Raw genomic sequence first — 72,089 nt, forward strand, 5'->3', positions numbered from 1 at the left:
TATGTATTTAATGAAATCCATAGTCTCAGTTTATCTCAATGCCCTTGGATTGATAACCAAATTTCCCTCGGACTAAGAAATCACAGCCACATGGATGACAAGCTTAAAGGGAGTGTGTCTCATACAAGTTTTTAAAGTGTAATGAATACCTTCATCAGCCATGTAAACATGTAACACATTGTTTTGTTGATGCAATATCTATTGCCCCATTAAAACTGCTCACCCCGGGGTAGACATACGAGGCTTTACCACATTCTGGTTTAAGTATTGCTGTAGGATTATTTATTGTATGTACAATTATTCAATGTAGGATTATTCTTGGATTGGTGTATGATTACAAATCGCAGGGAAGGAAATGATCAAGTTTCATGTATAATGTAACATATCTACATGTATATTTGCCCGATTAATTGGAGCTAGTCTTCTAGAGCTAGACTGAAACTGCACTTGTTGCCGTTATAATCCTGTGGATTTCGTACCTGGATATCAGGTTGATTCACTTTTTTAAATTTTTGGTTGACAAGGATTATGTCTATGAAATGAGAAACCGTTAAACTATCATTAATGTATACATTAAATCGTGCTCATTCTGCAAATATCCAACACGAATGCGCATTAATTCAAAACTTTTTAAACGAGTCAAAACAGCTGTAGAAAATAAATCAGCTCATACGTATGCACTAATTCTACTATTTCCCATTCTCTGTGCGATTTATTGTAAATTATTTCCAAAGAATTTATGAGTGAAAATAGCTGCAAAGCAGCGATAACGGGTTTTTGGGCCAACCATAGGCTGAGCCTACTACTATACAAATGGAGCGAATTTAGATGAAATGGTTTCCAGAGCTAAGGCTCTTTGAATGTGCAACTGAGCATAATAACTTATTCATACAAATCATTCATTAATTAAAGCATTATCCATTCTCCAAATCCTATGAAGCTTAATTTTGAAAAAAGGCCCCATTAAAATTTATATGAGCTTTTTATCATTTATGATTAAGCAAAATTCGGGAAAATAGCTTCTTCTCAAATCGCATGGATGACCTTGATATGCCATGTGCTGAAACCCCAAATCAATCAAATTTTATTCAGCAAAAATTCGCCGATGGTTTGCTTCCTGATAGAATTTAAGTCCTTTAGCAGTTTTGACATTTCGTCACTGCACGACACTTTCTAACGACTCGGTTTACGATGCACTTGATATTATATCTATTACAATGTTAGGACATGCGTGTTCAGTAGAGCCTACTCTGGATCACCCAGAGATGGAAGACCGGTAGTATTGTTGAGTACGCGGTATAATATGTAAGAGACCGGGTTGCAGTTTACCGGTATTAAGACGAAGAACGAATGAACGGAAAGGACTTTACCGGATAGTGCGGATTATCGATTATAGTGATACGCTACTAGGCGAAATTGACAAGCGGAAGCAAATAGAATTCGATATTGTATAAATTTAAAATTGTAAGTTAATTTTTATTGTAAAGAATTAATTGATACGCGGTTAGACCGGTACCGTTTAAACTGAAGTCTACTGTAAAATTATGACCTGTAGCCCAAGATGCCCACAGACGTGGCATATATTTGGTGGCACGATCGGGTGGAGACACCTTTTGAATTTGTGTGGAGTTTCTTGGATAAATCTCACTACAGCGAACACATAATAGTATTATATTCTTCATCTAATATTTTAAATATAAATCGTTAATAATAGAAATAACTAGTTATCAAGGCAGGTGACTTTCGACTTCTATAACTTATTTCATTACATGATAAATGTATTCGGCAACAACTCAATCACAGGTCGTTGCGACTCCGGTGAGTCGATTGGAGAAATATTTTTACAAGCGATAACGATACGGAAGATAACGGTTCGTGGGCCCAGGCTCGTATCAGTCGTCACCGCAACTCCGAAATTACCATGCGTTAGTTTCCATTGCGATTTGATGTTTGGTGTCTAGGCCCAATGTTTAAATTGGTAAAGGATTAGGATTTCTAATTTCGATCCCGTTTTCGGTTATGGGGTCATCTTCAAGGTTATGTCGCTAAAAATGATAATTAAAGTGGCTAGTTCTGTTGGTTATGCACTGGGCTCATTCTTTGCACTGCACAGACCCCATACTAACGTTGTACCCAAGTTTCATTAAAGAGCAAATGCCATCAAAATAGAATATTGTGTAAAAGTCATTTTCAAATGCGATCTATTCACAAATATTAAATATGCTACTGGTTTGAATTTTAGTTCAGCCATTACTGAGCAAATACGACTTTTAAATCGGCAATTTCAGCACGTGCTCACTGTAATTGTTTTTGTTAGCAGGTGCGCGTTTCTGACGTCTTCGCTCGCGGCTTCCAGTAATTTCACTAGACATTTTATGCGATATTTCATCGTTTTGGGAGTGATTTGAATTGTTCAACTCTTACCATTGTATACAGGCTACCGCTGCATATAGCATGATACTGGTATATAAATGAGTAGCGCTCTAGGCCTGTGAATACGGTGAACAAATGATGTTTATTTAATAGGCTACGCGTCACGCACACGTGCTTGTGTTGATTGTCATAGGTTTAGGTTAAGGTTTAGGTTTATTTATTTCGCTCTAACCAAACATTGGTATATAGAGGTTACAAGAATTTGTACAATAAAATTTATAATTTACAAAACTTAAAAACAAGAAAACAGAGATACACATAGAATAGAATAATAAAAGAGATAACAGATATCTATACGTGAATTTTACTTAAGTAGCTTGAGACCAGCATTTACAAATCTAGCGAGTTTAATTAATATATTGTTATTTACAGCATTAAGTAATTGTGACATTTTAAAAGTGTTGGGTCTAATTACATAAAAAGGTGTTAAGAAAACTCTTCGTATATTGTTTAGTTTGGAACACTCAAAAAGAAAATGGAATTCATCACCGATTTTGTTAAGATTACAATATGTACAAATACGTTCGTTTCTATCAATATTTACAGGTAACATCATAAATAGCGCCACCACGGGTTGCATGTGAACTATATGCACAGAGTGAAGTATAAATAAACGACTAATTTATGGCTAATTAGAGATACTTTTTCGATAAATCAGATAACTCAGGTGGTTATATATGTACTTAAGTTTATTCTGGTTAATAAAATCGCGGAAGTTCACAATTTTGACGGCATTTGCCCTTTAAGATCGACCCACTAGTTAATGAGCTGACACTCAGGCCAGACAAAACGAACGCAAGTGTCCCTAAAGGAGAACATTTTTTTCTTGATCTTAAAATAGGGATTGTCCGTGTTGTTTATTTGGTTTGTAAATTTCGTTAAATTTTTTGATTGAGTGTCCCTTACAGACCACCACACCTGACGGGAGTGAAACAGGGGGTTTGATTTTGAAATCGGAAATCGAAGTACAGATATAGTTGTGTGATCGGCGGTCTAATTTACAGATTTTTTTTTTTTTTTTAATGGAAGTACATAGTTGGAAATTCGGTTCCGGTTCATTCAAACAATCTTCCATTCAGTCTGAACCGGCAAGCGACTGATTGGGGTGAATTTTTCTGGCTGCCTAATTTAATACATCAACATTTTGGAAATAGCAACATTACAAGGTTGAAGATCGTTTTGTCCATTTTTATATTTTTTTGGTCGTTTTCTACGTGTAAATAGTCCGATAGTTAATTGTAGTTTTTTTTTCTCGGGTAGATGTTGATGTAGAAGTCCTCTAAGTTGCTTGTCCCGCGTGTTGACTAGATAAAAGGAAGCACATTTCGAAACGCAAATTTTCCAGATGAGAGTTTGGTCTTTGGGTATCCGAAGTGAACATATTAAAAGGTGGTATTTGATTGTACTGATACAACGACTTGCTAGGCAGATCCACACGCACTTCGTTATTTGAATCGGACGGCAACGCATAATTCAAAACAAATAAAACAACCACCGAAAACACTTAATAAAATGATTTGACGCGATGAAAAAGAGAGACGTCAAATGTCCTCTACAAATAAAAGGTGAGAGTATGGTATATTTCTATTCATGTAAGCACTGTAGTAACCTGATCAGAAATTACAGCAGCTCGAAATAAATAAAAATATCACCTAAGCTTCGTGAACATTTCAAAATGAGGATTGAAACTCATGTGATGATTATGCAATGTTTAAATCCGCTTAGCATATACGAACCATGAGGCTATAAAACTGATAGCAATTGGTTGTAATTATTGTTATGAAGCTGAAAAGCTGAAGCTGAAATCAGGTAAGTCGATAACTACTGGACGTATCGGCCCCACTCCGCGCAGTTGCGCCACCGCGCGGGATTTACGCGAAGCAGCAAACACAAACATGGCCACTCTCTCAATTTTCAATGATAGAAATAGTGTTTGCATTTCAATTATTTCGGCTGTTAGGGTTTTAAGGCACAATATAAGTTGATGATGTGATATGGCGATGTTAAGTAATGATAATTCCGCAGTGAAGCTAGTCACGAACGGTGCCGATTGAGTGTACAGCTGCCAAAAACACTGAAATGTGCGTAGTTGCGTAACTATTTGCAGTGAATTGCAGACGAAACATAAAGCCTTAACGGCCGTTTAAAAAAAATTATACCAATCGCAATTGTAAAATAAAAATGAGATAGAACCTAAGTTAAAATTCTGGCCATTTCTAAAAATGTTATTACTAACTTTTGGTCAGTGCCGAACGTTTAGTTTTCCAACAATAATGAGGGGTGGTAGGTAGTCATGCAATTCAAGTCATCATTTATTACACGTTACTTCCGTGTTGTTGAAAATCTCGCGAGTCCTGGACCAAACCCCATTGAACAATGTGATCTGTGTGCTGGCCACAAATGCACACAGATCACACTACACTACCCATTACACACTCCAGTACCCACAGCTTTCATATATCCATCCAAATATTTAGAGTGTCTTTCTTCCTGGTTTCAAACAAGAGCCCCGTGGGGCTTGATGCGGCAGCTTCACAAATCATATTGTATCTCAAAGAGCTGGGCTTCGACAGATTTCATACTTAGAATGCTTGACGAACAGGCTTTTAAATCATTTCCATGACTTTTTGCAGCAACTTGACTTAAACGGAAATATCAAGATACGGATTGATTTGAGCTTTTTTTCAAAATTATATATGAATGATGAAAACACACTATTTTTCAACGTGGTGTTTTGGCGGAATTTCAGAGAAGTAGTTAAAAAGCCTGTCTCCACTTGAACTGAGCATTTTTCCAGGACATTTCTATGAAAATCCGTCAAATGAAACGATCTCAACACACCATTGTATCATAGAACTCATGAGATCAATGATTAGATGTAATAATCACACGACTCATCAAACGTACCAGTAGAGGAGAACCGCAAACCAGGAAACACGCATACAAAGTCCACAAACGGTACGAAATTCAGAGCATTCAGTACGAATGCCGACGAATTCAAACTTTCATTCTTTCCTAGAACTGTCATCCAGTGGAATCAGAGTACTAAGGACGAGATCGACTTTACCCGCGCAAGACCCCGTTGCACCGCTGAACAATTAGCACCAACTCCCTGCGTCACCAATACGTCCACTTCATGTATTAATGTTTTCATATCTCCGTCCATTTATTTACATCATTTAGGAATTTATACCAATAATGAGCCATCCACACGTTATCTATAGATTTTCATTCGCATCCAATGCGCAGACTAATCAAATGAATAAATTTGATTTCAACTTAAAGTTTCGAATACATAGAAGCTTAATGCGGAAATTATTAATGAATATCAGTGTGCGTGTTGTCGAATATATTCGTAACAGAAGTTTGAATATTTCTTTAAAGCGCTCCTGCCGTATCTACTTCAAGCATTTTACGCAGCCCCCGAACGTTTTGTCTTAAGTCCTACCTTGAGGCTGGCTTATATCGACAAGCGACGCGACGCATACCGACTCCTACCGACGCAACTGAGAGCAACCGCGACCGTAGCTCAGCTTATGACGACTGAGCTCCGAATCCAGCAACTGAGGCCGACTATCGGGATACGAGATCCTCCCTGCTTAATATGTCGGTTACGAATCCTGGCAACTGCACCGGCTCAGATGGTTCTTAGAAGCCGTTCATACTTTTTCCTCGATGGCTATATAGGCCATTTGCAACCTCGTTTTGTAAGCCCCCAAAGAACACGCCAGCACGTAAATGAACCAATACACAAGACAATAAGGGATCCAATCGGCAAATTTTCAAAAACTGATCACATGTTCACCCGATACGTATTTAATCGAAAATGACCTACAAACACCATACATTAGACATTTTCATCAGCACACCTTCCCTATAACTGTGATCGCCCGGATGAAAACGGCAAAAACATGACATGTTTACCACCGTAATAGAAGAATAACCAATTCGCAAGCCAATTTAACTTAACAAAGGAAAAACTGTGTTTAGGTTGAAAAGGAAAGGATTCATCCACCCATAAATCTTTGTCCAGCACATCTATTAGTATAAACCATATTTTCCTAGAATAAAGATAAAAAATATCTGAATTCATCCGATATATATGCATTTTGATTTTCATTTACACGCCAAGGGCGTAGCTGATATTATTGTGGTATGTAATGTAAACTTGAAATGAATAATTACAAAAAGAAATTGTTGTGATTGATGAAATATTGTGAAAGTACGTGCTCTAGCCGAGGACCTGTTCACATAAGAGTAAAGTGCTAACTGGTATTACATTTGAACAATATAGTAAATTGTCTCGTAAAATTAAGTAAAAATGTACTTCTTAATATATCAAAGAACAACGAAACATCGAAATTAGCTGCATCCGCACAATTGGGACGTCTTCAAATATTATTTGTACATCTTTGAGACGGTTGTTAAAATTCTAACCGCACCCAAGCTTCTAGCTATTTCAGCATCGACTTACGAAAGTATCCTTTCTGAACGAAAAAAAAAATTAAAAAAAAGGAACGAAGGTACACACAAAACCATTGAAGTAAAACAAAATGAAACCCTATAACGATATGCAGGTTTAAGTCGTGTTCCGTTGCGGCAGAGATCGATTGCGCGGGGTGTGGATGATCAGTGGTACTAGTGATAATCAATTTGAATGAAATAACAACAAAATACGTATTATTTAAATCATTTGATATTATTGCAAAATCTAACAAGACTCATTGTTTTGAAGGGATTCAATTTTCATTTTTTGGAAAGAGTCATCTTCATTTGAATTACGACTGGACCTTTTATGTCAAGGTTTATAATTGATAATAATCTTAGCTCCTTCTTCAACGTCATTCCGGAAATTCTGACTCCACAAAAATATATACGCATTGACAGCATGGTTTGCCTGATAGAAAACAAGACCGAATGCGTTGCAAATTATTGCAATGTTCCAAAAGCCAAATGTTAATCACAATGATTCATGTAATACAAGAATGTTTCTGTGCCATGCTCTTCTAGAATTCCAGTAAGAACTGCAATAAATGACAAACCTAAAAATGCTTTTGAAAGGTTGAAACTACCAGAATTGTGATATTCTTAGCCGTAGCTAGTTTTATTTTCTAGTATCTTGTTTAGTTGTTTCTATTCTTACGGACTTTCTTACAAAAACTATTATGAAACCATTTGCGACAGCCACTTTGGCAAATGTAAAAAAAATAATGCTAGGATGTTATTAAGATTTGAAAAGATCGTTGAGCCAGTAAGGTTTACAATCATACAAGTTGTCCATTTACCACTTAGATCTACGTCTCTGTAAAAAGCTGCCCCGACTACATTTACGATGAACACTTATAATGCCTATAGCTCTTTTAGCCCTTGTGACAGTACACAATGCGGCAGCTTTTAGAGGTTTGGAAACTGCTACTGCGCGATCTATCGTCATCGTGGCCAGAATCGAGATGGATTCTTGTTGAGGACAGTTAAAGTGGAAAGCTTTCGCGATACACATGGCTCTGCTGAACTTCACATGGGCTACATCAGATAGGGCACCTCGACACTGAGTATCGCAAATAAATCCGCCATTCCTAAAGCTAACATATTAAAATGACCAGAACTATGTGCTGATTTCTTATAAGTTCCCAAAACGATGATTACCAAACCAATAAGACTTAAAAAAGGAAACACGTATGCAGAAACTTTGTTTAGGTTGATCGTGAACGGCTTTATCCACCCACGATAGCCATTTAAGTCTTAATGATGGTGAACTTAACGTCACTTACGTGTTGTGTGGTTGGTGTATTCCATGGTTAGTACTTGCGGGCCATCTCTAATCCTGAAGTAAGCCAAGCACAAGAACACGTTCCAAAAGACTAACCGAACATGCAATATTGTAAAACCGATATTTCTTGTCAAAAGGGAGTAGCCATCGTGAATTCCGAAATGACTGACTAATCTTTTCAAACTGGCAGAAATTGTGCTGTCGTTATGATCAAATTTGATAGATTTCTCGTTGTCGCGAGTCCGTTGTATTTCAAACAATGTTGGAATAAAATCAAATTATTTTCTGTCTATATTCAACGCATTTATTTGGCAGTTTGTTACTGGGCGTATTATTTTCCAATTTTCCATCAAAGGACAACCAAACATAGAAATTACCTTGTCGAATTATAAGTACTTCTGGATAATCAAAGCTCCTCAAATGTCGTTTGGATTTCGTCTCGGAATCTCCGGTGGTAAACTAATGGTTAGGTGTAATGTTGGACTCTTCCTAAGTGTTTTCGTCCGAAAATTTCTTCATTTACTGCGTGACGAACAACACTTCTTTAAGAGAAGATGCATAAGATGTTTTCCTCATAAATCATTCGTGCGATTCGTATTAAAGATATTTCTTCAATAACAGGACAAATCCTTCTTGCGATCAGATTCTTCAATCAACACCACAAATTTAGTTTTCTTATTTCCCAGTTAAGTAATTTCTCATAGTATTTATTGATCTAAATAATGCTTTAGAATAAAATTGCAAGAAAATACGTATTACTAAACTCGTTTCAAATTTTGCATATCTTACATGGTTCATTCAATGGCGTTAGTTAAAATCATCATCATTTTAAATGCAAACAGTCATCTTGAATTGGATTTTATCATAGTGAATTACGAATGGCACTCCGGGCCTTTTTACTGCAAGTTTAAAGCCTATTGATGAATATCTTAGCTCCTTCTTTGACATCATTTCGAAAGTTTTGACTACACAAAAATATATACGCATTGATAGCATGGTTTGCCTGATAGAAAACAAGACCGACTGCATTACCAATTATTACAAATGTCCCAAAAGCCAAATGTTCATCACAATGATTCATGTAATACAAGTACGTTTCTGTGCCATGCTCATATTCTAAGATTCCAGTAAGAGCCGCAAGAAATGACAAACCTAAAAATGCTACCGAAGTTGAAACTACTAAAATTGTGATTTTATTAGCCGTAGCCTGTTTTCTAGCGTCTTGCTTAGTTGTGTCCATGCTAGCAGACTTTCTCACACCAACTATTATGAAACCATTTGCAACAACGACGATAACAAATGGAAGAAATAATGCCAGGATGTTATTAAGATTTGAATAGATTGCGGAGCCAGTAAGGTTTACAATCATACAAGTTATCCATTTACCACTGAGATCTATATCTCTGTGAAAAGTTGATCCAACAATGTTTGTAATGACCAGAAACACACTTATAATACTTATAGCTTTCTTAGCCCTTGTGACAGTACACAATATTACAGCTTTTAGAGGTTTGGAAACTGCTACTGCGCGATCTATCGTCATCATGACCAGAATCCAGATGGATACTTGTTTAGGACAATTAGCGTGGAAAGCTTTCACTATACACATGGATCTGCTGAACTTCACGTGAGCTACATCCATCAAATAGGGCACCTCGACACTGAATATCGCGTATAAATCCGCCATTCCTAAAGCTAACATATAGAAATGACCAGAACTATATGACGATTTCTTATATGTTCCCAAAACGATAATTATCAAAACAATCAGACTTAATAGAGGAAACACGTATGCAGAAACTCGGTTCAGGTTGAAAGTGAACGGCATCGTCCACCCATAAATCTTTGTCCAACACATTTCACTCTCAGAGATATTAGTATAAACCATATTTTCCTAGAATAAAAATGAAAAATATGTCTCAATTAAGTCCATTTGTATTTCGCTTTCGTTTCCACGCCGAATACCCAGATGATATGATTGTGGTATATGTAATGTAAATATAAAAATCATCAGAAAACTTGTGTTGCGATTGGGGAAATATAGTGAAATCACGTGTCCAAGCCGAAGATCCAAACGAAGTGTCGTACATATACGACTAACGTGTTTATCCGGTACCAGGTACACGATAAGGGTGATGTAGTTGACTTTACAATTGATTATGTATATAGACATATTGATGGCGTGTGTCGGACTTGTATTAAAAGTTAAGGGATACTTCTGAACAATCACAGGACAACCAAACATTGAAATCAAGGAGCGTTCGAATAGTACGTACGGTCAATTTTGCCATTTTTAGACCCCCGCACCTTGTACGATCGTTGCTTCATATTTTATCGACTCTCTCCAAATCGTGACGCACATTTAGAAATAGCACATCCCCGTCCCCATCTAAACCAATGAGGTGGCCATTATGTAATCCTTAAACAATTAGCACTCAAGCCGTCCGTATCCGCCGTGCATATTACACCTCAAGCCGCCCGAATCTGCCCGGCACCTTTTTCGTATGCTGCACGAAAACGATTAAACCCAATAGCTCATGATAAACTAGACACCTAAGTCCTCGAAATACCGAACGTTCAACATCTTATTTCAATTTGTCTAGTATTTTGAGCTTGAACACGACAGATCTGAGTGCGCAGTCCAAATCCAAGTAAGTTTGGATGAATTTTGGGGCCAAAGGACACGATTTTGGTGGCCCAGCTCATCAAATCTTACATCATATATTATAAAAGCCTATCTGAAAATATCTAAAAATTATTGTGGATTCAACAAAAGGGAACAATAGAAAAAAAAAACAAAAGCTTAACATTATTGCTAGAGATAAAAGTAGAATTTCCAATGATTTTCCTATAGTAAATTAGACATAAGTTACTTGCGGTGAAAATTCGTACTATGAATACTCGGTCTCTGATTGGCTGGTCGAATTCCTGCGATCGGAAGCAACTGTCGGCCTAATCGGGTTGGTTACCGTAGCAAGCCGGCTTTTGGGGAAATGATTTAGGAGCAACTGGCGACCTCTCGTCGGCCGCCAGTTGCCGCTAACCGGCCATATTACCCAGTGTTGTCGGTAGGTCGCTTGTTTTGTAATATCGATTTCAATCTTTGATAGGTGTGAATGGATCTCAGATATTGATCCACGTATCACGAAGGAGGTTGTAATATTCAAAATACGAATGACACAATACTTTAAAGTCCATTTTGAAAACATTCTTTTATATCCGTTATTTTTTATATTCGGGACATCGTAACCCAAACGGTATATTTCTACGGATCAATTGATTCGCGATTCCTGGATTGGTGGGAATAGATAATTCTCTTAAGAATGCCTATGTCGTATGATTTTGTTTTTGTATACTTCATCTTATTCAATTCATTGTAATACTGAGGACACCGTGCCACCAGCTATCCCACTAGATGACGTGCGAATATCAGTGCAACAATCATGTCAAAATCTAGTTCATTTTTAAAGAACTTTCATTCAGATGTTTAGCCTCCATCATCAGAATATACCATGATTGACCAAAATACTAAATTTCAACGCCCAGTTGGTACGAAGTTTCCTATTGATATGTACCGCATATGCTCTCATAATCTGGATGATATTTGCCGAAACAAGTTAATTATTCGATATTTACGTAGGTTTAAGTTAATCTCGTACAGTCAATTTATCACACTATCAGTAGAGGTGGCCCCATTGCTTTTCTGAACTGTTGAATCAATGATTAATTTGTTTAGAGGTTTATCTCAGCTAGTCAATGATTCATCACACTAACACTGGAGGTAAAGCTTGCAAAATAAATCCTACCACTGCTTCGATTCGATCTTTACTTTCTATGTGGTTGTCGTAATTTACGTTGATTTCTTTTGAATTGGAATTCATTGCAGCGCATTAATTTTTCTTAGAGGAAATTTCAATGAAATAAGAACAACGATATAACTAACAATTCGTCAACAATAATCAATATACGTAACAAACAACGCGAATCCCGCATGTGACCGGGAAGAGCACAACCGCCGCACGTTCCAGAGATATTTCGTCACTATTAACCACGAACTACTAGAAGTGGCAATTCCTGTCAAGTACTCATACAATTTACAACTGATCGATGGATTAATCATTAATATAGAACCAGTGTTTAGATTCAAGAGTACAAAGTATAAAACTGCAATCAGTGTATGATCTAAACAGTAAAGGAAATCACCGAGAAACAAAACGCTCAGATCTACGACTCGCCATAATCAGGAAAGTAGCCGAATTCCCGAAAACTCCCAACAGGAATGAGATTGGCAGAATAACCAGTAACCCCTGTGTAATTTTTGGAGGACACGTTGCGGTTATTTGGCGGGGCGTTTAATGTCGTTGTGGAAATTGCTATGAAGAAAATAACTGTGGGAAGGTTTTGAGCATTTAGTTTAAAATTTCAATAATAACGAAAAGGCATTAGATTGAGTAAAAACAAATCATAACTAAATGAAGGATAAAACATCATTAGCCATTTTGATAGATGGATCTCCTTCTGTGAGGAAATTGCATTAGTGAAGTTCAGCCTACCATTGGCAGCTCAGTGAGAAAGTTCATGACGATGCCTTAATCATTCAACTTGTGGTGTGTATTTTACTTAGTGCGATATATGTGTGGAATCGGATTGAAGCTGTTGTAGGATTTATGAATTAATTTCATGATTTAATTGTGAAATACCCGCAAAGCTCGCGTGATAAATTGACTGCTCGAGATAAACTTTAACCTAGGTATTGAATAAATCGTTGTCAACATATTTACGTACATACATATCATTCAAATAATTTGAAAGTGTCATCAAAATAATTCAGCAAAGCTAAAATTCACTCGTAATACTTCTACGTTTTGAGGGTTCTTGGAGAACCCTTTTGTTATTCTGTTGATTAATATTATCATTACAGATTTTCTACTAGAATTCATATTCTATCAGATTCGACGACTAACAGCTTCTAAACGAAATGTTGTACTCTGATAGTAATATAAAACGTCTTTCTGTCCGGGTAGATTCTATGTATGTACCGTCCACCCTATTTTAAACTTAAAATCACATACTGTCAGCATAGAACTATAAGCGAACAGGAAGGCCGACTCCTCAAAAATCAACTAGGCGCCGTTAGTAATCGTGTGTTTTGGTCAGCGCCCTCACCGGTGGCGATAAACAATAGATGTTGTAGACTGGTTGCCGGTCTCTATTCTTAATTTAACGTTTTTCATTGATTTGTTTAAGTCTTAATAACAAATCTTGAAAAATGGCATTGTTCGATGTTAGCAAAGGCAAATGTATAGGGGCGTCACGAAGTTGGCCTTTCCTTTCGCTTATAGTTCTATGCCAAACAGACGAAAAACAATATTTTGCAGATATCACTACCTGAAAATAGATATTCAAGGCCTTTTTTGTAACGATTCAGAAATCCAAATGACCCATTCCGATCAGTGCCAATGTTTGGCAAGTGACACATCCTAACAGTAGTCATTAGTCTATATTGGGCATGGAACGTGTGAGTAATAATAATGCATCAAAGATTTAATTCAGATGATATTGAAAAAGCCGGTTACTGAACCAGGATCAAAATTTGATAGATATATTTATTTCTAAAAGCCGCAAACATGTGTTTCCAAAACGACCATAAAAGGAGAACGATTTTGTGTAATATCGTGTCAACGCACGTCAGACGAAGAACTCTGTTCGAGTGTATCCTCACTGGTAACGAGGTAAGTGAAGCTATAGACGACAAGCTCAAATATTTCATCGCATAGTTACATGTAGATGTAACTACTAGAAGATTGTACTCAGTTAATCTAATTGAATCATCTTTTTCAGAATGTTTACTAAAACTCTTTTCATCGCGTTGGCCTTGTTTATGGTCATTGGAGCTGTCTCGGCAACTGAAGGTAGGCTTTGATAACTCGATTTAATTGCAATTAAATATTATGCTTTTTTCTAACTAAGCGAACATAAACTTACGTTCGTGCTAGCCTGAATTGGCACAGGTTAATAGTTAAGGCCTTACTCATTTAATTCACGTGTTGTTCGCAAACGGGTCTGAAACACGGCCCCGGCCACGACCTATTTCGTCCGTCTTACATCAGTCGACCGTTACGTTTTACTTCCGGATTGCCGCTTGCACTTATGTCGGGCACGATGACGCGCTGTTATGTTCACGAATGAAGTATATAAGGCCGAAACTAGCGATTCGCGGATTAGAACCTGCTTGTTTCAGGTCCGGCTGATTCTAATAAATCCGAGCTTATTTACAGGTGTGCGAAAGGTGAAGAGAGGAACCCCGTGTTGGTGCGGTAAAACAAAGGGTGTATATTACTGGAAAGGTAACTCAGCTCCGTCAAATTGTTGTTGGTATTTTCAAGGAGCATGTTGCCATTAACGTATAAGAGCCGCACGCGCTGATAAACACGTCATATTTTTGACATTCAATGAGTTGAATAGAAACAGTCAACCTGTATGATTAAATACAAAACACATATATGCTTTGTTTTTTCTCTTGGCTTTTATCTGTCAAAAACGCGGCGGTGTGTTCGTCATTGCAAACACGCATTTAGATGGGCGCCCCGGGTTCGAATCCACCTATTTTCAGACTTGCTCCGATGACAAATGGGGGCTAAACGGTCAGAGTTGCTTGATCCCAGTCGGTATATGATACCGCTGAGTAACTCGGATGTCGAAGAGAAGACAAGGAAGGTGACCCGGGTTCGAATCAAGACATATGCAGACACCCAGTTAGTTCAAATGCTCAAACGACACCTAACGCACTTCAATTCAGGACAAGTGAACACGATCAATCATTATCCACCGATGAGTTTGGAACAAGCCGGAACAAGCGATGCAGGATACTGGTCATCCTGTTATTATGCCAATGGTGTCTCGGTCATTTGCCTCTAATAAAAAAAAGACGAATAGTAGGCCTCGGTAATACCAAAAATGATTTATCCAGACACAGCGATTTAACAATTACCTGCATGAAAACATTTTTCTTTTCAGTATATTTATATTGATTTCCTGTCACTTTTCTAAAATCGACGAATAATGAAACTAGACGTATCGGCCCAACTCCGCGCGGTCGCGCCACCGCGCGGGATTTACGCGAAGCAGCAGAACACAAACACGGCCACTCTCTCAATTTTCAATGATAGAAATCGTGTGTGGATTTCAATTATTTCGGCTGTTAGGGTTATAAGGCACAATATATGTTGATGATGTGGTATGGCGATGTTAATTAATGATAATTCCGCAGTGAAGCTAGTCACGAACGGTGCCGATTGAGTGTACAGCTGCCAAAAACACTGAAATGTGCGTAGTTGCGTAACTATTTGCAGTGAATTGCAGACGAAACATGAAGCCTTAACGGCCGTTTAAAAAAAAATTATACCAATCGCAATTGTAAAATAAAAATGAGATAGAACCTAAGTTGAAATTCTGGCCATTTCTAAAATGTTATTACTAACTTTTAGTCAGTGCCGAACGTTTAGTTTTCCAACAATAATGAGGGGTGGTAGGTAGTCATGCAATTCAAGTCATCATTTATTACACGTTACTTCCGTGTTGTTGAAAATCTCGCGAGTCCTGGACCAAACCCCATTGAACAATGTGATCTGTGTGCTGGCCACAAATGCACACAGATCACACTACACTACCCATTACACACTCCAGTACCCACAGCTTTCATATATCCATCCAAATATTTAGAGTGTCTTTCTTCCTGGGTTCAAACAAGAGCCCCGTGGGGCTTGATGCGGCAGCTTCACAAATTATAATGGATCTCAAAGAGCTGGGCTTCGACAGATTTCATACTTAGAATGCTTGACGAACAGGCTTTTAAATCATTTCCATGACTTTTTGCAGCAACTTGACTTAAACGGAAATATCAAGATACGGATTGATTTGAGCTTTTTTCAAAATTATATATGAATGATGAAAACACACTATTTTTCAACGTGGTGTTTTGGCGGAATTTCAGAGAAGTAGTTAAAAAGCCTGTCTCCACTTGAACTGAGCATTTTTCCAGGACATTTTTATGAAAATCCGTCAAATGAAACGATCTCAACACACCATTGTATCATAGAACTCATGAGATCAATAATTAGATGTAATAATCACACGACTCATCAAACGTACCAGTAGAGGAGAACCGCAAACCAGGAAACACGCGTACAAAGTCTACAAACGGTACGAAATTCAGAGCATTCAGTACGAATGCCGACGAATTCAAACTTTCATTCTTTCCTAGAACTGTCATCCGGTGGAATCAGAGTACTAAGGACGAGATCGACTTTACCCGCGCAAGACCCCGTTGCACCGCTGAACAATTAGCACCAACTCCCTGCGTCACCAATACGTCCACTTCATGTATTAATGTTTTCATATCTCCGTCCATTTATTTACATCATTTAGGAATTTATACCAATAATGAGCCATCCACACGTTATCTATAGATTTTCATTCGCATCCAATGCGCAGACTAATCAAATGAATAAATTTGATTTCAACTTAAAGTTTCGAATACATAGAAGCTTAATGCGGAAATTATTAATGAATATCAGTGTGCGAGTTGTCGAATATATTCGTAACAGAAGTTTGAATATTTCTTTAAAGCGCTCCTGCCGTATCTACTTCAAGCATTTTACGCAGCCCCCGAACGTTTTGTCTTAAGTCCTACCTTGAGGCTGGCTTATATCGACAAGCGACGCGACGCATACCGACTCCTACCGACGCAACTGAGAGCAACCGCGACCGTAGCTCAGCTTATGACGACTGAGCTCCGAATCCAGCAACTGAGGCCGACTATCGGGATACGAGATCCTCCCTGCTTAATATGTCGGTTACGAATCCTGGCAACTGCACCGGCTCAGATGGTTCTTAGAAGCCGTTCATACTTTTTCCTCGATGGCTATATAGGCCATTTGCAACCTCGTTTTGTAAGCCCCCAAAGAACACGCCAGCACGTAAATGAACCAATACACAAGACAATAAGGGATCCAATCGGCAAATTTTCAAAAACTGATCACATGTTCACCCGATACGTATTTAATCGAAAATGACCTACAAACACCATACATTAGACATTTTCATCAGCACACCTTCCCTATAACTGTGATCGCCCGGATGAAAACGGCAAAAACATGACATGTTTACCACCGTAATAGAAGAATAACCAATTCGCAAGCCAATTTAACTTAACAAAGGAAAAACTGTGTTTAGGTTGAAAAGGAAAGGATTCATCCACCCATAAATCTTTGTCCAGCACATCTATTAGTATAAACCATATTTTCCTAGAATAAAGATAAAAAATATCTGAATTCATCCGATATATATGCATTTTGATTTTCATTTACACGCCAAGGGCGTAGCTGATATTATTGTGGTATGTAATGTAAACTTGAAATGAATAATTACAAAAAGAAATTGTTGTGATTGATGAAATATTGTGAAAGTACGTGCTCTAGCCGAGGACCTGTTCACATAAGAGTAAAGTGCTAACTGGTATTACATTTGAACAATATAGTAAATTGTCTCGTAAAATTAAGTAAAAATGTACTTCTTAATATATCAAAGAACAACGAAACATCGAAATTAGCTGCATCCGCACAATTGGGACGTCTTCAAATATTATTTGTACATCTTTGAGACGGTTGTTAAAATTCTAACCGCACCCAAGCTTCTAGCTATTTCAGCATCGACTTACGAAAGTATCCTTTCTGAACGAAAAAAAAAATTAAAAAAAAGGAACGAAGGTACACACAAAACCATTGAAGTAAAACAAAATGAAACCCTATAACGATATGCAGGTTTAAGTCGTGTTCCGTTGCGGCAGAGATCGATTGCGCGGGGTGTGGATGATCAGTGGTACTAGTGATAATCAATTTGAATGAAATAACAACAAAATACGTATTATTTAAATCATTTGATATTATTGCAAAATCTAACAAGACTCATTGTTTTGAAGGGATTCAATTTTCATTTTTTGGAAAGAGTCATCTTCATTTGAATTACGACTGGACCTTTTATGTCAAGGTTTATAATTGATAATAATCTTAGCTCCTTCTTCAACGTCATTCCGGAAATTCTGACTCCACAAAAATATATACGCATTGACAGCATGGTTTGCCTGATAGAAAACAAGACCGAATGCGTTGCAAATTATTGCAATGTTCCAAAAGCCAAATGTTAATCACAATGATTCATGTAATACAAGAATGTTTCTGTGCCATGCTCTTCTAGAATTCCAGTAAGAACTGCAATAAATGACAAACCTAAAAATGCTTTTGAAAGGTTGAAACTACCAGAATTGTGATATTCTTAGCCGTAGCTAGTTTTATTTTCTAGTATCTTGTTTAGTTGTTTCTATTCTTACGGACTTTCTTACAAAAACTATTATGAAACCATTTGCGACAGCCACTTTGGCAAATGTAAAAAAAATAATGCTAGGATGTTATTAAGATTTGAAAAGATCGTTGAGCCAGTAAGGTTTACAATCATACAAGTTGTCCATTTACCACTTAGATCTACGTCTCTGTAAAAAGCTGCCCCGACTACATTTACGATGAACACTTATAATGCCTATAGCTCTTTTAGCCCTTGTGACAGTGCACACAATGCGGCAGCTTTTAGAGGTTTGGAAACTGCTACTGCGCGATCTATCGTCATCGTGGCCAGAATCGAGATGGATTCTTGTTGAGGACAGTTAAAGTGGAAAGCTTTCGCGATACACATGGCTCTGCTGAACTTCACATGGGCTACATCAGATAGGGCACCTCGACACTGAGTATCGCAAATAAATCCGCCATTCCTAAAGCTAACATATTAAAATGACCAGAACTATGTGCTGATTTCTTATAAGTTCCCAAAACGATGATTACCAAACCAATAAGACTTAAAAAAGGAAACACGTATGCAGAAACTTTGTTTAGGTTGATCGTGAACGGCTTTATCCACCCACGATAGCCATTTAAGTCTTAATGATGGTGAACTTAACGTCACTTACGTGTTGTGTGGTTGGTGTATTCCATGGTTAGTACTTGCGGGCCATCTCTAATCCTGAAGTAAGCCAAGCACAAGAACACGTTCCAAAAGACTAACCGAACATGCAATATTGTAAAACCGATATTTCTTGTCAAAAGGGAGTAGCCATCGTGAATTCCGAAATGACTGACTAATCTTTTCAAACTGGCAGAAATTGTGCTGTCGTTATGATCAAATTTGATAGATTTCTCGTTGTCGCGAGTCCGTTGTATTTCAAACAATGTTGGAATAAAATCAAATTATTTTCTGTCTATATTCAACGCATTTATTTGGCAGTTTGTTACTGGGCGTATTATTTTCCAATTTTCCATCAAAGGACAACCAAACATAGAAATTACCTTGTCGAATTATAAGTACTTCTGGATAATCAAAGCTCCTCAAATGTCGTTTGGATTTCGTCTCGGAATCTCCGGTGGTAAACTAATGGTTAGGTGTAATGTTGGACTCTTCCTAAGTGTTTTCGTCCGAAAATTTCTTCATTTACTGCGTGACGAACAACACTTCTTTAAGAGAAGATGCATAAGATGTTTTCCTCATAAATCATTCGTGCGATTCGTATTAAAGATATTTCTTCAATAACAGGACAAATCCTTCTTGCGATCAGATTCTTCAATCAACACCACAAATTTAGTTTTCTTATTTCCCAGTTAAGTAATTTCTCATAGTATTTATTGATCTAAATAATGCTTTAGAATAAAATTGCAAGAAAATACGTATTACTAAACTCGTTTCAAATTTTGCATATCTTACATGGTTCATTCAATGGCGTTAGTTAAAATCATCATCATTTTAAATGCAAACAGTCATCTTGAATTGGATTTTATCATAGTGAATTACGAATGGCACTCCGGGCCTTTTTACTGCAAGTTTAAAGCCTATTGATGAATATCTTAGCTCCTTCTTTGACATCATTTCGAAAGTTTTGACTACACAAAAATATATACGCATTGATAGCATGGTTTGCCTGATAGAAAACAAGACCGACTGCATTACCAATTATTACAAATGTCCCAAAAGCCAAATGTTCATCACAATGATTCATGTAATACAAGTACGTTTCTGTGCCATGCTCATATTCTAAGATTCCAGTAAGAGCCGCAAGAAATGACAAACCTAAAAATGCTACCGAAGTTGAAACTACTAAAATTGTGATTTTATTAGCCGTAGCCTGTTTTCTAGCGTCTTGCTTAGTTGTGTCCATGCTAGCAGACTTTCTCACACCAACTATTATGAAACCATTTGCAACAACGACGATAACAAATGGAAGAAATAATGCCAGGATGTTATTAAGATTTGAATAGATTGCGGAGCCAGTAAGGTTTACAATCATACAAGTTATCCATTTACCACTGAGATCTATATCTCTGTGAAAAGTTGATCCAACAATGTTTGTAATGACCAGAAACACACTTATAATACTTATAGCTTTCTTAGCCCTTGTGACAGTACACAATATTACAGCTTTTAGAGGTTTGGAAACTGCTACTGCGCGATCTATCGTCATCATGACCAGAATCCAGATGGATACTTGTTTAGGACAATTAGCGTGGAAAGCTTTCACTATACACATGGATCTGCTGAACTTCACGTGAGCTACATCCATCAAATAGGGCACCTCGACACTGAATATCGCGTATAAATCCGCCATTCCTAAAGCTAACATATAGAAATGACCAGAACTATATGACGATTTCTTATATGTTCCCAAAACGATAATTATCAAAACAATCAGACTTAATAGAGGAAACACGTATGCAGAAACTCGGTTCAGGTTGAAAGTGAACGGCATCGTCCACCCATAAATCTTTGTCCAACACATTTCACTCTCAGAGATATTAGTATAAACCATATTTTCCTAGAATAAAAATGAAAAATATGTCTCAATTAAGTCCATTTGTATTTCGCTTTCGTTTCCACGCCGAATACCCAGATGATATGATTGTGGTATATGTAATGTAAATATAAAAATCATCAGAAAACTTGTGTTGCGATTGGGGAAATATAGTGAAATCACGTGTCCAAGCCGAAGATCCAAACGAAGTGTCGTACATATACGACTAACGTGTTTATCCGGTACCAGGTACACGATAAGGGTGATGTAGTTGACTTTACAATTGATTATGTATATAGACATATTGATGGCGTGTGTCGGACTTGTATTAAAAGTTAAGGGATACTTCTGAACAATCACAGGACAACCAAACATTGAAATCAAGGAGCGTTCGAATAGTACGTACGGTCAATTTTGCCATTTTTAGACCCCCGCACCTTGTACGATCGTTGCTTCATATTTTATCGACTCTCTCCAAATCGTGACGCACATTTAGAAATAGCACATCCCCGTCCCCATCTAAACCAATGAGGTGGCCATTATGTAATCCTTAAACAATTAGCACTCAAGCCGTCCGTATCCGCCGTGCATATTACACCTCAAGCCGCCCGAATCTGCCCGGCACCTTTTTCGTATGCTGCACGAAAACGATTAAACCCAATAGCTCATGATAAACTAGACACCTAAGTCCTCGAAATACCGAACGTTCAACATCTTATTTCAATTTGTCTAGTATTTTGAGCTTGAACACGACAGATCTGAGTGCGCAGTCCAAATCCAAGTAAGTTTGGATGAATTTTGGGGCCAAAGGACACGATTTTGGTGGCCCAGCTCATCAAATCTTACATCATATATTATAAAAGCCTATCTGAAAATATCTAAAAATTATTGTGGATTCAACAAAAGGGAACAATAGAAAAAAAAAACAAAAGCTTAACATTATTGCTAGAGATAAAAGTAGAATTTCCAATGATTTTCCTATAGTAAATTAGACATAAGTTACTTGCGGTGAAAATTCGTACTATGAATACTCGGTCTCTGATTGGCTGGTCGAATTCCTGCGATCGGAAGCAACTGTCGGCCTAATCGGGTTGGTTACCGTAGCAAGCCGGCTTTTGGGGAAATGATTTAGGAGCAACTGGCGACCTCTCGTCGGCCGCCAGTTGCCGCTAACCGGCCATATTACCCAGTGTTGTCGGTAGGTCGCTTGTTTTGTAATATCGATTTCAATCTTTGATAGGTGTGAATGGATCTCAGATATTGATCCACGTATCACGAAGGAGGTTGTAATATTCAAAATACGAATGACACAATACTTTAAAGTCCATTTTGAAAACATTCTTTTATATCCGTTATTTTTTATATTCGGGACATCGTAACCCAAACGGTATATTTCTACGGATCAATTGATTCGCGATTCCTGGATTGGTGGGAATAGATAATTCTCTTAAGAATGCCTATGTCGTATGATTTTGTTTTTGTATACTTCATCTTATTCAATTCATTGTAATACTGAGGACACCGTGCCACCAGCTATCCCACTAGATGACGTGCGAATATCAGTGCAACAATCATGTCAAAATCTAGTTCATTTTTAAAGAACTTTCATTCAGATGTTTAGCCTCCATCATCAGAATATACCATGATTGACCAAAATACTAAATTTCAACGCCCAGTTGGTACGAAGTTTCCTATTGATATGTACCGCATATGCTCTCATAATCTGGATGATATTTGCCGAAACAAGTTAATTATTCGATATTTACGTAGGTTTAAGTTAATCTCGTACAGTCAATTTATCACACTATCAGTAGAGGTGGCCCCATTGCTTTTCTGAACTGTTGAATCAATGATTAATTTGTTTAGAGGTTTATCTCAGCTAGTCAATGATTCATCACACTAACACTGGAGGTAAAGCTTGCAAAATAAATCCTACCACTGCTTCGATTCGATCTTTACTTTCTATGTGGTTGTCGTAATTTACGTTGATTTCTTTTGAATTGGAATTCATTGCAGCGCATTAATTTTTCTTAGAGGAAATTTCAATGAAATAAGAACAACGATATAACTAACAATTCGTCAACAATAATCAATATACGTAACAAACAACGCGAATCCCGCATGTGACCGGGAAGAGCACAACCGCCGCACGTTCCAGAGATATTTCGTCACTATTAACCACGAACTACTAGAAGTGGCAATTCCTGTCAAGTACTCATACAATTTACAACTGATCGATGGATTAATCATTAATATAGAACCAGTGTTTAGATTCAAGAGTACAAAGTATAAAACTGCAATCAGTGTATGATCTAAACAGTAAAGGAAATCACCGAGAAACAAAACGCTCAGATCTACGACTCGCCATAATCAGGAAAGTAGCCGAATTCCCGAAAACTCCCAACAGGAATGAGATTGGCAGAATAACCAGTAACCCCTGTGTAATTTTTGGAGGACACGTTGCGGTTATTTGGCGGGGCGTTTAATGTCGTTGTGGAAATTGCTATGAAGAAAATAACTGTGGGAAGGTTTTGAGCATTTAGTTTAAAATTTCAATAATAACGAAAAGGCATTAGATTGAGTAAAAACAAATCATAACTAAATGAAGGATAAAACATCATTAGCCATTTTGATAGATGGATCTCCTTCTGTGAGGAAATTGCATTAGTGAAGTTCAGCCTACCATTGGCAGCTCAGTGAGAAAGTTCATGACGATGCCTTAATCATTCAACTTGTGGTGTGTATTTTACTTAGTGCGATATATGTGTGGAATCGGATTGAAGCTGTTGTAGGATTTATGAATTAATTTCATGATTTAATTGTGAAATACCCGCAAAGCTCGCGTGATAAATTGACTGCTCGAGATAAACTTTAACCTAGGTATTGAATAAATCGTTGTCAACATATTTACGTACATACATATCATTCAAATAATTTGAAAGTGTCATCAAAATAATTCAGCAAAGCTAAAATTCACTCGTAATACTTCTACGTTTTGAGGGTTCTTGGAGAACCCTTTTGTTATTCTGTTGATTAATATTATCATTACAGATTTTCTACTAGAATTCATATTCTATCAGATTCGACGACTAACAGCTTCTAAACGAAATGTTGTACTCTGATAGTAATATAAAACGTCTTTCTGTCCGGGTAGATTCTATGTATGTACCGTCCACCCTATTTTAAACTTAAAATCACATACTGTCAGCATAGAACTATAAGCGAACAGGAAGGCCGACTCCTCAAAAATCAACTAGGCGCCGTTAGTAATCGTGTGTTTTGGTCAGCGCCCTCACCGGTGGCGATAAACAATAGATGTTGTAGACTGGTTGCCGGTCTCTATTCTTAATTTAACGTTTTTCATTGATTTGTTTAAGTCTTAATAACAAATCTTGAAAAATGGCATTGTTCGATGTTAGCAAAGGCAAATGTATAGGGGCGTCACGAAGTTGGCCTTTCCTTTCGCTTATAGTTCTATGCCAAACAGACGAAAAACAATATTTTGCAGATATCACTACCTGAAAATAGATATTCAAGGCCTTTTTTGTAACGATTCAGAAATCCAAATGACCCATTCCGATCAGTGCCAATGTTTGGCAAGTGACACATCCTAACAGTAGTCATTAGTCTATATTGGGCATGGAACGTGTGAGTAATAATAATGCATCAAAGATTTAATTCAGATGATATTGAAAAAGCCGGTTACTGAACCAGGATCAAAATTTGATAGATATATTTATTTCTAAAAGCCGCAAACATGTGTTTCCAAAACGACCATAAAAGGAGAACGATTTTGTGTAATATCGTGTCAACGCACGTCAGACGAAGAACTCTGTTCGAGTGTATCCTCACTGGTAACGAGGTAAGTGAAGCTATAGACGACAAGCTCAAATATTTCATCGCATAGTTACATGTAGATGTAACTACTAGAAGATTGTACTCAGTTAATCTAATTGAATCATCTTTTTCAGAATGTTTACTAAAACTCTTTTCATCGCGTTGGCCTTGTTTATGGTCATTGGAGCTGTCTCGGCAACTGAAGGTAGGCTTTGATAACTCGATTTAATTGCAATTAAATATTATGCTTTTTTCTAACTAAGCGAACATAAACTTACGTTCGTGCTAGCCTGAATTGGCACAGGTTAATAGTTAAGGCCTTACTCATTTAATTCACGTGTTGTTCGCAAACGGGTCTGAAACACGGCCCCGGCCACGACCTATTTCGTCCGTCTTACATCAGTCGACCGTTACGTTTTACTTCCGGATTGCCGCTTGCACTTATGTCGGGCACGATGACGCGCTGTTATGTTCACGAATGAAGTATATAAGGCCGAAACTAGCGATTCGCGGATTAGAACCTGCTTGTTTCAGGTCCGGCTGATTCTAATAAATCCGAGCTTATTTACAGGTGTGCGAAAGGTGAAGAGAGGAACCCCGTGTTGGTGCGGTAAAACAAAGGGTGTATATTACTGGAAAGGTAACTCAGCTCCGTCAAATTGTTGTTGGTATTTTCAAGGAGCATGTTGCCATTAACGTATAAGAGCCGCACGCGCTGATAAACACGTCATATTTTTGACATTCAATGAGTTGAATAGAAACAGTCAACCTGTATGATTAAATACAAAACACATATATGCTTTGTTTTTTCTCTTGGCTTTTATCTGTCAAAAACGCGGCGGTGTGTTCGTCATTGCAAACACGCATTTAGATGGGCGCCCCGGGTTCGAATCCACCTATTTTCAGACTTGCTCCGATGACAAATGGGGGCTAAACGGTCAGAGTTGCTTGATCCCAGTCGGTATATGATACCGCTGAGTAACTCGGATGTCGAAGAGAAGACAAGGAAGGTGACCCGGGTTCGAATCAAGACATATGCAGACACCCAGTTAGTTCAAATGCTCAAACGACACCTAACGCACTTCAATTCAGGACAAGTGAACACGATCAATCATTATCCACCGATGAGTTTGGAACAAGCCGGAACAAGCGATGCAGGATACTGGTCATCCTGTTATTATGCCAATGGTGTCTCGGTCATTTGCCTCTAATAAAAAAAAGACGAATAGTAGGCCTCGGTAATACCAAAAATGATTTATCCAGACACAGCGATTTAACAATTACCTGCATGAAAACATTTTTCTTTTCAGTATATTTATATTGATTTCCTGTCACTTTTCTAAAATCGACGAATAATGAAACTAGACGTATCGGCCCAACTCCGCGCGGTCGCGCCACCGCGCGGGATTTACGCGAAGCAGCAGAACACAAACACGGCCACTCTCTCAATTTTCAATGATAGAAATCGTGTGTGGATTTCAATTATTTCGGCTGTTAGGGTTATAAGGCACAATATATGTTGATGATGTGGTATGGCGATGTTAATTAATGATAATTCCGCAGTGAAGCTAGTCACGAACGGTGCCGATTGAGTGTACAGCTGCCAAAAACACTGAAATGTGCGTAGTTGCGTAACTATTTGCAGTGAATTGCAGACGAAACATGAAGCCTTAACGGCCGTTTAAAAAAAAATTATACCAATCGCAATTGTAAAATAAAAATGAGATAGAACCTAAGTTGAAATTCTGGCCATTTCTAAAATGTTATTACTAACTTTTAGTCAGTGCCGAACGTTTAGTTTTCCAACAATAATGAGGGGTGGTAGGTAGTCATGCAATTCAAGTCATCATTTATTACACGTTACTTCCGTGTTGTTGAAAATCTCGCGAGTCCTGGACCAAACCCCATTGAACAATGTGATCTGTGTGCTGGCCACAAATGCACACAGATCACACTACACTACCCATTACACACTCCAGTACCCACAGCTTTCATATATCCATCCAAATATTTAGAGTGTCTTTCTTCCTGGGTTCAAACAAGAGCCCCGTGGGGCTTGATGCGGCAGCTTCACAAATTATAATGGATCTCAAAGAGCTGGGCTTCGACAGATTTCATACTTAGAATGCTTGACGAACAGGCTTTTAAATCATTTCCATGACTTTTTGCAGCAACTTGACTTAAACGGAAATATCAAGATACGGATTGATTTGAGCTTTTTTCAAAATTATATATGAATGATGAAAACACACTATTTTTCAACGTGGTGTTTTGGCGGAATTTCAGAGAAGTAGTTAAAAAGCCTGTCTCCACTTGAACTGAGCATTTTTCCAGGACATTTTTATGAAAATCCGTCAAATGAAACGATCTCAACACACCATTGTATCATAGAACTCATGAGATCAATAATTAGATGTAATAATCACACGACTCATCAAACGTACCAGTAGAGGAGAACCGCAAACCAGGAAACACGCGTACAAAGTCTACAAACGGTACGAAATTCAGAGCATTCAGTACGAATGCCGACGAATTCAAACTTTCATTCTTTCCTAGAACTGTCATCCGGTGGAATCAGAGTACTAAGGACGAGATCGACTTTACCCGCGCAAGACCCCGTTGCACCGCTGAACAATTAGCACCAACTCCCTGCGTCACCAATACGTCCACTTCATGTATTAATGTTTTCATATCTCCGTCCATTTATTTACATCATTTAGGAATTTATACCAATAATGAGCCATCCACACGTTATCTATAGATTTTCATTCGCATCCAATGCGCAGACTAATCAAATGAATAAATTTGATTTCAACTTAAAGTTTCGAATACATAGAAGCTTAATGCGGAAATTATTAATGAATATCAGTGTGCGAGTTGTCGAATATATTCGTAACAGAAGTTTGAATATTTCTTTAAAGCGCTCCTGCCGTATCTACTTCAAGCATTTTACGCAGCCCCCGAACGTTTTGTCTTAAGTCCTACCTCGAGGCTGGCTTATATCGACAAGCGACGCGACGCATACCGACTCCTACCGACGCAACTGAGAGCAACCGCGACCGTAGCTCAGCTTATGACGACTGAGCTCCGAATCCAGCAACTGAGACCGACTATCGGGATACGAGATCCTCCCTGCTTATGTCGGTTACGAATCCTGGCAACTGCACCGGCTCAGATGGTTCTTAGAAGCCGTTCATACTTTTTCCTCGATGGCTATATAGGCCATTTGCAACCTCGTTTTGTAAGCCCCCAAAGAACACGCCAGCACGTAAATGAACCAATACACAAGACAATAAGGGATCCAATCGGCAAATTTTCAAAAACTGATCACATGTTCACCCGATACGTATTTAATCGAAAATGAACTACAAACACCATACATTAGACATTTTCATCAGCACACCTTCCCTATAACTGTGATCGCCCGGATGAAAACGGCAAAAACATGCCATGTTTACCACCGTAATAGAAGAATAACCAATTCGCAAGCCAATTTAACTTAACAAAGGAAAAACTGTGTTTAGGTTGAAAAGGAAAGGATTCATCCACCCATAAATCTTTGTCCAGCACATCTATTAGTATAAACCATATTTTCCTAGAATAAAGATAAAAAATATCTGAATTCACCCGATATATATGCATTTTGATTTTCATTTACACGCCAAGGGCGTAGCTGATATTATTGTGGTATGTAATGTAAACTTGAAATAAATAATTAAAAGGAGAAATTGTTGTGATTGATGAAATATTGTAAAAGTACGTGCTCTAGCCGAGGACATGTTCACATAAGAGTAAAGTGCTAACTGGTATTACATTTGAACAATATAGTAGGTTGTCTTGTAAAATTAAGTAAAAATGTACTTCTTAATATATCAAAGAACAACGAAACATCGAAATTAGCTGCATCCGCACAATTGGGACGTCTTCAAATATTATTTGTACATCTTTGAGACGGTTGTTAAAATTCTAACCGCACCCAAGCTTCTAGCTATTTCAGCATCGACTTACGAAAGTATCCTTTCTGAACGAAAAAAAAAATTAAAAAAAAGGAACGAAGGTACACACAAAACCATTGAAGTAAAACAAAATGAAACCCTATAACGATATGCAGGTTTAAGTCGTGTTCCGTTTCGGCAGAGATCGATTGCGCGGGGTGTGGATGATCAGTGGTACTAGTGATAATCAATTTGAATGAAATAACAACAAAATACGTATTATTTAAATCATTTGATATTATTGCAAAATCTAACAAACTCATTGTTTTGAAGGGATTCAATTTTCATTTTTTGGAAAGAGTCATCTTCATTTGAATTTCACGGTGAATTACGACTGGACCTTTTATGTCAAGGTTTATAATTGATAATAATCTTAGCTCCTTCTTCAACGTCATTCCGGAAATTCTGACTCCACAAAAATATGTACGCATTGACAGCATGGTTTGCCTGATAGAAAACAAGACCGAATGCGTTGCAAATTATTGCAATGTTCCAAAAGCCAAATGTTAATCACAATGATTCATGTAATACAAGAATGTTTCTGTGCCATGCTCTTCTAGAATTCCAGTAAGAACTGCAATAAATGACAAACCTAAAAATGCTACCGAGGTTGAAACTACTAGAATTGTGATATTCTTAGCAGTAGCTAGTTTTATTTTCTAGTATCTTGTTTAGTTGTTTCTATTCTTACGGACTTTCTTACAAAAACTATTATGAAACCATTTGCGACAGCCACTTTGGCAAATGGAAAAAAAATAATGCTAGGATATTATTAAGATTTGAAAAGATCGTTGAGCCAGTAAGGTTTACAATCATACAAGTTGTCAATTTACCACTTAGATCTACGTCTCTGTGAAAAGCTGCCCCGACTACATTTACGATGAACACTTATAATGCCTATAGCTCTTTTAGCCCTTGTGACAGTGCACACAATGCGGCAGCTTTTAGAGGTTTGGAAACTGCTACTGCGCGATCTATCGTCATCATGGCCAGAATCGAGATGGATTCTTGTTGAGGACAGTTAGCGTGGAAAGCTTTCGCGATACACATGGCTCTGCTGAACTTCACATGGGCTACATCAGATAGGGCACCTCGACACTGAGTATCGCAAATAAATCCGCCATTCCTAAAGCTAACATATTAAAATGACCAGAACTATGTGCTGATTTCTTATAAGTTCCCAAAACGATGATTACCAAACCAATAAGACTTAAAAAAGGAAACACGTATGCAGAAACTTTGTTTAGGTTGATCGTGAACGGCTTTATCCACCCACGATAGCCATTTTACAAAGTCTTAATGATGGTGAACTTAACCTCACTTACGTGTTGTGTGGTTGGTGTATTCCATGGTTAGTACTTGCGGGCCATCTCTAATCCTGAAGTAAGCCAAGCACAAGAACACGTTCCAAAAGACTAACCGAACATGCAATATTGTAAAACCGATATTTCTTGTCAAAAGGGAGTAGCCATCGTGAATTCCGAAATGACTGAATAATCTTTTCAAACTGGCAGAAATTGTGCTGTCGTTATGATCAAATTTGATAGATTTCTCGTTGTCGCGAGTCCGTTGTATTTCAAACAATGTTGGAATAAAATCAAATTATTTTCTGTCTATATTCAACGCATTTATTTGGCAGTTTGTTACTGGGCGTATTATTTTCCAATTTTCCATCAAAGGACAACCAAACATAGAAATTACCTTGTCGAATTATAAGTACTTCTGGATAATCAAAGCTCCTCAAATGTCGTTTGGATTTCGTCTCGGAATCTCCGGTGGTAAACTAATGGTTAGGTGTAATGTTGGACTCTTCCTAAGTGTTTTCGTCCGAAAATTTCTTCATTTACTGCGTGACGAACAACACGTCTTTAAGAGAAGATGCATAAGATGTTTTCCTCATAAATCATTCGTGCGATTCGTATTAAAGATATTTCTTCAATAACAGGACAAATCCTTCTTGCGATCAGATTCTTCAATCAACACCACAAATTTAGTTTTCCCAGTTATTTCCCAGTTAAGTAATTTCTCATAGTATTTATTGATCTAAATAATGCTTTAGAATAAAATTGCAAGAAAATACGTATTACTAAACTCGTTTCAAATTTTGCAAATCTTACATGGTTCATTCAATGGCGTTAGTTAAAATCATCATCATTTTAAATGCAAACAGTCATCTTGAATTGGATTTTATCATAGTGAATTACGAATGGCACTCCGGGCCTTTTTAGTGCAAGTTTAAAGCCTATTGATGAATATCTTAGCTCCTTCTTTGACATCATTTCGAAAGTTTTGACTACACAAAAATATATACGCATTGATAGCATGGTTTGCCTGATAGAAAACAAGACCGACTGCATTACCAATTATTACAAATGTCCCAAAAGCCAAATGTTCATCACAATGATTCATGTAATACAAGTATGTTTCTGTGCCATGCTCATATTCTAAGATTCCAGTAAGAGCCGCAAGAAATGACAAACCTAAAAATGCTACCGAAGTTGAAACTACTAAAATTGTGATTTTCTTAGCCGTAGCCTGTTTTCTAGCGTCTTGCTTAGTTGTGTCCATGCTAGCAGACTATCTCACACCAACTATGAAACCATTTGCAACAACGACGATAACAAATGGAAGAAATAATGCCAGGATGTTATTAAGATTTGAATAGATTGCGGAGCCAGTAAGGTTTACAATCATACAAGTTGTCCATTTACCACTGAGATCTATATCTCTGTGAAAAGTTGATCCAACAATGTTTGTAATGACCAGAAACACACTTATAATACTTATAGCTTTCTTAGCCCTTGTGACAGTACACAATATTACAGCTTTTAGAGGTTTGGAAACTGCTACTGCGCGATCTATCGTCATCATGACCAGAATCCAGATGGATACTTGTTTAGGACAATTAGCGTGGAAAGCTTTCACTATACACATGGACCTGCTGAACTTCACGTGAGCTACATCCATCAAATAGGGCACCTCGACACTGAATATCGCGTATAAATCCGCCATTCCTAAAGCTAACATATAGAAATGACCAGAACTATATGACGATTTCTTATATGTTCCCAAAACGATAATTATCAAAACAATCAGACTTAATAGAGGAAACACGTATGCAGAAACTCGGTTCAGGTTGAAAGTGAACGGCATCGTCCACCCATAAATCTTTGTCCAACACATTTTACTCTCAGAGATATTAGTATAAACCATATTTTCCTAGAATAAAAATGAAAAATATGTCTCAATTAAGTCCATATGTATTTCGCTTTCGTTTCCACGCCGAATACCCAGATGATATGATTGTGGTATATGTAATGTAAATATAAAAATCATCAGAAAACTTGTGTTGCGATTGGGGAAATATAGTGAAATCACGTGTCCAAGCCGAAGATCCAAACGAAGTGTCGTACATATACGACTAACGTGTTTATCCGGTACCAGGTACACGATAAGGGTGATGTAGTTGACTTTACAATTGATTATGTATATAGACATATTGATGGCGTGTGTAGGACTTGTACTAAAAGTTAAGGGATACTTCTGAACAATCACAGGACAACCAAACATTGAAATCAAGGAGCGTTCGAATAGTACGTACGGTCAATTTTGCCGATTTTAGACCCCCGCACCTTGTACGATCGTTGCTTCATATTTTATCGACTCTCTCCAAATCGTGACGCACATTTAGAAATAGCACATCCCCGTCCCCATCTAAACCAATGAGGTGGCCATTATGTAATCCTTAAACAATTAGCACTCAAGCCGTCCGTATCCGCCGTGCATATTACACCTCAAGCCGCCCGAATCTGCCCGGCACCTTTTTCGTATGCTGCAAGAAAACGATTAAACCCAATAGCTCATGATAAACTAGACACCTAAGTCCTCGAAATACCGAACGTTCAACATCTTATTTCAATTTGTCTAGTATTTTGAGCTTGAACACGACAGATCTGAGTGCGCAGTTTAAATCCAAGTAAGTTTGGATGAATTTTGGGGCCAAAGGACACGATTTTGGTGGCCCAGCTCATCAAATCTTACATCATATATTATAAAAGCCTATCTGAAAATATCTAAAAATTATTGTGGATTCAACAAAAGGGAACAATAGAAAAAAAAAACAAAAGCTTAACATTATTGCTAGAGATAAAAGTAGAATTTCCAATGATTTTCCTATAGTAAATTAGACATAAGTTACTTGCGGTGAAAATTCGTACTATGAATACTCGGTCTCTGATTGGCTGGTCGAATTCCTGCGATCGGAAGCAACTGTCGGCCTAATCGGGTTGGTTACCGTAGCAAGCCGGCTTTTGGGGAAATGATTTAGGAGCAACTGGCGACCTCTCGTAGGCCGCCAGTTGCCGCTAACCGGCCATATTACCCAGTGTTGTCGGTAGGTCGCTTGTTTTGTAATATCGATTTCAATCTTTGATAGGTGTGAATGGATCTCAGATATTGATCCATGTATCACGAAGGAGGTTGTAATATTCAAAATACGAATGACACAATACTATAAAGTCCATTTTGAAAACATTCTTTTATATCCGTTATTTTTTATATTCGGGACATCGTAACCCAAACGGTATATTTCTACGGATCAATTGATTCGCGATTCCTGGATTGGTGGGAATAGATAATTCTCTTAAGAATGCCTATGCCGTATGATTTTGTTTTTGTATACTTCATCTTATTCAATTCATTGTAATAATGAGGACACCGTGCCAGCAGCTATCCCACTAGATGACGTGCGAATATCAGTGCAACAACCATGTCAAAATCTAGTTCATTTTTAAAGAACCCTCATTCAGATGTTTAGCCTCCATCATCAGAATATACCATGATTGACCAAAATACTAAATTTCAACGCCCAGTTGGTACGAAGTTTCCTATTGATATGTACCGCATATGCTCTCATAATCTGGATGATATTTGCCGAAACAAGTTAATTATTCGATATTTACGTAGGTTTAAGTTAATCTCGTACAGTCAATTTATCACACTATCAGTAGAGGTGGCCCCATTGCTTTTCTGAACTGTTGAATCAATGATTAATTTGTTTAGAGGTTTATCTCAGCTAGTCAATGATTCATCACACTAACACTGGAGGTAAAGCTTGCAAAATAAATCCTACCACTGCTTCGATTCGATCTTTACTTTCTATGTGGTTGTCGTAATTTACGTTGATTTCTTTTGAATTGGAATTTTTTGCAGCGCATTAATTTTTCTTAGAGGAAATTTCAATGAAATAAGAACAACGATATAACTAACAATTCGTCAACAATAATCAATATACGTAACAAACAACGCGAATCCCGCATGTGACCGGGAAGAGCACAACCGCCGCACGTTCCAGAGATATTTCGTCACTATTAACCACGAACTACTAGAAGTGGCAATTCCTGTCAAGTACTCATACAATTTACAACTGATCGATGGATTAATCATTAATATAGAACCAGTGTTTAGATTCAAGAGTACAAAGTATAAAACTGCAATCAGTGTATGATCTAAACAGTAAAGGAAATCACCGAGAAACAAAACGCTCAGATCTACGACTCGCCATAATCAGGAAAGTAGCCGAATTCCCGAAAACTCCCAACAGGAATGAGATTGGCAGAATAACCAGTAACCCCTGTGTAATTTTTGGAGGACACGTTGCGGTTATTTGGCGGGGCGTTTAATGTCGTTGTGGAAATTGCTATGAAGAAAATAACTGTGGGAAGGTTTTGAGCATTTAGTTTAAAATTTCAATAATAACGAAAAGGCATTAGATTGAGTAAAAACAAATCATAACTAAATGAAGGATAAAACATCATTAGCCATTTTGATAGATGGATCTCCTTCTGTGAGGAAATTGCATTAGTGAAGTTCAGCCTACCATTGGCAGCTCGGTGAGAAAATTCATGACGATGCCTTAATCATTCAACCTGTGGTGTGTATTTTACTTAGTGCGATATATGTTTGGAATCGGATTGAAGCTGTTGTAGGATTTATGAATTAATTTCATGATTTAATTGTGAAATACCCGCAAAGCTCGCGTGATAAATTGACTGCTCGAGATAAACTTTAACCTAGGTATTGAATAAATCGTTGTCAACATATTTACGTACATACATATCATTCAAATAATTTGAAAGTGTCATCAAAATAATTCAGCAAAGCTAAAATTCACTCGTAATACTTCTACGTTTTGAGGGTTCTTGGAGAACCCTTTTATTATTCTGTTGATTAATATTATCATTACAGATTTTCCACTAGAATTCATATTCTATCAGATTCGACAACTAACGGCTTCTAAACGAAATGTTGTACCCTGATAGTAATATAAAACGTCTTTCTGTCCGGGTAGATTCTATGTATGTACCGTCCACCCTATTTTAAACTTAAAATCACATACTGTCAGCATAGAACTATAAGCGAACGGGAAGGCCGACTCCTCAAAAATCAACTAGGCGCCGTTAGTAATCGTGTGTTTTGGTCAGCGCCCTCACCGGTGGCGATAAACAATAGATGTTGTAGACTGGTTGCCGGTCTCTATTCTTAATTTAACGTTTTTCATTGATTTATTTAAGTCTTAATAACAAATCTTGAAAAATGGCATTGTTCGATGTTAGCAAAGGCAAATGTATAGGGGCGTCACGAAGTTGGCCTTTCCTTTCGCTTATAGTTCTATGCCAAACAGACGAAAAACAATATTTTGCAGATATCACTACCTGAAAATAGATATTCAAGGCCTTTTTTGTAACGATTCAGAAATCCAAATGACCCATTCCGATCAGTGCCAATGTTTGGCAAGTGACACATCCTAACAGTAGTCATTAGTCTATATTGGGCATGGAACGTGTGAGTAATAATAATGCATCAAAGATTTAATTCAGATGATATTGAAAAAGCCGGTTACTGAACCAGGATCAAAATTTGATAGATATATTTATTTCTAAAAGCCGCAAACATGTGTTTCCAAAACGACCATAAAAGGAGAACGATTTTGTGTAATATCGTGTCAACGCACGTCAGACGAAGAACTATGTTCGAGTGTATCCTCACTGGTAACGAGGTAAGTGAAGCTATAGACGACAAGCTCAAATATTTCATCGCATAGTTACATGTAGATGTAACTTCTAAAAGATTGTACTCAGTTAATCTAATTGAATCATCTTTTTCAGAATGTTTACTAAAACTCTTTTCATCGCTTTGACCTTGTTTATGGTCATTGGAGCCGTCGCGGCAACTGAAGGTAGGCTTTGATAACTCGATTTAATTGCAATTAAATATTATGCTTTTTTCTAACTAAGCGAACATAAACTTACGTTCGTGCTAGCCTGAATTGGCACAGGTTAATAGTTAAGGCCTTACTCATTTAATTCACGTGTTGTTCGCAAACGGGTCTGAAACACGGCCCCGGCCACGACCTATTTCGTCCGTCTTACATCAGTCGACCGTTACGTTTTACTTCCGGATTGCCGCTTGCACTTATGTCGGGCACGATGACGCGCTGTTATGTTCACGAATGAAGTATATAAGGCCGAAACTCGCGATTCGCGGATTCGAACCTGCTTTTTTCAGGTCCGGCTGATTCTAATAAATCCGAGCTTATTTACAGGTGTGCGAAAGGTGAAGAGAGGAACCCCGTGTTGGTGCGGTAAAACAAAGGGTGTATATTACTGGAAAGGTAACTCTGCTCCGTCAAATTGTTGTTGGTATTTTCAAGGAGCATGTTGCCATTAACGTATAAGAGCCGCACGCGCTGATAAACACGTCATATTTTTGACATTCAATGAGTTGAATAGAAACAGTCAACCTGTATGATTAAATACAAAACACATATATGCTTTGTTTTTTCTCTTGGCTTTTATCTGTCAAAAACGCGGCGGTGTGTTCGTCATTGCAAACACGCATTTAGATGGGCGCCCCGGGTTCGAATCCACCTATTTTCAGACTTGCTCCGATGACAAATGGGGGCTAAACGGTCAGAGTTGCTACGGGCTTGATCCTAGTCGGTATATGATACCGCTGAGTAACTCGGATGTCGAAGAGAAGACAAGGAAGGTGACCCGGGTTCGAATCAAGACATATGCAGACACCCAGTTAGTTCAAATGCTCAAACCACACCTAGCGCACTTCAATTCAGGACAAGTGAACACGATCAATCATTATCCACCGATGAGTTTGGAACAAGCCGGAACAAGCGATGCAGGATACTGGTCATCCTGTTATTATGCCAATGGTGTCTCGGTCATTTGCCTCTTATAAAAAAAAGACGAATAGTAGGCCTCGGTAATACCAAAAATGATTTATCCAGACACAGCGATTTAACAATTACCTGCATGAAAACATTTTTCTTTTCAGTATATTTATATTGATTTCCTGTCACTTTTCTAAAATCAACGAATAATGAAACCAGACGTATCGGCCCAACTCCGCGCGGTCGCGCCACCACGCGGGATTTACGCGAAGCAGCAAACACAAACATGGCCACTCTCTCAATTTTCAATGATAGAAATCGTGTGTGCATTTCAATTATTTCGGCTGTTAGGGTTTTAAGGCACAATATAAGTTGATGATGTGATATGGCGATGTTAATTAATGATAATTCCGCAGTGAAGCTAGTCACGAACGGTGCCGATTGAGTGTACAGCTGCCAAAAACACTGAATGAAGTGAATTGCAGACGAAACATGAAGCCTTAACGGCCGTTTAAAAAAAAATTACACCAATCGCAATTGTAAAATAAAAATGAGATAGAACCTAAGTTAAAATTCTGGCCATTTCTAAAATGTTATTACTAATTTTTAGTCAGTGCCGAACTTTTAGTTTTCCAACAATAATGAGGGGTGGTAGGTAGTCATGCAATTCAAGTCATCATTTATTACACATTAGTTCCGTGTTGTTGAAAATCTCGCGAGTCCTGGACCAAACCCCAATGAACAATGTGATCTGTGTGCTGGCCACAAATGCACACAGATCACACTACGCTACCCATTACACACTCCAGTACCCACAGCTTTCATATCCATCCAAATATTTAGAATGTCTTTCTTCCTGGGTACAAGTTATGAAAGCTCATCACCTGTCAAATCTATTTTATGTTACTGACTCATCATTTTAGTTGCAAGATGGAATTCTGTCATTTGTTTTCAGAATGGTTAATAAAACTCTCCTTATCGCCTTGGCCTTGATTGTGAACATCGGAGCTATTGCAGGTACGTTTTCTCGTTAGATGTTAATGCGCCTAGGTATTAGTACCTATCATGCTGGTTTATGCATTTCAGTGCAGGCTTTACTGGAAGAGGTCATATAGAATTGTTGATATTTCTTAAATCTTTAAATGAAAACAGACACTTTCTGGTGACTCTTCTCATCTCATGCAGGATGTCGAAATACGTCGGATGTTTTAGAGACAGTCTCTTCAGAGATATGAGACCGAGTCGGGCTGGTTATAGAACAGGCATGACTGTCGAGAAATGCAGGAGTATTTGTAGGGGGAAAGGTAAGTACGATATTTTCCTTTTTGCTTTGTACATTCAGACACTGCCGCTGGCACCTCTATGTGTTTTCCAAATCCTGTTATTAATGTACCCCGCGTTGTTGGGAGCCTTGTATCAGAACTCAGAAGGACTTTTTAGATGAGCCACTGCCTGTCCTATCAGATACGTTCACTTGAGGGTTGAGGGTGTTGAGTTCTATATTTCCGAGCAGGATCTTAAGATTGCATACGAAATCACAATCATTCCATCTATAGTTAATCATGTCGTGTTTTTAGGCTACAGATTCGCTGGACTTCAGGCCGGTTGGCAATGTTTCTGTAATAACCGTGTTGGCAAGCATGGCCCAGCAAAGGAATCTCAATGCAATTTAAGATGCGCAGGAAACAGTAGTGAAATATGTGGAGGCAGATGGAGGAACTCTGTATACGCTACTCATATCTAATCATGTGATAAATTTTATATTCATTGATTGAGAGCCTCAATAAAGACGATTAAATGTTCAACACGTTTATTTGCATTGGTATTCGGCACTTCTTAAAAGCTTTGTTGCCGTAGATGTATTGAAGATAGCATGTACAAGTTAGACCATTATTTTCTAGAGGTCATGACCCCAGCTACCAGACCCAATTCCATTTGGAGTCTAGGGATCAACTTGACCCCTCCTCCAAAACACCGGTCACAATATCATCAGACAAATACTGCCTTATTCATGTAGTTCTTTGCTCGCTATTGAATTCCTATTCAAACACAGTGAACCAATCAGTCCATGCATATGATTCAGAGTAGGTAGAGTGATATGGAATATAAATCTGTACGTCGATGTCGTCCGTATGTCAATGTATTATAAACGTTTAGTTTCATCCTGTAGTAAATTCCTGGAACCTTACCCGGGAAACAGCCTATCACATTGGTAAATGGCTAAGATGCCTAGAAAAGCTTTGTCAGCTTTAGTATAGCCAATGAACATCTTCTTCACCTGAGTGACGTGTGTGGAGGATATGTCCGACGACATTGTTCTGATATATCGTAAATCACGTGACTTCCGGGAGAACACGTCCTCTGTCGTCACGTAAAGAGTTACGGTTTCTTTCGACGACTTGCTTACACGTATACGCGGGTGCGGAAGAGGCCACAGAAAAAAAAACAGCGCCAAATGAAATTGACGCATTGATTCATGGGTTGGAAACCTGGTCTTTGGCCAGTTTGCCAATTCTGTTTCTGAGTTGAGGATAACCGAAACTGGTGTTGTTTGTCACTTGAAACACGGAATCGATATTTTCCAGTAACGCGAAATATCTTTATTTCACTATATGAATAGTTGCTTGGCCTTTCCACGGTGACACCCGATATTGGACAGGACACCGAACAAAACGGCGTACTAAGCAGGTTCAAGGAACTCCGCGTCATGGAACCTTACACGATTCCGTATTTCCGGGATAAAAAAACGAAAGTACTGGTACTCTAGTATTTGTAACATTAAGTAGTCATCAGCAGCTTCAAATCGTAGTGTAACTTTACCCATCGCGACCGATGCAATGACATTTCAGATGATTGCACTGACAGAGGAAGTGACGTTCAAGTAATACCGAAACAAACAAAGCACCAACTTCACAAATGCTACGACCTGTTAATTTATTAATAGGGGTTCATTAACTTTCCCCATTCCCTTTCTCCATTTATATCAGTGCGAATGGAACACCCCTGGTTCTTTTTGGGTACGTGCAAGAATAGTTGTACCCCAAGTAGCAGCATTACGTCATAATGATGTCAGAAATCCGTCGAAATCTGACCGTACCGACTGTCGGAATATGATGACAATCTGACATCATTGCGATGTTAGAAAATGAAATATTGGGGACAAATATTCCGACAATTATGGGGAGCTTTATTTGAGTAATAATTCTAAAAGATATATTTTGATGTTTTATGATCCGTATGTCGTCGTTAAATGGGTGAAAATTCAGTTATAGTTTCCATCGTGAATAGACGTCATTATGATGTCTGTTAGCGATGAAATTTCGACATCATGGGGTCATGGGTAGAAAACTTTTCGATTATTGATCATTCTTTAAAAACTATATTTAAATAAAGGTGTGTTACATTATTTAAAAAAAAGTTGTTTGTATTTAGATGATTATCAATCTTTATTACGGCAATATATCGATGGGATTCGAAACCAACGATAACAATGCTGAGTCACGCTATTTATTGCACATGCGCATAAGATGCATTATTCACCGTGAACACGAACAAAGGAGCGATCTTCGGAGACAAAAGAAACAGGTTTTCTATTGAATTTACCCTAAGTATGCTTTGCTTTTGTTGCGTATTCACGTTTCTGATTAATGGTCTTATATACCCGGTAACCACAGCTATTGGATTCTGTCGAGTTGTTTGTCAGTTCAATTCAATTCGTTTAAATTGGACGTAATTTTTGTTTTGTCAGGATCCTTTTTAAAATTGAATTTGATTGACATTTTATTGCTGCAAGCCTCAATTTCATTTGCGGAGTTTTGAAACTAAATTCTTAAAACCATAGATAAAAAACATTTTATTCATACTTCAGTATTTATAGGCGTGTTGCGTTCACTATATAAGCAGTGCTGAGCGACCGGTGGGTTCGAGACTTGTTGGCTGATTATAGTTCGGCACAACACTTTAAATTTTGGCCTGTTCTAATTTAAATGAATAATCATAAGCAATAGCCCCTCCATTTTATGGATCAGAAAGAGCCATCGTTTTGGACACGCCGCCGTCGCATTAGGCGTGAAGTTGCATCAATTGTAAATTCCTTAGAATCCAATTCTACTCAACATCAGAGTCAAATTTATTCTGTAAATACTCCCAATGATGAAAATGATGTAACTCTTGGTGCTGTATTGCCGAATTCACCTGAGTTATTGGGGGAAGTTTCAAGCTACGGACTTGGAAATTCAAGTCCCATAGCATTTGATGAACTGGATGATCAATTATCAGAAATAAGTGGTTCTTCTGCATCAATAAACACTTTGTCTTCTAACGACTGTGAAAGTTACACAGAAGAACAACAATCACCCCAAGAGCTGTCTAAATCTCTTGCTCAATGGGCTACTGATCACAATATTACACAAGTAGCTGTAGGCGCTTTATTAAAGATTTTAAGCCCATGTCACCCATCCTTGCCTACAGACCCCAGAACATTATTACAAACATATAATATCTCGACAGTTGATATAAGTTCAGTATCAAGTGGTCAATATTATCACCCCAAGAGCTGTCTAAATCTCTTGCTCAATGGGCTACTGATCACAATATTACACAAGTAGCTGTAGGCGCTTTATTAAAGATTTTAAGCCCATGTCACCCATCCTTGCCTACAGACCCCAGAACATTATTACAAACATATAATATCTCGACAGTTGATATAAGTTCAGTATCAAGTGGTCAATATTATCACTTCGGGGCACGATTAGGAATTTGTAATTGGTTAGATAAAATTGACTTTGATTTAGATGATGACCAAAAATTGTTATTACAAGTGAATATTGATGGTCTTCCGCTATTCAAAAGTTCTAACTCACAGTTTTGGCCAGTTTTATGTAAAATTACTTTACCTACAAATAATGATACCGTAAGTCAACCATTCATTGCTGGCCTATTTTACGGCCAAAAAAAGCCTTCAGACTGATTTTCTAATACCATTTGTCGATGAAATTCACCAACTTGAATCTGGTTTTAGTTACAAAGATAAAACTTATTATGTTTATGTAGCAGCAGTTATTTGTGATGCCCCAGCTTTGGCATTTGTAAAGCATATAAAAGGGCATAGTGGTTATTCTGGTTGCAGTAAATGTACTATTCCTGGAAACTGGAATGGAAAAATGTTGTTTACAGATTCCAATTGTCCCTTACGGAGAGATCAAGATTTCCGTCGCCAGGTTGATGCTGAACATCACCTGCACGGTGTCTCCCCATTTTTGAAATTGACCATTGACATGGTTGCTCAATTTCCTTTAGATTACATGCATCTTATATGCATTGGAGTTACAAAGAGACTACTCAAATATTGGATTATGGGTCCATTAATGTCTCGTATGCCTAGTCGTGTAATTCAAGCTATATCATCTGAAATTCTAAATTTCAATTCATTCATCCCATCTGAATTTGCTAGGAAAGGTAGAGCTCTATCAGAAATAGCTCACTGGAAGGCCACTGAGTTTCGCCTGATTACTTTGTATACTGGAATGATTGCCTTGACTCATCTTCCTGATCAAACTTATAAAAATTTCTTAATATATTCTGTGGCAGTAAGAATACTAGCAGATACCAATCTCTGTCAGTCTCATGCAGACTATGCACACAATCTTATTCTACTCTTTGTAGAGCATTACGAAACCATTTATGGCTCTAAAGCAATGGTTTATAATATCCATTCTTTAATCCATCTAGCTGAAGATGTTAAACGATATGGTTCGCTCGATGGCTATTCATGTTTTCCTTTCGAAAACTACTTAGGCCAGCTTAAACGAATGGTGCGGTCACCAGTTAATCCTTTGTCACAAGTAATTCGTCGTTTAAAAGAAAAAAATTTGTTTTCCTCTTTTGAATCAAATACGGTTAATGTAACATCCAAACTAAAAAAGGTCCATAAAAATGGTCCTTTACTACCACAACAGATTCCTTTCAGTTACGATATTACACAGGGTTCTGAAATTGAGATCAAAGGTCATAAATTGAAAAATTGTAAACCTGACAATTGTGTACTGATACATGGTGAAATAGCTCTCATACGAAACATATTGAAAATCGGTGAAACATTCTCAATTGTTTATGAAACATACAGGATTAGAAGGAGTTTGTTTACTTACCCTCTAGATTCCCAGTTGCTTGGTATATTTCGAGTAAAAACTCTAACTGGATGTATTAAGTGTTTACCTGTCAGTGCAATTACAAGGAAGTGCCTCCTTTTGCCAACAAATTCTCAGGATTATTTCATAGCCATATCATATCTCCACAATATGTTTTAGTTTTATGTAAAGCTCCATGGTTTTTGAAAATGATAAATTTTGCTGCCAGTCAAGTCAATAAACCATTTACTATCGCTGAACGTTGAAAAGATTCTTTGATTTAATACGATCATTTTAGTAACTTACGTAGAATGAATAATCTAAAAAAGGTATCATCAAATTCTTTGTAACAATAGGACTCAGCATGTCCAGCTATATGGCGTCATTAGACAGTAGTACTTTTTACGTTAAAATTTGTTCAGATTCCACTTAGTTATATTTAATTTCCATTCCTTTGGACCGGACAGCTTTTGATTTATTCTTTTTTCCATATCTTATTTGGAAAGGGATAAGATAGAGTTAATTACATTGAAACTGAGAGAAATGACCAGCGTAGTCTACTGGTAATCCAGGCTTTTTTATGAAAATATTGGCACAGTGTAGTAGTGTCTGCTAGTCCTCATTGATTGTATGGCAAAATGAGTATTATTAGATTTTCCACAACCACTGTTCATTTCATTTCTATATTTACACAGAACTTCTATACATGAAAAAGATGTAACATTTTTTTCAGTGAGATGTTTGATTTTGTATATTCCACCTAACCCATAATGAAATAATTGATCAGGTTTTGTTCAGATTATCAGAAAATGGAGAATAAATACAGCGTTGTTGAATTTACGTCGGAGGCAACAGTTGATATCGTCCCCACCAAATGGGTATTTGATGGAAAAACCAAGTGCTTTTGGCCACCTTCTGGTACCAATAAATCGGTGTCTCAAATGGTGAAAGACTGCGATTTTGCGAATATTAGATCCTGGAATGTGTTTAATGTAAGAGCGCTGGGCGTGACTGGTGAGTAAAGCAAGATTAGGGATTAGTGAAATGTTTAGTGACGTATTTACTCTGATGCTAGAGTAATTTCCTCAATGTATTGTATTGTTTTTGGTTTGCAGGTGACTATGGAAAGGCCAGGAAAATGGTGCTAAAAGCCGAAAATCAATCGGATGTCTACAGCACAGACATTGATGCTCCCCCAAAAAAGCGCAGCAGAAGGTATTTTCAATTTTTCAAAATGATGTGAATCAAATTCTACTAATCTAACATTTATATGATAGTTCACATATTATTTTTCTCATCATAGAGGGTAATTAACTTAATATTCATTTCAGACCTAATCCTAGAGTTTTTTCGGACTCAGAATCCAGTGCCGGTGATGAATCCCCAGTCGTGTCACCTAGAGTTGATTCACCGCGTGTTGAGCCATCAACCTCAACACCTAGAAATCGCCCCTCTTTACCACGCCTTCCATGACCCCCTACTTCATTAAATCTTTGTCGTTGATACCAGTACAAGTTCTGTATCAGTTGGTAAGTATGCAGATAATTTCTCATTTGACTGATCAAACTCCGATCAAATCCATTACATTTTTACAAATACTTATTTCTTTTAGAAAGGAAACTTGATAAAATTTTGGAGCTTTTGGTCGAAGTAAAATCAGAACAAAAGCGCCAAAGTAAGGCACTCGCTAGGCTGACAAAACAGGACCGAACGGAAGTAGCCAAATTACCGGACGACATATATCTACCTCTTGATGAGAAAACGCAATTCGATAGGCTTGAGGGGAGACTTGGCGACCAGGTTATCAGAGAAGGGCTGGTAAGTGATTATTATCATAAAATTCAAGGTTCTGTATTAACGTTGGAGCTGCTTAGAAATGAAGAAATAAACCTATGTGTAAACCAATCTTTTTATGTTCTAGATAGGGTACCTTAGTTTGTATTCTGCGCAAACGACTAAAGATTCCACAAAGTCAATTATGAAGACCCTGCTTTCCAACAAACTAGCAGCAGAATTCAACTGGCTGGGGAAAGCTCCGAAAACAGCCTTTAACTCGACAAGGCTTTCCAAGGTCATTATAGGTATGTAGTTCTGTTTTTCCCGATTCTTTTATTCATATATTTTATTGAACAGATGTATGAACAAAATTTCTTTCGATTCAGATACAGTACAGCGCGGTGGAAACCAGCACACCAGGATCGATATCGAGCGCACAATGAAGGACTGGCTGAGATACGCCCCAGACCGCGTAAAGGCGAGCGCCAAAAGAAACAACGCACTGCAGGAGATCGACATCAATAATTAGATTTAGTATGTTACATATAAGAGAGAAAACACCACGAAAAAGCTCATTTTCAAATAATTAAATTTCATAAATTTATTCATCACGAAACATTTCTGGAACATTAACACGGCTCATAGTTCATGCTTAACGTCTTTAGATAATTCTAACTCAGTGTTTAAATCAAATTCTATTCGGTAATTTTATAAATAAACTCAACTTGAGGTAATCAATAGTCATGTACATAATCTGAATACATGTATTAGTATGAATTCAGCCGCATTCTAATCTGACAAGGGAAAAAATGTTCCAGAAAACATCTGTTATTAATCAACCTATATACTTATTTAAAAATGAAATCTTATGTGGTGTTTTGCCTTTATGAGTTTATGATTTTTTAAACTCTCTACCAACAATTTCAAAAGAGACTACATTTTTGTTTAATTCTATTTAAAACTGTTTCAAGATCTGTTTTAAATGTTGACGTTTCGCTTGAAAACTAGCTAGCAAATTTCAAAAGAGACTACATTTTTGTTTAATTCTGCTTAAATCCGTTTCAAAATCTGTTTTGAATGTCGACGTTTTCTTGAAAACTAGCTAGCAAATTTCAAAAGAGACTACTTTTTGGTTTAATTCTGCTTGAGGTTTCAGGATCTGTTTTAAATGTTGACGTTTTCTTGAAAACTAAGCTAGTATTCTCGATGTATATGTAGTTGAAAGGTTTTCTTTTATCTACAGTTGTATTCTATGAATTTCAACCAGTTATAATGATCATTTGATCGGACCAATCAGGATGTTTCTTCGATTTAACCCGTAGAACATTTGTCATTTTCATATCTAATTAACGTCAGGTTAGTAGACTACGCTTTAAATCAAATCTTTCAGGACCGCCATTTTGTTGTCAGACGAATGCCAAGTCACCATAAATGTTGAATTAATATTTGTACATGTATTGCTTCTGAAAGTATTGTAAATTAGTCCGACTAATTCGGTTCTCCGAGTTCTTTGATTCAAGATACGTGGAGTTAACAGTAGAATTGAAATCCATAAATGTCATCTCCTTTTTGGGCATAAGTAACTTGGGAGTTTGATTAATATACCAAAGTAATTCTGATAATAGGACTAATCAATTTTTGTTCGGAATGTGGAATTTCTCGCATAATTTGACTGATGAAGGAGCAAATATGTAGTAAAGTCTTTAAAAAATAATGTTGTGAATAAAATATTATGTATAAACTGAGTCAATATATTTATGTACAGTTTATGAAATTGAAGACGTAGCTTACAAGAGAGCAGGGTTTAGATTTAAGTGAATAAAAAATTTGTTATTTTTTTAGATACTTTGAAAAGAGTAGAGGTTAGTACAACAATTTTTAACCTTGTAACGTATGTATAATCTAAAGAGATATTCATTTTAAAATAACTGTAACTGTAAAGCTGTAAGCTGTATCGAAATGTAAATGGCTAAGTATCGAAAAATCAGCAATAATTCTATAACTGTAGAATCCATGTACACGAATATGTTCACTTTTTGATGACGGGATTATTTCTTATTCCATCGCCTTAATTGTTTGTAAAAAAAAATAAAATGTGCTATTAAGCCTACGATTTACCTTAATTCACCATAAGATTCTTTTCAGTAGTTTTTAATGAGTGGGCTCAATTACTGAGGATTCACACCTTTTAAGGATTTTGTTTGGATAAGTGGAATCAATAAATCAATGGTTGCAAATGGAACGTCGGAATGATGTCATATTTTCATCAATTAAATGATTTAAAAAGGGACATCAAAATGACGTATTTCTGATCATCAAAATCAATGTCATATTGACATCATTTTGGATCAGAAAGACGTCAGAATAACATCATGATATGACATTAATATGACATCATTCCTATGAGCAACTCTGATATCAATTTGACATGCCATCCTGACATCAAGGTATGACGTAATTATGATGTCATTCTGACATCACAGCGCTACTTGGGACCCAGTGCAAAATATGTTTTCCCCCGATGGGTGTTGAATATTCACATTGTTTCATCAACACCCTAGGTAATGTTTCTTTGTATCCTTTTTTGATCAGTGATACTCTATGAGCGGGAATGATTGTATATGATCTCTGACCAATTGTCTTCTCTCCTCTGGTGTACCATTCCATGGTTCATGCTTTCCCCTTTTGCCACAGCTTTTATACATTCTTACATCTTTGTTATAAAGCATGGTCAATAGATTTCTTTCTCAAAATGCATAGCCAGAAAATGTCAGTCCCTGAAAATGATTTGCAAATATACTGCAGCGTTACTTGGTTTCACACAGGTATCTTATATATACTGGTATATTATATCTAACAACTATAGATTAAACGATTCGTCACTGTTTACTGAACGTACTGTCTGACACACATTTGTATTTTGCATGCATAATGTGTACGGACCTATTCATACTCGAAACATTAAGTTATTTTTATGATCTCTATACCAGGCCTTCGTAATGTAGACAGAAACACAGCTGCGACACGTACATAGTGCGTTGTATTCTGCATTGCGGCTGATAGTATACGGATACACGAAGCATATACAACACGGCCTAGAATGGAAGCGCAAATGAAGATATTCGAAGACGTTAAAGACGGTTTATCGAAGCGACAGCAGATTTTAACCGAGACCGGGGGACAGGCTGAGGTTACATTTTGTGAGAATAATTTCACGAACTTTGAAGGTGTTTTGTTCCTGGATGGATGCGAGGGATTTGTAAAAAATCTACCGGCAGCAAATCGAAATGATGCTAAATTCCTAGAAATAGGATGCGGAACCGGTTGTATGAGCGTGATTTACTATCTACGCAATAAAGCAAATTTGAGCTATGTTTTGGCTACCGATATTAATCATCGAGCTCTGGACAACACCAGTTACAACTTCAACCGTTACAACGTCCCTGGAGAGGTAAGATACTCCGATGTATTCGACAGCGTTGCCGAAGATGAGAAATTCGATTTGATTTTCTGGAATTTTCCGTTCGTGTATCTACCTACCGATGCTGAGGTCGTCAGTACGTTTACGGTGCTAGATTTGAGTATGGTCGACGCTGGTTACGAAGCAGCGGGGCGGTTCATGGCTGGTGCACATAGACACCTTCGTCCCGGGGGCAAAGCTATCCTTGCTTTTAGTCGTACACTTGGACGCCCCGATATACTGGAAAACGTGGCCAAGAAAGAGAACCGACGTTTGGAATTTATTTGGAGTGAAAACACTGTCCAGAGCGGATCCACAGAAATATTTGATTTGGTTCAAGTGATTGCTATGGATTAATGATAACTAACTGACGCAGCTTGACGGCTGGCCCTCCATGTTTTATGAATGGATTTATTTCAATGTCGGAATATGATTTCAATATATGCGTATATGGATAAATTCTTAATGAAACTGTATGCACTTTAAGGGTTTCTCGTTGTGCTGGGCTTCGATAGCGGATTGGATCGGTGGATATTATGATATTGATAATAATCATAGTATGATATTGATAATAATCATAGTAATCATGATGATTATCATAATTATTAGATTATCATTATCATGATCATAATAAATCAACAGAATTACGAGTAGTTTTACTGTGAAGTGCAGAAAACCCTGATAAATATGGCTGCAAAGCAGTGATAACGGATTTCCTGCGTTGCTGGTTTAAGTAGCCATGAAATCGATAACAGGCAAAACAAGTTGTTCGAAGACGTTTGTTTAATTTGTTTATTTTTGTCGCTGAATGGTTTCTATTAATGCAATGTATGGGTACTACAATTTCAACGTAACTGTGATGGTTAATTAACAATTTATTGATCATCGGTTGAAGTCAGTGATGTGAAAATAAGATGATCAGTAAAAACCCTTGGAACATAGAAGCAAATGATGTAATCGAATTTATTGAATCAACTCCATTGCCACATTTGACAGGTTATTTGTTATGAAATGTGTCCGCCAAATGTTTTTCTTTTCGGTTGTTCATGACCTAGAAATTGTAAAAATGGAAAAAAACGAATACGAATGCAGAATGTAATTTGAACAGAAAATGCCTCCCCATTTCTATTCTGAAACAATGTGTCGACTTAAATGAATCCATGGATACATCTAAAGGCCTAGCTGGTTATCGCTAGAAATTTTGGTTGAAAGGTACCTATTCAAATGAATTTTAAATTAGATATGTCCCAATTTGTCGTCCCGTTCGTATCGCGCCTGGGATCTATCTATGTTTGTTACGTCTGACGTCACCGGCAGCTGGTGAGACCCACACCAACACCTGCCAGCCAATCAACTTTATTAATTCAGATACTACTAAACCTTGCTGTGAAAAAGCTAGGTACGTAGTGTGTCTATCTGGACTTTTGGGCAAAAATATTCGACGTTAACTACGTTTCTTAAAAGCTTTATTTGGTATGTATCAATTACATATTTACTTTAAGCAACGCACCTACAATGATTTGCCTACAACGTTTATTTATTAAACCAAATCGCCAACGCGAGTACCCAACGCGACCAAATCGCTCATCGAAGCGCTTTGATTCGATTTGCTACGACAGTGTAGCGTTTGGCGATGAATTAAAAACAAAATGGCGGCGTTTTCATCGACTTTTTCGGCTAAATAAATTACACCTTGTTTCTCCACAGCGGCCGGTCACTTTTGTAAACTACAATAGAATTTGTAATAAATTAATTTCTATAGCTTTCGTGTCTGTTACGGCTAGCCTGATGATGATTTTTTAAAACAGATGTATAGGGTAGATTGGCGGCCGGCCAGCTAAACTTTTAAGCCCAACAGATGGAGAAACAAGGTATCACTTAGTTTAGCAATTTATGAGTCTAGGGCCGAGTAAATGTCGAACATCGTCGAGTTCAGTTCATCGAACTTTTAAAATCTATTGTAAATCGTCGTCAATATAGCTAGGAAGACCGCGACAATTCCGGAGGCTTTTAGTGCAAAACACCCGCTGTTACGTCCGTCTGTATAACAGCAACTGCTTGTGAATCCGAACTACCCTACGACTCGATCCATTACTGATGTACCTCCTTCCTTCGTCAAGCAGCCCAATAGTTTCTCCTCTAAAGGCCAAAGCTTGAAATGATAGTACTGAAATGAAATATCCGTGATGTAGTATTCATCGTCCATGTTTTACTGTGAGACCTGAATCCTGGCTAAATTCCACGCACGTCATTCCCGACGTATCAAGTAACACTAAAAAATTTGATCAGACAAACCAGGATCGTGTACTTTTATGAGAATAAAAAAAATTCTCAAAGGTTCCTGAGATAATTAATCTAAAGTTCACACTTTAGGGATACACTGTCCATATAATCGTCGAGATCCGTCATTAGTTGATCATCGTTTTGCTTTCAGAATTCAAGTCATTTAAGAGTAGGATAGTATTTCATAATCCTGCGAGTGATTCGCATACTGTATTTGAATAGATACTTTATACATTGTTAAGAACGTTTGCATTTTATTTTTCCATCCCTGTTTCTATGGTCGAAACCAAAAAGCAATCATCTACCCTGATCACAACTGAAGAGACGAGGGATTCTATTCATTCATACTTTGTTTTTGTCAAATGAAACGAATGCCGTTTGTCGTTACATTAAAGAAGATATCTCCGACTGATTTGGATTTTCACTTGTCTGTAATAAGTAACAGGGAGACGTTACTCAAGTACTCGCCAGGCAGGCGTCGAACCAATCAGTGCAGCTTCTTAAGGTGGGGTATTTACAGGACTTTGTGTCGATACATGAGTAGCATTTCAATGTATTAGTAACTGAAATTGAAACGCGAATTGCCATTCACTATGATTACATATATGATAAACTTCTAACGTAGCAATACGCAGTATCGCTTGGCAATTGATGGGATGGAAGAATGAACGAGGTTTAGGCAAGCTTGGATCCAGGAGGGAGTTCAGGAGTTCAACCAAGCCCCTTTCTGACCAAGTACCCTTTTGAAAATCACACGTGAGACATTTCACCCGACATTGATCTTTTTCAAAATAGCCCTGTATTTCTAAAAGCAGTGTTATGCACTAATGCATAAATGTACCTAAATTCCCAAATAATTCGGATGGAGGTCCCCGCGCTCGCCGGGATGCCCGCCAGAAGTAATGACCCTTGTCATTTGAAGAAATTAAGAGCTTAGTTTCCAATCATTTCTTTCCTTATTTGTCAAGTTTTGCACAAGATGGCTTTAAGACAAAGCCGTTGTGGCTCTGAAGAACCGGTATCTTACCTTAGTATACATATAGCAGTACTGCACATGTATAAACACACGCCAACAGTTAAATACGGATACATGCGTAGTTAGTTAATTCCTGGGCCCAAGTATAGTATACGACGAAATAGTGAAATGCGCAAGTTGAATACGTAGTGATTCGGTCCTGTATTATTCGATCTCAGATCAACAGGTCTACACGTCGATTTTAGCCAATAACCGAAAATACAATGTAGACCTGTTAACCTGTTTACAATTCCAGCACAAAAAAAAAAATATTAAAAAGAAAATAAATGGAAAGATGGCGACAATATTTTAACACAATTGTTTCGTTTATTCAAAATAATGTTTATTACACAGGGTACTGGCTTGCAATATCCTCAAGCAGCTTGTAATAAACATCACCATTTTTGGAACCAAAACGATAACGGTACATATACTCGTCTAAGTATAAAGGTAGCTGACTGGACAAACAACCATGGCGCTGTTTGATTTTCCCCTGAACATGGCCCCAAATTCCTTCTATAGTATTGGTACTTACGCCCTCAACACTTTTGAATTCCTTGGAGTGATTCACTGTACCATGCTTGTATCCTAGTTTCTGGAGGCTATTACACGAAGACCACATATCAGAGAACACAGTAGACGAAGACCACATATCAGAGAACACAGTAGCCCCACTTTTAACCACTTCATTAATAATGGGCAGTAGCGTATTTGCGGAACGCGATGATACGATGCGCAATTCCAAATTACGAGTACCTCGCTGACACAAGCCAAACACCCAATTTCGTTGTTTTCCAGTTCCCCGACGATACTTGGCTTTCTTCCCAAATAGGCTTTCGTCTATTTCTACAATACCATCTGAACAATCACCATTCATCTCAACTGGGTTTTTTTATAAGAGCAGCGGACATAATCTCCTGTAAAAAATGGTAGTGGTCCATCACAGTCTTTTTACCAATGTCGGGATCCTCTTTCATCATTTCGGATTGTTGCAAGTCGATACCAAATGCGTAGATTATAAACACCAGGGTTTCCAATTTTAATTTTGACTTGGAGATTATAATTGGCGGCTTCAGTGTATGCGAGTTCACCTGTTTACCTCGCGTTGAAACCCTATTTGGCGTATCGCTGTAAACCTGTTCAACTCTTGTGTTCACTATTTCCCTGCCCCTCATCAGTGTCTTTTCGTATTCAAGTATTTTTAAGATTTCCGCGTTGCTCAGTGTCTAATGACGATCTACGTGTTTTCCTACACGAGCGAGCGAAGACCCAAAAACCCGAAATTGATGAATTATCAATTCATTGCGCTCAAGCATATTTGAGAAATTTCTTTACTGCTTGTTTTCCCTTGGAAATGCGATTTAATACTTAAGGGTTGTCGACGAATAGTCTAGGTCATCAGAATTGGCGTTCCAAAATATCAATTACAAATGTTAGTTTATTTTTATCGTATATTTCTTTAATAGTACATGTCATCACCCCTATTCTATTTTTGATCAATATCAATGAGTAGATTTGAGGGAATGTGCACTACACCATAAACATATCTGGAATAGACTTGTTGCCTTTCAATTCAATTCAATTCAATTCAATTATAGATGTTTGTATTTAAATCAAAAATCATTTCAATTACCCCATACATTTAATCATTTGCCTTATAAAATTATTTAATGTTAAGCAATCTATGTGTCATTTTTCAAGGCGTCAATAAACTTTCAATTAGTTTGTTCTCTTAAAATCTAGAAACCGGAGGCCTTTGAAGCCAGGACGCCTGTGCAGGGAGGATTGTTATCTGTGTTTTCGTCAATTTACTGTTCCGAAGCAATGCATCGGTGCGTTTTACCACGTGACTACGCCATATTGGCGGTCAATCAAAAAACAGTTTATAAATCCCCGCTTATGAATAAATTGTATTTATGTTCAGCTCGGTGCAATGGCTAATCGTGAAGCAATATGAAAGTATCATCACTCGTTTTGTATCCATTCCTGTATACAGACAAAGACAAAGACTTCACTTGCAACACTTACCTACAAGTTGGTTAACAAAAATAGTTAGTGAACTACTTGATAGTGCCCAGACGTTGGTAAATCCGCAGTTTACCATGTGACGATAAAATCAGAAGAAAGCCATGGAAAATGAAGTACAGAGTTTCAGGACCACGATTTACGAGTGCGGGAAAGTCTAGATCATGTGAACCCTGCTTACGTGAAACCCTACCTTTACAGGTAGTGGACCTCCCTGTGCTTTTTGAGCACGGGTGTACTGCTCGCAAAAACGTGCTGCCGAAACTTCGACCTGATCCGACAACGCCCATGATTCCGTCTTCGAAAGATAATGCATGAAGAATAACAAATCCGTGGTTGATAAAAGTTGTTCCTCTATCGGCTGGACACTAAATCAAAATCAAAACAACACAAAAAGGCAAACTTCATCGTACTCTAGAGCATAAATATTTTCAAACTAGATTTTACATCATGTCGTTAGTGGAAATATCGATATTGTTAATTTGAGTTATATATTACGCTATATACGTATATATCTAACCCTATACAGACCATTTGAAGCACTAGCAGTATACTTTTTTACTGATTTATAGCCACGTTCACACGACAACTAGTTAGACCGGTGTAAATGGGTCCGTGTCCTGGTCCGTTCCAAATTTAGACCACACGGCATTTTGACGCGCGTTGATAAAATCGCTTGTCACCGGACCCACAACGTCGTTTTCTGGTTAATAATTTACTGGGCCTGGGCGAATTCGATCCTCTTGTCAGGTTTAGACATTTTTGCGAATTCGATTTTATTCCATCACGCTGGAACTCTAAGTGTCGTTTAAACACGGTTCAAAACACGGAAGTAAACCGAAGATTATCGCGACATACGAATACGATTACGCTCCAAACATTTCCATGGTATAGGGAGGAAAAAACAATAGGCCTACCGGAATAATAACATAAACTGTAATAAAAGTATTTAAAACTTAATAAACTGGACTCACACTCTACCGCAGAGGTCGCGAGATTCAGAATTACGATTTAGACCGGACCTGGTACCAATTTCCGTCCACGCACATAGATTTAGACCGGTCCAAAATTTGGACCGGACCTGGTTCGCTCTTTGAGACACTGCCAAATACGACCGGTCTAAATTAGACCGTTCTAATTTGGAACGGTATTTTTGCTCGTCGTGTGAACGCATTTAGACCGGTCTGAATTTTGTCGTGTGAACGCGCCTTATGACTGGGCAATACGCCCCTGCTAATATACCAAAAAGGCGGCTTCTGTGATAATCGATGCTCTGATTTCTGTGGCAAGTCAGGGATCCGCCCTTTATATTACGCCTTAATATGTCTGCGTCATTTTTCCGCCTTTCAAACCAAATCGAAATAGTACCAAATTATCATACCAAAAATACTTTCGGCGATATGAATTGAAGGTGGGCGTCACTAACGCTCTACATCCACTTAATGAGAAAATTCAGCGTTCAATTCGCCACAGTTATTGCCTTCACCAAAGGTTTTTGGAACCATTTCAATAAATCTAAGCCCTAATAGCGAGTCTTAAATGACCGGAAATAAACTAATTCTTGATGATGTAAAAATCCTAGTTAATGCGAACTGCTGATGTGCTGGTATCGCATTAGGTCGTTTAGGCGGAAGAGAAATGCCCAAACGTTGGAAATACCTATCTACATGTTGTATAATTGAATTAATATAAAGGGTGCGCAAAATTTCTCTTGGAGTTATCTTCAATGGATAAATTATCTAATAATCGTTTGTTCCAGCACTGGTTGCCAGTCTAAAATCGCGATATATTGCGTCTCTGCGGGCAAGACCGTTTATGCATTGATATTTCGAAAGCATTCCGCGCAGAGGTTTTGACAAAACCTGGGAACCGGTTTTGAAAGGCAAACCATTCACTTATTGGTGAGTTACTTCGCAATAAACATGTAATAAATCAGCACTGTCTTATATTGTTCCCTCAGGCGATCATGCCATGAAAAAAACCTTACCTTCATGATACCGAGTTTTTTTTATTGTCTCGAAGACACTTCTCGCTAAGACACGCTTCAAATAATGGAGAAACGTAGGTCTGGGTATCGGTTAAATGCTACCATAGCAATCGAGTGCACGGTTCGTACGTACACGTTAAATCTCGCTGACGAACATATATTCGGGATGAACCCTTTAAAATGTTTGTTATATATACTTTTCCTATATATTGTCCAGATTTGGAGAACATGCCTAGTAATAATTCCGATAATCATGGAAATAGATATAGTGTCCCCTGCGAATAATCGTTTTGGTTTACCATTTGTTATGGTTCTCCGTTTTTCAGTTCGGCGTTTTGTGTTTTGCCTCCCCCGCACACGGCATAACAAAAAACCTCGAAAACGTTTTTTCGGTGCCGTGTGCGTTGGCTTTAATGTCCACCTTGGTTGTGTTGTCGAGTAGTATCCTCGGTGATTATGTATATGCGTTGATGATCTGGTTCCGTCATGGAGCGACTTCCATTCAAGTGACAATGACTAACAATCGTTTGGTCTATCGTTCCATTATTTATTTCCGATATAGCCTCTTCCGTACAATCTTCATTTACATAGTCATAGCCCACAACCTCTTGTCTCTAGCTCCAACACCTTAAGTCTTCTCTACTCAACTCTTAAATTCCCTAGCTCAACCATCATCCTGTACTGAAACCCTCCCTTTTTATACTGTTCTATCTTTCTCGTGACGTATACATCAGCAAAGCCCGGCATCATAGCCTATCACGTATTATCTCGTCATTACATTCCACCGGGCTATGTAAAACGTTTCTGCGTGTGTTTTATGTCACGAGCGCTTAATTTAATACTTGATCTTACCAGAGCACAAGTCTGCTGCTATATCAAGCCTCCCTACGCAGATACCTACGTCACTCTCAGCCATCTTCTATTCAATGTGTGAAGCATTCACGTTGGTTGCTTGCTAACCGCAATCACTGCATTGAACTCCGGCTTTCTTTCCCGTTATCTAACCAACTGATATACCACCCCAAATACATTCCCTGGCCAGCACCAGTTAGTTCACGCCGTTGCCGCGTTAAAGTTATACTGAAATTGAGTCTTCAATCGTCGTTTTGTGTCGTTTGTCGTTTGTAGGCTATAACGGGTTTGACCGGCACTTAGTGAACCCTGCCTGACCCGACCAGCTTCCTCAGCGCCCCGTGTAGTAAACCCCAACTTCACTCCTGCTTTCTTTAACGAAACTTTTTCAAAATGTTTCGTATGGTAAGTTGATGTTCTTCTGCGATTTATCTTTGGAATAATACCATGAATCACGCCTCAGTGGCGTATCCTCCATTTTTCTTCTGGTCAAACATCATGGGAAAATGGCATACGTCCGCAAAGGCGTATGAGGGAAGCCCCTGAAAGGTTGATAAGTTATAGGCACCAATGCCCATTTTAATTTACTCTTAAAACAGCATTGGCAGTACGGAACCCCGCCGCACTAGATCGAGTGCGCAGATACATGCGCAGCTTGGATGATGTCATTATTAGCCAATCAGAACACCAGTTTTATTTCAGCTCATTTATAGTCCTTCTGTGAAATTTACCTCATCGATTATACAACGAGCAATCTGATTGGTGCCACAAGTTTTCGTGGTGCGGCAAAGCTGCGCATTGACCTGCGCACCCGGTCTAGTGCGGGAGGAGTGTATACCATCAGGTTCAAATCCCGGCCGACGGAAGATGTAAACTTCATGCTAAAAACGATGCCTTTTTCCTCCTAATCGGTCGAACCATTTTGTAAACTGGTATAAAATTGAAATCAATTCATTTCTATAGATGCTTGGTCTGTTATGGTTAGCTTGGCCATAATTCAAAAAGTAAAGCACATGGGTAGCCGGGTCAATCTTTGAGATGAGAAGAGATATCAACAAGGTATCAGTTTTGTTAGGGTCATCACGAATTCCTACTGTGTAGCAATACGCCTAATGACAATTGGATACCAACAAACGCTGCTCTGGCAATCGATGGTTCTACTTGTAGTTAGGTTGAATCCCGTCTGTGTGTTCCAAATTCTTCTACATTTCAATTATAGTCGAATGAACTCAAGTCTACGATGACTTTTTTTATTACTGGAATTTGAAAACTTTGAAAAAAAAAGATAGCGAAAATGAACTTATTTCAAAAGACGTAAAAAGTGGCGCGACGTATTGCTGGTAACGCATATATTATTCTTCTGTAGAGCGACAGAAAAATTCCCACACATTCGAAATAGCTGTGGTTTGTGTTTGCATTTGATTAAAATAGCTATAACCTACGTGTAGGTGGATTCTATGGTAATTATTAAACTAATGGACTCCTCTCCGATTCAGTGGGATTCCCATTTGCTTGGCCTAACGCCTAATAAAACTCGTATAAAATTTCTCAATTTTTATAATCTGTCAAATAGTAATTCAAAGGCAAATCAATGTCCTATTTTTTCTTTCGATCAATTTCCCAAGCAGTTTAGCATCTAAAGTGAGTCCAAAGTCTCGTTCAAATTGGATTCATCAGTCGCCTGTTTGAGGACTACCATTTCTCCTTAATCGCCAACTGAGACAGAATCGGACACCTACCCGTCGACCACCCGTCAAAACACTGCTTTTAAAATCTGTTATACATCGTCGACAATACCGCTACAAGGACCGCGACGATTCCGGAAGCTTTTAGTGCAAAACCGCTGTTACACTTGTCTGTAGCGCAGCAATTGCCTTTGAAACCTGTAAGGCTGTTAGATGTTGTAATCTGAAATGCACAGGCAGCCTTCGTAAAGCAGCCTCTGAGTTCCATGTCTGTGGTTCCTTCTTTGTAGTATAAGTACTGAAATGAAATTATGTCTTTATGTTAAACTGTTTATTTTCTTTTGTCTGTAAGGCCGCAGAACAGAGAATTGAGGCTCAGAGAAATTACACTCTTGTTTCGTATTCAAGCCAAATTTTGCCGTGTTCTAGAATCAATCTCCTCACTAAGAAATTCGATCTATTTTTCAAGATTTTAAACGCCGGTTAAATGCCCCGTTCCTGTGTGACCAGCGCTTGCAGCCGAGTACCGAGGAAAAACTGGCCATGGATGTTCCCCCTAATCAAAATTCCTGGCCCTGTTTGAAAATACGACAGTTATGATCACGTTCTTTTGGGAACTTTTATCTTGAAAAATTGTCAGATGCCATAAAGAACGAGTATGGGGCCAATGAGGCGTGGGACTAGTGATCGGTCCTCATTTCATTTTTGCCATGAAAATGCAACAAATTCTTTCTCAAAAATAATAAGTCATTATTATTATCATATCCTAGGTAAGACAAGTGATGTTTTTACGTGCAATTGTTTTTCAATAACCTTAAATAAATCACCCACCAGTACTTCATAACTTTCAGAAATCTGATTCAGAAACAAGGGTACATATCTGTGTGGCCTCATTCGAAAGAAGACGTTTGTTTGTTGAATTGGTTCTCGGCAGTAATTAGTGCCGGAAATCATTAGAATAAACCATACTCACCATGCAGGCGTCAAGACCAGTTGGGCAGGTCATTACGCTGGGGTTTTTACACGAACTGAAGTTGGGACAATTGTAGCATTGTAATGCTCTTGTATCTGTAATATGAATGCAATTTACAAATTACTGATTATGATCTCTTAGAATTTTACCACCCTCAACTTTACTCGTATTAAAGCACTTTGTTCGGCTTCTTCAAATGAGGCGTGATGATTAAATAGATAGGTTTTGGCATGACATCATAACTTTCATTTCCACTAGATGGCGCACGAGTCGAACTAGGCTGCTTCGGCGTCTCGTTAAGGTGTGGTAAAGTTTGTATTATTTGCTACCTCATTCACCCTCTTCAGTCCTCACTGTGGCCACTGTTAAGAACTTTAAGTTACGGACCGAAGCAGGCCTAAAAATGTCATGATTTTTAAGACGAACTTCTGCTAACTAATATCTTAATGCCATAAAGACGCGTCCGTTTATTGTAAATCATGAAATTAAATAAAGATTCGATTTTTGGCTAACAAACGATACGATACCTTATTTCCCATTTTTGCTTAAACGTTGACCACCGATCTACCGTGTACAATAATTTTATATATCCGGTATCATCTTTGTTTAGCCTTAATCAGATTTTATGTTTTCTTTGACTGGTGACCATTTAATCCCTACTTCACGATCCCTAGTCACGAAATTAAATCATTTTCTTTTCTTTTTAATTGTATCTTTATCGACCTCCCACTGAAACTTTTGAGATCCGCCATTCAATTCCGAGCAGAATAAAATGAAATAAAGATGTACATGTTTTTATTCCGCGATCAATTGTGAGTCGGAATTAAATGGCTGCCGGGCAAAAAAGAACCGATCATATACTGGAAAAGCGAACTTGTATTCGATTTAATGATTTTTGATCGGCAAAATTGAAATGAAAAAAAAAAATCAATTCCCGAGGACGCCTCCGTAAATACTAGATCCGTTACCTTTACAAAGTCCCAACAGAACGATGGCTACAACAACGGCGATGCTTGTTATCTTCGACATTTTCAATAATCTGGAGCGATTTTCACTTCGAGAATGGATGACGAATCTAAGACGTTCTCTTCGTTCGGAGTCTGTTGACGAACTGCGTGTTTTGTCACTAAAGCAACGACCAATGAACGCGAAACGAAAAACAATTTACATTTCACAGCTCACAACTTCGAGGTCATTATTCTTGACTTGTTTTTTTCTATACATTTTCTTTTCATCCCCTCGCTTTTGTGCTTTACAATCATGACGAAGGAATGACTATATTGTTTTCTTATTTTCGTTTCGAATCCAGATATATACGTAGGTTATGGGTTTTCAATATAAAAAAATTGTCAAAGGAGTCCATTGACACGTTTGCCCTCGAAGACCCTCCCCCCCTCACCCACCAACAGGTCGTTGGCTTTTCCTAACCCCTCGCATAATTTATTGCTACACTGTTTTTTATTATACATGCATACTAAAATGCTTTGTATCAATCTATTATGTGAATAAATACTTACTTACTAACAGGTCGTTATAGAACATGGAATCGACGTCACGCCCTTGCTTTTCATCGGAATATGCGCAGCTCATTCCCTTTTTAAATGTAATAATATCGAAGCATATGAGCTCGTTACAAAAACACTGATTTACCGGCGGCCATGAAACCACCGCCCATAATCTGTTTGTTGTATCGATTCTGTACTTCGCACATCATCGTCGAATAAAAAATATCATTTCATTTCACGCGGTTATTTGCATACTTTTAGCGAACAAACAGCCGTGTGACTAACTATCTAATCGACTATTACAAGAGAATCGTGCTCGACATTCGTTCATACAATCATACTCGCTTGCCAGGGTTTGATTGACTCTTGCCAACACAAACCCTGGTCGCGCTTTCTTCATTCGTCCATCACACTCAGCCTAAGATCCTAATGGCGGAAGGGTTGCCAACGTGCGGCCACCAATCTGAGCATTCAGCCAATCAGATGTGTTGTTTTTTTACTGTACCAGAAGATTCGCTCTTAAAACATCTATTGGTTAATCATATAGACATATCAAATGAAAGAAATATTGTGTGGTGTTATAAGCTACGTTCACACTAGGATATCAGTACGGTACTAAGCGTTCACACTAGGAAATTATTCGAGGCCTATTCGCGGCTTATTCAGTTCCGTACTGAAATACGAGGCTTATTAAGCGCGACGAAAACCTGATCTCAGTACGGCACTGAGCTGTCCGCCTATTTTATGTAGTGTGAACGCAGATTAGGCGCTTAGCTAGCCGCGTATTTACATTTGCGTAGTACAAAACACTACGAATACGAATACGAATACGAAAATCTATTACACTCCAACCATTCCCATGGTATATGGAGGAAAAAACAGTATTTACAAATATTAACAAAAACAGTAGATAAAAGCACTTTGAAAAATAACAAACGTTATTTACAACATACTATCTACACACTACCTGAGGGATCTATATACATCTAGGCCTTATTTGATGAATTTAGCCAGTTTAAAAGTTGGATTTTTAAAAACATCGAGATTCCGAAAGGTATTTGAATTTAGGCAGCTTTCACGGAATACGGTAGGTAATTCACAGTCGAAAACTAACCACTAAGTACACTCCCCTCTATCGGCACACCGGGTGACTACTATACCGGGCTTACTAAGTGCCGAATCCCGACTCGTCGTGTGAACGTAAATGGCTGTATAAGCGCCGTATTTTGGTGAATTCGGCACCAGCGAAGTACGGTACTTCGTAAGCGCCGAATCTAGTGTGAACGCGGCTATAGATCAATGAAGGAAGTGCAACCACGTTTCGAGTTGGCGTGAATTTCAGCACGAGACAATCAGAACGACGAACGTTTTACGGAACAGCCGAAATCATGAGATCATATTCGTTCGGCCTTCTATTCGTGACTTAAAGTTTACTAGCTATCGAAACGTCGTGCTATTAAACAGTTAAGCCAAAATTCATTCGTATTTTTTCCACATATTTCGTGTATATCTTATATTCGTTTCAAATATTGAACACAGATAAGGCTAAGGAAAAATGATACCTTGTTTCTCCGCAGCGGCCGGGTCATTTTTGTAAAATATGATAAAATTTATAAACAGTTCATTTCTATAGCGGCCGGGTCTGTTATGGTGAAATTGATCACGATTTTAAAAAAAGTAATGTATAGGGTAGATAGGCGGCCGGCCGGGTCAACATTTAAGCTCAGCAGAGCGGAGAAACAAGGTATCAATTTTTTGGCCTAATTATGTCCTACAATACATATTGCATATTTAATGGCCAGAAGATGGCAAAGAACAGAAATAATTTCTCAAGAGTGTTTGTAAGTACATGCATTCATACACGTTGATACAAGCGCGCTTTTAATGGCATACGTATGAATCGCTATCGGGAGGAAAAATAGGAATAGTGTAATGTCAGTCTAACCGGTGACGAATGTATGAAATTATTATTGACTTAATTCGAAATGCTGCTTTTGTTTGTTGGATGTGAACCGAAAACGGGAACGATTTTATTGAGGGTCTCATCGTTCAATAGAAATTGAGCACATTCTTTCATATTTCTCGATGATATTTTCATACAAAAAATAGCTTGTTACTGATTACTTTCAGAGGTTGCCAGCCCTGATTCGTCGAGCAAAAAATCGAGTCAAAATGGTACGCGTTTGGTACATCAAAGCTCATATGTTGGCAGTTTCGAATCCCGATCTACACAAATTCCAATCACTCGACTCATTGCCGACATCATAATATAACATTTTCATCAGATTTTTACCCGATTTTCGCTCTTTGAGATTTGTCTTGGTTTATAGGGATATCTCGTTATTTTCTAAAGCGATGATCCCTAAAACGAAGGCTCACACCACACAGGAACGTAACGGTAGTTCTTTCTAAGATTGCCTTTGCCCTTCAAAAAGAATAGTAGAACAAATATACCTGGATTTGGATAATAGTTTCTATAGCTTATTTATAATTCCTCGAATTTTTTTAACCGACATTGATTCGTCGCATTTTTGTTTCAGTACTTTTGATCGCGTGTTCAGCGAATATATCGCATTGTGAATAATGTACCGCAGGGAACATTGCGTAGGTTTACTTTGAATTGACAAATTCAATAGAATTGATTGCGAAACCTATAACACAAGCATACCGTAGAAGCTTTGTCGATCTGAAAGAACCTGGTTTGTAATTAATATTCGAAAAAAGAGTCCTAAATAAAAATCACACGGTACATGGAAAGTCACAGGGGACACTGAAAATGCACGGCATGAAAAAATGACGGCAATGGAATATTACTAGAATGAAAATGTAGGAATAATCCACTTTAGAAAATTCTCGAAACGGCACAACCTGATAAACGAGAACGGGACAATGTAGGAACGTACACACTGTAAAATAAACTTCCACCACTTCCAACAAGAAACTACTGGAAAATACAAGAACTGGAAGATGTAAAAAATTTCCTGAATAATGCAGTCCCTGAAGACATATTGCACATTTTTCTGGTCCGCACTATTTTGAGCTACCTAATTTGCATCTGAATAACGAAACCTTCGTCTCGCCAATAATATATAAACGATGAGGTTTTACCTGGTTCTACGACCATAGCCGCCATCACACGGGCCAAATTTGACCCGTGCCTAACTAGAGAGTGCGTTCTCACGCAAACCTTTCACTCGATACTAAACAATGCTAGAAAAGTGCTCGTTTCTGGTGCCAAACAGACTCGGGCCCATTTGGCACCAGTGTGAACAGTTGTTCCGGGCCAAAAATGCTCGTGTGATCGCGGCTAATGTGACGTGGTTAGAGAAATTATGAGCACTCGCCGGGGGTCGAACCCGGGTCCCATGGGTAGAACGCAAGCGTGCTAGCCAGTAGACCAATACAACATCGCCGCATGGTTAGTGGTTATACAGCTTTTCGAATCCCAGCGCATTCTTTGTGGTTCCTTATCACTGCTCTGAATTATTTTATTAACGACAGTGCCTTTAACCCTGAATTCCAAATTGTATTCTTTTGAAGTGAAGATGACCATGGGCGTCCCCGGGATATTTTTGGGAAGTTCGTTTTTAGGAATAGTCTGGTGAAAATTTTGAAAATTTCGCGTGAGCAGGCGCGTTCTGGTGCAATCTGAGGCCGATAGGTAGACTGGTTACCGTTTACTTTGCATGTATCGATTTTATTGTGCTAAATTTAGCAAATGCAGACCATGTGCCGACGTTCGTCGACGTTTGGAATTTCAAAAATGGGATTCGTTCAGCATATCTGCACAACTCCGGATTCAAAAGTGAATATATCGTTATTTTTTCGTAGTATTCGTTACTAAAATTAGTTCTTTTTGCATAACAAGATCGGCATATTGAATTATTCATATCATTCCTCATTTATCTAAGTCGAACCAGTTTACCTTTTCAGTCAAATCCAGTTTACATCTATTCAATAGTTGTTGTAAACCTGTTTCACTATTTAATTGGGTGACGAACGATAGTTTTCCGACACGAGGCTGAACTGGAGAAACGTTCGACGTTAAATGCAAAAAAGTGACAAAGCTTTATACATGCAATTTTCATCTGAAAATTAATTACATATATAATACAAATGCGATGCGAATGGCACCGTGCCAACACAGATCTGTTCATACCTAATCTAGCCACTCAACGGGTTCAGTAAGGGTTGGGATGCACGTCAACAAAATATTGAGATACATTCCATTCACTATTTGTGTAGCTGAACTACCGTCGCAGGGCCAAATGAGGAGTAGTCAGGGAATTTTGCTTAGAAAAAAACTTAATAAAGCGAAGAAAACTCAAGGAGATCTGTTGGGATCCCAATAAAGCGAAGAAAACTCAAGGAGATCTGTTGGGATCGCCAGATCGTGCGTAAAATTAAAACGTTTCCGTCAATTTCTTACGTATTTGAATGTGTTAATTGATTGGATTCTTAGCAGATCAAGTCAGGGAAAACAACAGCTATGTCAGGAAGTCGTCGAGGAGAAAAGTCAGGGAAAAATCAAGTCAAATATAAGTGATCGTCCTGCGCCAGCTCACCTACATTAATCTAGGGTTAATGTTTGACTCTGGAGTTAAAACATTGAAATTAACCGATTTAAACTCATAGTTAGCTCTAACTCACAACCGTAGAACTGGATCCAGGCCTTTGTTTCAATATATTCAGTCATCATTAATTACAAGATAAATTTGAAGCTACGTGTTTAATGAAAATGTACGTTTCCGCCTATTTCGCGTTTTAATAAACATCGTTTCCTAATGAACGGAGTCCGTTGCCTATACGTACATCGATTAGTCAGCTACTCCAAAAAGTTGCAAAAGCGATCACATGTTCGTGTCACAGAAGGTAACCGCTATCTGTACCTTATACTCAGGCCCGTTGGCATTTCTCTTCACCGAAGATGTCACTAGTTCATCGTCTATCGTGTTTTTTTCTTTCTTCTCGCACAGGAATTCGGTCATGACAATTACTTGTATCGCAAGAAGAATTTTCGTCTGGGAACCTAGATTGTATTTCTCTATCAAAAGCAAGTTAAAGTCCAATCAGTCAACGGCTCGCAAATTTCGTCTATAGTTTGAGCGTATGCTGCTGGAGATCAATATTAAAGGTAAAAGAATCTATTTAACAAAATTTACGACAAAGACAATAGATCGATTGAATTAAACACGTTATGCTCCATAACGAAATTATTCAAACGTGGTAAAAACGGGCAAAATATCCAAAATCTGAAATTCTAGGACGCTAGGACTTTAGGAGGTTCTTCCGATGAAATTCCTATGAAACTTGGCGGTTCTCGGATGTATGACACCATTACTTTCGCGATCCGCTATTTTTACCATAAAAAAACGGATTGATTTCAGCTTCACGGCGATGGGTTGGTTCGACGCGTGGAGAGAGGGCCATTGGAACACGTGGTACCCATCGGTAAGGGTCCCTGCCGTTGTAGATATCAATACGGTTCTAGTTGGTTACATCACGTTTGTCATCGGGGTGGCGTGTATAATAGTCGCTTTAGGCAGGCGAGGTGAAGATGTAAGTTGTTATCGACAGTTATTTCATTCTAACTATGAACGTTCTTTTCTGTTTCTAATGATTTGAAATATTCAACTCCGTGGTCTACACTATATACACTAGTATATTCATGTAATGTATGTGGAATATATTTTATGTGAAATTCTTCGATACGGTTTCTGGATTTCCCTCGTCTCTCGTCTTAGATGTCCCAATATTATATGATGAGTATATTCATTGAATATTGAGATTTTACTTAATAGTACATCGAGTCCATGGTTTGTGTATAAGATGTACCTTTTTTCCTGAAGGATGTACCGGGTACATCTAATAGTTTCCCTCTACACATTATTTTCCAGGTTATTCGCCGGATTTATAGAATTATCCTATCGGATGGCCTATCGTTAATTTATTTCCTTTTTCCAGCGTTGTAAAGTATGCTTTAAACTAGTTGCTACGATATTAATCGAATCGCTTTTGATACGTAAGTAGAGAACGAACTCCGCATAAGAGAAAACCTTTTATATAATACACATCGTAGTTTATATGCTGGTATTCATATATTCAGCTGTTTTCATTACCCTACAAATTTATATCATCGAATTACAACACGCTATGAGCCATGTATGTATTTTTCTTCTTTTCCTTTTTCGCATTACATTTTCCCGTGTCAAATGACCGCTATCTACGTATTAATTCGTATAACATATACGGCTTGCTAATAATGTCTGCACGACGATTTTAAGACGCGTGTAATTTCTGTTTGAATCGTTTTCTTCAAGAAATAGATATTGAATGTTCGAAAAAATGCTGGTATTGGATTCAAATTCGGAACCGGATTTTTGAAATTTCAGTTTGTCTAATATCGAAACAATGGAGAACCTCGTCTGGATTTGTTGTCCTAGTCAGGCATAACATCACGTGTCTGATGACGATGAACCTGGGCCTGGATGGATTTAACATCACGATGAAAGGTAACGCACGTTGTGCAAAGGTTTCGTATTATAAGCGGAGTGTCAAACGGGTTTGGGTCCTACTTACTAATTACTACTGTGCGCGGGCAACGTTTTCGAATATCGCCCGTCTAGGTAAAGTGAACAATATATTGGGAAAACAAGATCTGAGTTTCGTAAAGCGAGAAATTCTGAAATTGAAAATTTTCCTTCAATTACACCGGGCGGATAATTTCTTTTCAAAATATAATAGCGGATCTTTTGGTGCTAAGCAGTAGTTGATGTTCTTCTGCGCATAAACCGCCTTACATAAACTGAACGTTAAACCTTTTTTTCAAGGGACCTGAACGTGTTAGTGATTGTACAGCCTTTATTGTATGGCTTCGTTCAGACCCCTGTCGTGAATTTACTTAATGTTATATACGTTTCGGGTATTCCATTTGTAATGGCGTAATTATCATTAATTGACGATTAAATTAATGATTTCATGATTATTATCAACTCACCACGAGTAGAATCATTAAAAACTGCACAATAATTGCTAAATTCTAGAATCATGATTTCATGATGAAACTTTTGTTGGTTACCATTATGGACGTCTCTCATGCATGGGGCTTTTTTCTTTTTTGCAGCAATGAACGTGACTAAACTTGACATAAACTACAATGAAAAATACAGTTGGTGGCGTCGTAAGTGTTTGTTGTAATTTTGCTATACGTAAGAAAAATGCCGGATAGCGCCAGGGGTACATTGTGGGATTCGAACCCACGGATCTGAGTCACCCAAAGACATTGATTGTAAACCACTTACGCGAAGTAACCCCTCGGCCACGCCGGCACGGCTTTCACAACCGGTTTTGGTTAAGGACTATCGCGATCTGCATACGTATGAAATAAACCTGATCGAGAACAAGCAATATAGTTGATTAGTGTTAAACTTTATATTTGAATGTATTTATAATGAAATGAATCGAGCGGTAACCAGTCTAGCTCCGCTTAACAATGACGTAGTGCACACCCTCCCAAAATATATTGTGAAATATATTTGATTTTCAAAATCAACTCCAGAAGTCACAACTGTAACCGTTTATTGATGACGTAGCGCACACTCCCACATGATTCCTTAAATAGCGTATTCTAAGGCGAGATAATCGATACCTTGTTCCTCCTATTCGACCGGGTTTCGTAACTTTGTAAACTGCAGTAGAATTTCAATCAGTTTCTCCATTACGAAATTGGAACCAGGTTTTACTAACGGTTCACGAAATCCGCATTCTACGTAATGCAGTGTTATGCTCATTATGCGATAGCTAGGCTTTTGCAATACATCGATGTTCTCAGCCAAATTCTACGGCCATATTTCAGGTTCCATCGCGATTCATTGAAAATCGTGTTCAACGCGACATATTTTACTAAATGTAGCTTCGCGCCGATATTGTTTTACAGTCGTTTTCTTTCCGTTTGAATAAAACTTTGCAGTTGCCGAGGTTAGAACTATGAACGACCGCATAGACCTTGTAGTAACGACTGTACTTATAATAAAAGTTTCCTCAACTTAATTTCAATAATGTGGCAAAATTCCAATAACAACCTTGAATAAAAAAATCACTAAATTCCTTCAAACAGTCATTCAAAAGTAATAAACTCTTAGAATACTGAATTTCAAACATTTATTTATCTGGGCCATGATAACTGTATAGTATGTTGCATGTGAATCTGTGAATTTTTGCATGCTTGTGAAGAATGAGTGTGTTTATTGTGGGTGCCCAAACCAACAAGCATTTGCTTCACTGGGTTCCTTCATTTGATATTGGCACATTTTATACATTTATTTATATTTATGAATGGATATCGTGTTATAGATTGTTTCAATTTCTTTGAATAATAAAGATTATTATTACTGTCTGTTCAAGCTTGATAAGTGTTCTGTTCAAGCTTGATTAGTGTTCAAGCTGACTAGAAATAGAAACGAAATCGCGGAAAGCCGAGGCAGACTTAAGACGAAGTTTTCCGCATTCGTCTGCTACGTAATTACTTTAAAGCATGGTGCGGCTGTGTCATTGTACGTGCGATCGTGGTCGACGCAGTATCCAAACAAGATCAATACTAACAAGGCAGCGCAGAAAACCCGTTATCGCTGCTTTGCGGCTATATTTACTGTATTGTTTTTCATTTCTGATTTTCATGAAGCTGACTCGATGTGGAACGACTACAGGGCGTCGCTTCTGAAAGGTTTACCGTTCGAATTGTTGGAAGCTGTCGATTTCTTCGCCGCAGAGGACAGCCTCGGACACGCGTACCATTTACGCAGAGGAGGCTATTATGCATATTTTCTCCTCGGGTATAATTGTTTTCGTTCAAAAATCGTTACTCATTGACCATTCGTAATTAGAATAGAAATTAAAAGCAATACAAATGTAACAATACGTATATATCGATCTACAGCCTCAGATATTCGGCCTTTTCTTTTTGGATATCTGTTAACCAGACATTTATCAGTTGCTTGCCGAATAGGTCGGTTAGAAAACTGATCATCCAAACTCTAAATGTGTTCGGGACTTCACCAGAGATATTTTTAATCGAAAATGAGCTACAGATACCAGATATTAGACATTTTTAGCACACTTTCAAACACTGAAACGGCCACACTTCACATGTTTTCAGAACATCAGGAACATTTTAATCGAATATATGGTCTGCAAAGACCAGATATTAGACATCAGCATATTTTCTAGCGATTTCTAACACGTCTCGAATGGTAAAGCCCTGTATGTTTTGTTTCGGGCTGTAGATTGATACCTGAATAATTAGACATTCATCCAAATCAGAATGTACCAAAATGTCATCATCAATTTCAGAATGTCGACAGTTTTCTGGATATTTGCTAACTGTTTCTTCTGTGTGGCAGTTTTGGAAGGTATATTCATGACGTGTGTCACTGGATTGGTCCTCATGTCGACCGCCATAGCGTACCACGTCTCAATTCCGCCGCGCCCCCTAGAGGTGTACGTGGGGAACACGAAGTTTACCTTTGTTTACGGATGGTGTTTCTATATGGTGGTAATTATTGGTACGTTAGGCCGCTACTTATATCTAATTGTGTATTATGTGTGATTTCACCGATTTGATTAAATCGACAACATTAAATAATTGAATTCTTGCAGGAATGGTATTGTCAATAGCGGGGACAATAGGCGTGTTTCTATCCATATTCAAACCTGAATTACTAGACTTTCTATTCTCTGGCGAGGATAAATCTGATGACAGCGAACAGGTAACTAATTTGAACTTATGTACAAAATGACGTGCGAGAAAATCCACTCATTTGACTCTGCCAAATCCCTCCATAGCAGGAATTTGAACCGCCGGATGATTGCGTGACTCAGCCACTTTCTCAGCGCTTCGAACCGGAATGCACCGTGAAACTCTGTCACATTCTCCTCCCTCGCAGGGATTCGAACCTGATAACGCCGAGAGACTCTGCCACGATCCTCCCTCGCAGTGATTCAGCCGTGGCGACATCCAGTAATTGTGCTAAACCCTATCACACGGGAAAAAATCCCACAATAAATGAATTTGTCTGAAAAGTTTATTTCAAATATTAAAAATATTTCGGCTGGTTGCAACCACCCTTCCTCGCCACCCTTTTTTGTGGGATTTTTATACATCGTTTTATCACGGATATCGATTGACCTATCACATAGCACAACCTACAACTACAAAATACGGGACACTTTATCAATCGGGAAATCAATCAAGCGAATATTGGTAAAAGAACATGATTGAATGTTTTAACAGATTAATGTTTCACTTGACGGTACCACCAAACAAGCAGAAAAATCTGAGATCAGCATCGAAGTTGCTGGCCCGAGCGAGCGACGAAGTTCGTCAGCTTCGTCGTCGACCGGCAGTGACGACGTTGAGGAGATTGGAATCGACAACCCCGCAGTGGAGGTGGATTCCGCGGAATGTAGTAAACCACCAGCGGCAATTGAACTATCTACCCTTAGACGGGTTCCCGCAAACAGATCGCCATCGGCGAGCAAATTGAGACGAGCATCGACAAGCAAGAGTGATCACCAATGTAAAATGGTTTCATTTAGTTCCGTATAAAACATAAGCGGTTTTGATGTTTCGCATACATGTTTTGCGATTTGTCGTTGGATCTTGATAACAGCGGGTCTTTTGCTTGTACGAAATAAACGCTAATAAGCAATATTGATTGTTTAGCTAAAATTTCCCTATATGATAATAATGACGTAATGCACATATACCGACACTAGAGTCTTCTAATAACACGCATATAGAAAGAAACGTCGAATAGTTACGGTTTTTACGGCGTCAGAAAATTTGGTCTGGCATTCAGTAATCAATGTGTTCGCATGGAATACATTTTCTGTTTCATTTTGTTCAATTATTGATTCATTCGTTGAGCGAATTGCGAAACACGTGGACCACTTCATACATCACAAATAGCAGGAATTAAGCTATATTTTTCGGTTCGTTTATGACACCATACTCCAGACTACCACAATAACAGTTTCACTAAGCAGTTTCGCTCAAACATTATGGAATCATCGAAACAAGACGAAAGTTGTGAATTAGGTAATTTTGTACTTGCAGGCATACACTGCCCTGAGATGACTCGAAAATATCCCGGCCACACACAAGGTGGCATGATGAACAGAATGATTTCAAATTCTAAATGTTGTTGTTTTTGTTGTTATCGTTGTATAATTGCGGGGACCACCTGCTTCGCAGCCGCGCCAGCGTCGTGAGGGGCTGAGTCGATTTTTTCGCGCTC

At 38.1% G+C, this 72,089-nt stretch overlaps 4 protein-coding genes across 4 annotated transcripts; 3 read left to right on the plus strand and 1 right to left on the minus strand.

The window, feature by feature from the left end:
- The first annotated feature begins 13,712 nt into the window (after positions 1-13,712).
- LOC141907827 (U-actitoxin-Bgr3b-like) lies at positions 13,713-14,606 on the plus strand. The gene is made up of 4 exons (XM_074797570.1): positions 13,713-13,721; positions 13,823-13,935; positions 14,045-14,115; positions 14,482-14,606. Exons 1-4 carry the CDS (start codon positions 13,713-13,715, stop codon positions 14,604-14,606), a joined length of 318 nt encoding a protein of 105 aa, XP_074653671.1.
- Positions 14,607-24,728: 10,122 nt separating this feature from the next.
- On the plus strand, positions 24,729-25,622 carry LOC141907828 (U-actitoxin-Bgr3b-like). The gene is made up of 4 exons (XM_074797571.1): positions 24,729-24,737; positions 24,839-24,951; positions 25,061-25,131; positions 25,498-25,622. Exons 1-4 carry the CDS (start codon positions 24,729-24,731, stop codon positions 25,620-25,622), a joined length of 318 nt encoding a protein of 105 aa, XP_074653672.1.
- Positions 25,623-48,110: 22,488 nt separating this feature from the next.
- Positions 48,111-48,827, plus strand: LOC141907829 (release factor glutamine methyltransferase-like). Its single transcript, XM_074797572.1, has one exon. It carries the CDS (start codon positions 48,111-48,113, stop codon positions 48,825-48,827), a length of 717 nt encoding a protein of 238 aa, XP_074653673.1.
- A 9,138-nt stretch (positions 48,828-57,965) lies between these two features.
- Positions 57,966-60,388, minus strand: LOC141907665 (uncharacterized). The gene is made up of 3 exons (XM_074797382.1): positions 60,259-60,388; positions 59,291-59,385; positions 57,966-58,615 (listed from the first exon to the last, which is right to left on the minus strand). Exons 1-3 carry the CDS (start codon positions 60,317-60,319, stop codon positions 58,400-58,402), a joined length of 372 nt encoding a protein of 123 aa, XP_074653483.1. The 5' UTR covers positions 60,320-60,388; the 3' UTR covers positions 57,966-58,399.
- Positions 60,389-72,089: the final 11,701 nt, after the last annotated feature.

Source organism: Tubulanus polymorphus, chromosome 6, assembly GCF_964204645.1.
Source record: "Tubulanus polymorphus chromosome 6, tnTubPoly1.2, whole genome shotgun sequence".
Taxonomy (NCBI): domain Eukaryota; kingdom Metazoa; phylum Nemertea; class Palaeonemertea; order Tubulaniformes; family Tubulanidae; genus Tubulanus; species Tubulanus polymorphus.

Coding starts and splice junctions, on each gene's coding strand:
- LOC141907827 (XM_074797570.1), top strand. Junction 13,936..14,044: donor GTATCCTCACTGGTAACGAG/GTAAGTGAAGCT, acceptor CATCTTTTTCAG/AATGTTTACTAAAACTCTTT. Junction 14,116..14,481: donor AGCTGTCTCGGCAACTGAAG/GTAGGCTTTGAT, acceptor GCTTATTTACAG/GTGTGCGAAAGGTGAAGAGA.
- LOC141907828 (XM_074797571.1), top strand. Junction 24,952..25,060: donor GTATCCTCACTGGTAACGAG/GTAAGTGAAGCT, acceptor CATCTTTTTCAG/AATGTTTACTAAAACTCTTT. Junction 25,132..25,497: donor AGCTGTCTCGGCAACTGAAG/GTAGGCTTTGAT, acceptor GCTTATTTACAG/GTGTGCGAAAGGTGAAGAGA.
- LOC141907829 (XM_074797572.1), top strand. CDS start 48,111: ATGGAAGCGCAAATGAAGATATTCGAAGACGTTAAAGACGGTTTATCG.
- LOC141907665 (XM_074797382.1), bottom strand. CDS start 60,319: ATGTCGAAGATAACAAGCATCGCCGTTGTTGTAGCCATCGTTCTGTTG. Junction 59,386..60,258: donor TCTGTTGGGACTTTGTAAAG/GTAACGGATCTA, acceptor TTCATATTACAG/ATACAAGAGCATTACAATGC. Junction 58,616..59,290: donor CTGGTCTTGACGCCTGCATG/GTGAGTATGGTT, acceptor ATTTCATTTCAG/TACTTATACTACAAAGAAGG.